Source organism: Fringilla coelebs, assembly GCF_963513975.1.
Source record: "Fringilla coelebs genome assembly, chromosome: Z".
Classification (NCBI taxonomy): Eukaryota; Metazoa; Chordata; class Aves; order Passeriformes; family Fringillidae; genus Fringilla; species Fringilla coelebs.
In genome coordinates, this window is record NC_140031.1 from 15,481,739 (window position 1) to 15,553,827 (window position 72,089).

Genomic DNA, 72,089 nt, shown 5'->3' on the forward strand with positions numbered 1-72,089 from the left:
AAATACAGGAGAAATATTCCCAGGCCCTCTCACGAACCTGAAAAACCGAATATGTGTGGATGATGCCTTTCACGGTGGGAGAAAACACCCTAGCGAGGCAGGGCTGGGCAGAATGATAAACACGCGCGGCAGGCTGTACCCTGGGAAGTGTGCAGAGAGCAGGCACCTGAGCTGATGGTGACCCAGTGTGTGACCCAGTGTGTGACCCAGTGTGTGTGACCGAGTGTGTGTCCCAAGTGTGTGACCCAGTGTGTGTCCCAGTGTGTGACCGAGTGTGTGTGACCCAGTGTGTGACCCAGTGTGTGACCCAGTGTGTGTCCCAGTGTGTGTCCCAGTTTGTGTGACCCAGTGTGTGTCCCAGTGTGTGTCCCAGTTTGTGTGACCCAGTGTGTGACCCAGTGTGTGTCCCAGTGTGTTTCCCAGTGTGTGTGACCCAGTGTGTATCCCGAGTGTGTGTCCCGAGTGTGTGACCCAGTGTGTATCCCGAGTGTGTGACCCAGTGTGTATCCCGAGTGTGTGTCCCGAGTGTATCCCGAGTGTGTATCCCGAGTGTGTGTCCCAGTGTGTGTCCCAGTGTGTGTCCCGAGTGTGTGTCCCAGTGTGTGACCCAGTGTGTGTCCCGAGTGTATCCCGAGTGTGTTTCCCAGTGTGTGTCCCGAGTGTGTGTCCCAGTGTGTGACCCAGTGTGTGTCCCAGTGTGTGTCCCAGTGTGTATCCCGAGTGTGTGTCCCAGTGTGTGTCCCAGTGTGTGTCCCGAGTGTATCCCGAGTGTGTGTCCCAGTGTGTGTCCCAGTGTGTGTCCCAGTGTGTGTCCCGAGTGTATCCCGAGTGTGTGTCCCAGTGTGTGTCCCAGTGTGTGTCCCAGTGTGTTTCCCGAGTGTGTGTCCCAGTGTGTGTCCCGAGTGTATCCCGAGTGTGTGTCCCAGTGTGTGTCCCAGTGTGTCCCGCCCCGAGGCACTTTCGGAGCGCTCCCGCGGGTCCCTGCCCGCCGCCTCCGCGCCGCCGCAGCGCCAGCTCTCCCCGGGAGGGCCGGCAGCCCGGCCGCCCGCCCCGCCCGAGCCGCGGCTGTGCCGGGGTCGGCAGCCCCGAGCGGCGCTGGTGCTCCCGGGCAGCCCCGCCCGGCCGTGTCCGGCTGCCCCCGGAGCCGCGGCCCCGAGAGAGAGAGCGGGGACGGGAGCGCACGGCGGGCAGAGCGGATTAAAAATGCCCAGCTTCCAGTGCAAAGGTCGCCGCAGCCTCTTCGGAACCATCTGCTCGATGATAATTAATTCGTAGAATAAGCAGTTTCTGATTTGAGAGCACCCACAATACCTTTTGCTGATTCACTTCCACAAATCAGAATAAATTGCCATGAAAACCTATTGCTTGATGAGTGTTAGTTTCTTTAGTGGTGAAAAACATGTCACGTAGTGTATGCACATTATTCCCCAGAGAAATGGAGGCTTTTTCATTCAAATCCATACAAATCAATTGTATCAAGCATGCACATATTCTTGCATCTCCCAAGGGATATGTGTAAAATGAAACAAAGATAGATAATAAATGCGCGTTTAATATCTGGATGTAGTTCTTATAACATTGTTTTAATGATTTCAAAACCGAGTATTTTGGTGGAGACTTCGGACACATCTGATTCAGTGCATAAACACCAGCTAAGGATCCCAGACCTGGGAATTTTGTGTTCCTCTTATTACTCTCTTATTACTCTGATCAGGAGCTTCTTCAGCTCTATGCTGCACTTCCAACTCATCTCTGTCTCCTGATTTCTGCCCTCCATCACCTTCTCCCATGCCGTATTCCCCACAATGCAGGGTTTAGATGCACAGCTCCACAGAGTTCTCTCTTCCTTACTCTTTGTCTTGCAGGTGAATGTGGAAGGAAGTCAGAAGGAAGTTAAGTAGGATACCATAATGCTGAGCACCATTAATGAATGCCATCCATCAGCCCTCGTCTCTATGAACCAGGTGTTCTCTGTCCCTCATTGCCCTGATTCTTCAGTGTCCGAAACCCTCTCAGAAGTCTGAGAATCAATCAGATGGCACATTCAGCAGTCATCACACTGTCCTTATATGTAAGTATTTCATTACTCCAGCCCACAAAAGGGACCCTGTGACAGACTCAGGTATGGACTGATCTTTGCTGTCTAACAGTACTTCAATTAGTCACAGCCCTAACTTAAGCTGCAAGCAAAATATTAAAGATGGAGCAACTGTGGGCAAGGAGAGAGAGAGCATGTCTGCTTCTGAGGGGCATCTCTGAATAAGGTCAGAGGAGGTCTGTGTTTCCTCAAATACTGGATCAAAGAATCACAAAATGGTTGAGACCAAATGGGCTGGGCAGTTTACATCTCATGATGATGGTTTGTAAGGAAGACATGTTTTGATAGCTTGTGGATTGATCTTTTTGAAACTGCTCAGAGTATTTATGCTCAGGGCAACTCAGTACCTCAGCAGCTGTGTGCAAGGTCTGGTGACGACATGACTACTGCAGCTGCTTCCTCTGAATTTGCCACTGAATATACCTTCAAAATTGGTTTTCAGGCTTCCCCTTGAACACAAGATTGCAGGTGCTGCACCTGCGTTTCCTTCACGGCTCCAGCCCATGGCACAAAGCTGTTATGCTTCCATGGCAGTCTTCATTCCAGCATACTGTCCAATTTCTGGGCTCTGAAGCTTTGCTACACAGAATGGACAAGAGAAGGCTGGAAGTCATTAAGTCTAGTCTCCCTGCTCAAGCAGGATCCCCTAGAGCATGTAATTCTGGATTGGATCCAGGCAGCTTTTGAATAGCTCCAATGAGGGATACTCTATTACTGCTCTGGGCAACCTGCTCCAGTGTGTGCTCATCCACACAGTAAAGTTCTTTGTTGTGTTCAGGTGGGACTTCCTGTGTTCCAGCTTCTGCCTGTTGCCTCTTGTCCCAGTGCTTGGCGCCACCAAGCAGAGCCTGGATCCATACAAGCTTCTCAGATACATATAGGCATTGGTGAGGTTCCCTCTCAGCTCTCTCTTCTGGAGGCTGAGCAGAAGCAAAATCTCAGCCTTTCCTTACAAGGGAAATGTTCCAGTCTCTTATCAGCCTGTGGGGAATCCACAGGGCCAGCACACCCTCATCCTGCCAGCTACTCACTTTTGAACACTTCAAACAGTAAGACACCAACAGTGAGTAAGAGGCCACTGCAGCCTATGGGCATGTATTTTACTGAGCTAATGACTAAAGGTTAGCACAAAAGCTCAAGCAAAGTTCTTCTTTGGCCATCTCAACCATTTTTTGTTGTCATCTCCTTGCTTGGGGAATTCATGGTGTCATTTGCCTCTGCTTCTCACTTGTTTGATGGATTTGTGATGTCATCTTGTTCTCACTTGCCCTCCCCGAGGCCTTGATTCTTAGTTCCTGCTGGCAATCCTGCAGAGATAGGGTGTATTATGCATATAGCAGAGGGGCTGGGCAACCTCTCTTAACATTAATTCCAAGATCTTGCTAGTTTAGGAATGTTTGCAACTGTACCTTGGCATAACAGAAGTTCATCTCAGACTCTTCCGAGACAGCTTGTTTGGACAGCTTTTGAGGACTTTTAAGGATGAAGATGCCACAACCTTCCTGAGCAACCTTCCATGCTCCTTCATGCCCACAGAGAAAAAAAAAGATTTCCTTCTGTTTAAGAGAAACCTCCTGTGTTTCAGTTTGTGTCCACTACATGTTAGCACACAGCAAGGCAAAGAGTCTGGATCTGTTGTCTTTGCACCGTCCCTTCAGTTTCACGGAATTCTTCTAAAATTTATAGGTTGAGCAGTCTGAGTGCTCTCAGCCTTTTCTATTATGAGAGTTTTTCCATTCCTTTTATCATCTTCGGGGCCCTCCTTCAGACTCCATCTCCAAAATGTACATTTCTCTCTTCCACTGGATTTCCCAAAACTGGACATGGTGCCCTCACCAATACCAAGGAAAGGGGAAACATCATCTCCTTCAGTCTGCTGGCAATAATCCTCCCCATCCATTCCAGGACACTGCTAGCATTGTTTGAAGCAAGAGCACATTGCTGGCTTATGCTCAACTTTGTGTCCACCAGGATCTCAACATCTCCGTCTTCTGAGCCAGGATGAGTCAGCCACAAAAATTCTGTGCAGGGGTATTGTAGGCTGAGAGGGGTCACTGCCTCCAGATCTGGGATAGACTGTGCAGGATGTGAAGAAGGAGTGTTTGAGTTGCACAAGAGTTGCAATGGAGGGATGTTATGAAAATGAGTGATGCTCATCCACAAAAATGATTTGGGAAAGAACTGAAGATGAGAGGAATGGGATGGGGCAGTCTGGATAGGAGAGAAAACAGTGTTGGAAGAGATGAGTAATCATAGATTTATACGAAATTCCAGACTGGAAATGACACCAGGAGGTTGCACCCTCTGCAGCTATCTGCTCAAAGCAGCATCACTGAGGAGGCCACACCATGTGGCTCAGGGGTTTTTCAAGTCTGGCGCTGAAAATCTCCAAGGAGGCAGATGGCACAGACTCTGGGCAGCCTGCACCACTCTGGGCTGTCCCCATGGGAAAAAAATAGTTTTCCTTTATGTCCAATCTGAATCTGTGTTGTTTCAACATTTGCCCACTTGTCTCTTGTGCTGAGAGTTTGGCCTTGCCTTCCCAACATGCAGGTCATAGGTAGGAGATGGCTAATCTGAAGTTCCACCAAAGCCCTTCATCTCCAGGCAGAACGGGCTCCAGTCCTTCGGCTCTCCTTGCAGAGCAGGTGATCTGGTTCCCTCAGCATCCTGGTGGGCCTCTGCCAGGCTCCCTTAATCCTGGCACTGTCCTTCCTGAGCTGGAAACCCCAGACCAGAGGACGCAGTATCTACATCTGCCTTAAGCTGTGTGGAATTGAGGGGGACCATCACGTCCCTCCTGGAAGCTGTGCTCCTGTTCCTCCAGTGTTGGATGCTGCTGGCCCTTCCTGCTGGCAGCTGCACAGTGGCTCCTCTGTCCCTCGCTGTCTCCAGGGTTCTGGCACCATTTGCAGAATTGTTATCCCGACTGACCGTGGTCGGTGCTTTACACAGAATAAGCTTGTACTGTTGAACTGTTGGAGGAGTTATTTCAAGACCTGGCAATCTTCTCAACAGTGTCTTTTAATAAAGCTTTGACCAGAACAATCTTCAGATCTTAGCATTTTTTAATGTATATCTGTGCTCTGAGAGCATGTTCACATTGCAATGATCAGAAGACTGAGGGATCATTCACAGCATTTAATCCAGCCCTGGCTTACAGCAGGATGTACTTCCTCATGTCAGCATCTGTCTTACTGAGGGCCTTGTTCAGATGTGTTTCAGCTATCTCCAATGATGAATTGTCTTTAATCTTTCCTCTTTTTAATTTTTTTTTCTAGTTTTCATCTATCATTGTCTGTTTTGGGCTGCATCAGAAGCAGCATGGCCAAAAGGTTAAGGGAGGTAATTCTGCTCCTCTCCTCTGCTCTCATGAGACATCATCTAGATTAATACATCCAGCTCTTGGCCCTCCAACATAAGAGGGATGTGGAGCTTTAGAGTGGGTCCAGAGGAGGACAGAAATCACCAGAGGGCAGTCACACCTCTGCTCTGAGGAAAGGCTGGGAAAGCTGGGGTTTTCAGCCTGGAAAAGAAAAATAGAGGTTTCCAGGGAAACCTCACTGTGGCCTTTCAGTACTTAAAGGGGGCTGATAAGAAAGATGAGGACACATATTTTTCAGAGCCTGTTTAAATAGGACAAAGAGCAGTGGTTTTAGGTTAAAGGGTCACCTCCTTTCACTTGCTAGCCATGCTCCTTTTGATGTAGCCCAGGCTTTCTGGGCTGCAGGTGCACCTTGCAAGCTCACAATGAGTTTTTCATCAACCATCACTGCCAAATCTTTCTCTGCAGGGTGGCTCTCAATCACCTCTTCTTCCAACATGTAATTGTGTCTGGGATTGCTGCAAACTCTTTATCCTGTTTGAAAAAATTACTATTGGAAACTGAATTTTCTTTTTTGAGTTTTTTTTCTTATTTTTCTTGCTTTGAGAAAATAAGAAGCATAAGTTAAAAAGACAGCCAGTGAAGACTTACTGCCCCCAGGTGTCCATATGGGGATTCATTGGATTACGAGACAGCAGCAATACCCCTTACCAAAATATCTTTCTTTTTCTGGCCAAGAAATCAGATTTTATGCTTTTATCATAAATGTCCAAAGACTTTCACTTTATTTTAGGATGTGAAATATCACCACAAGATCAGGTTTTGGGCACTGACCAAATACATGAGCTGATTTTTCTCCGGAAAATTTTACTTTCTGTTTTAATTTGTAACAGGCAAACTTTTAATAAATAATTTGCATACAGCTAATGATTTTGGACAAACCAAATTAGAATCTTACCTAGCTCGCTTTCAGTAACTAGGACAGTAAACCTGGGGGGTCATTCTCATGAGACAGGGTGAAACATAAAAACAGCAAGGAAGGAAGCATGGTTTCCTTCCCTTGAAGTACCATAACACACACACACACAAAAAAAATAAAACCAAAAGAACAAACAAACTAACTAACTAACTGACTGACTAAGCCCCACAGAAACACAGAAAATAGGGTATTCTCTAGAGGATATTCTCTGATGTGTGTTCTGCTGCAATTCAGTAAGCTGCAGCACCTTTGCTTGGTCTCATGCAAACTTTCAAAAACTGCTTGAATATTTATGGGTTCTGTTCAACTTTGTGCCCACCAGGATTCCCAGGTACCCTCCTGAAAAGTGACTTTCCAGCCATTAGGTCCCTATCGTATGGAAGTGTAGGGAAAGAAAACAAAGAGCTTTTAATTAGAAAGGAAAAGATACTCAGTCAAGGCAGGAAAGATGTAATGATGTTTCTAAAATGTAACAAGTAGCAGCAGCACAGTAGTTTTGCAGAAGAAATTGTTATACAAGCACTTGTCTTAGGGAAAAAAGCTCATGTTGCTGTTAGGGAATCGATCATGTATGTTATTGGTTAGCAGACAGCTGAACATACCAAGCCACTTGTCCTTGGTATCTTTCCATCAGGAAGCTTGGAAAATGCCCAGTATGCCGTGCATGATTGATGTTTTTGCCCTCTGCACAGAGGCAATAAATTTTTATATTTGGCATGTGCCTTTTACATTTTTTATGAGTAAATCAGCACAGATTTTCTGACTGAATTAGAGATTTGCTGGTGATTTTTACATGTCTGTGTTTGTGTGTGCATTCATGTGTGATGTTTTCATAACCTGCGCATGCAAAAGTTAAAAATTATTCTCTGTGCTTTGGCAATTGCTTTGATATGTTAAGGAATATTGATGTCAGAATTACATAATTTATTGGTATTTTTGTGAAATGGTTTAGAGGACAAACTTGTTCCCAGAAAGATAGCCAAATAGATTACCTAAATCTTATTCTAGTGATTCAGAGTTATGTACATAGATTAAAATATATATATTTAATTATATTTTTACGTATTGAATTTATGTTGTTCTTTGTTGTAAACAAATAGCTTATTCAGTTATGAAAAGGGAGTTAGTGATGAAACAGATAAATATAATTATAAAACAATTCCTTCTCTTATGAAATAAATGATCTTAACTTGATCATTTTATTGTTTAACACAATTATGTCTGCGACAAATACTTCTCTTACTGAGTTTGTCTCCAGCACCAATTGCTTGTTACAATATGTAACCCTTTGAGCAGAGTTTTGTAAGATTTTTCTTTTCCTTCATAATGATTTTAAAATAACTGTATCCTTAGAAAATATGATTGTGAGATAAATATGTGTATAATCTAGAGTAAATAAATATGAGTATAATCTAGAAACTATGCGAATTTGTGACCAAACCTCTGTTAATATTTAAGGTGAATATTTCAGAATATTCATGAGACTATGTACAACCTTCTTTTTTTTTTTTTAATAAAGCCATAGCTCCTTATTTCTCTTGAGTGAATTGAACCTGGATTATTCGGAGTTGATCTCTGGCTTTTCTATGTCTCTTTTTTGTTGCCTGACATCTTTCCTCCTCTTTCTTACATATTTTGGTCCCTATGTGTTCATCTTCACACTTAATAGCATTTATGTAACTGCATTTCTAAAGTTCACACAGTTTTTCTGTATTTCAGGAATATTTCTAGTTATGCTGTCTTTCCAGAGAAAGTCTTCAGCCTTCACAGTCTATTTCAGTATTGCTGCTTTTAGCAGAAGCTCCAACCTGTTTATGTTTGACCATTAATCTGTTCCGTGTAAATCATGTTTCAGTCTATTAATGGGATAAATTGAAAATTAATTATATTGTAATTATATTTTCTCCTATCAGACAGACCCTTTCAATATAAATTGCATTTTATGCTGATTTTTTTTTTCTTTAAATAATAAATAATGACAGTGGTCACAGCTAGATTATTTACCTGACCCCTGAGAAACTATGGGAGTCGTTATTTATTGCTGACCCCTGAGAAACTATGGGAGAAGAATTCTTCATTTGATATGACACGATTTATTTGCCATTTAGCCAAAATTCTAAGTGAAGAGAAGTGGCCTTCTCTTTGCGTTTTTTTTCATGGTAAGAGTATACATGTCTTTGCAAGGACATTTAATCATCAGCAATCTTCCTCTCAGATTTCTTACCTCATCATCTTATACTTCCCAATAAAAGAGAACACAATAGGATAGTCTTATTAAAATACTTAGTTCTGCAGAACTGCCAGACGTGTTTGTAGTACACTCTATCTGTTCCTCAAAAACAAGACAAAAAAATGAGACTCAGTTTCTATAAATCATCATCCTTTAAACAGGTCTTTCATTTGAAGTAGTTTGCTTCTGCTTTTGAGCTTGAGTCACAAAGTAATTATAAAAGAAAGACAGAAAAAATGTAAGTGTCTAGACAATTTGCTGTCCTAGTTGCAGAACTGTAAGGAAAGATAAAATTAAGATTTACCCTTTTTTAGGGTTTTTTTTGCAAATAACATCAAAATACTGTCTGCCCCTCAAAGTGTGTAAGCCTAACCTTCATGCTGAAAGGAATTAAAATTGAAAAAATGAAGTTGAAAAGAAGAATTAAGGGTTATGTTTACAATCCTTATTATATAACTTCTCCACTACCTTCAGTCTGCAAGAACTATCTGGTCACCCTATGATTCAGTAGCCATATATTAAAAAAAAGCTCTGACATAAATCTTTCTAGGGAGGAAAGGTCTCCCTCCTATTGAGATAAACTTTATGAGACGCAATGTACGCTATAGATAGACCATAATTTTCAACTTATTTGCTTTATTATTATTTCAACGTTATTGAAGCTTTTGCCTACCATTCTCAAAAACGAGCAAGAAAATTAAGATGCATTAGGCCTTGACCTTTATGGCCCTTGATAAGTTAATCATTGCTTCTTCTCCATGCCTGTCTCGGTTTGGCATACTTTATTTAAGGAAAGCAAGAGAAAATCAGTCAAAATTAATTACTGTTTACTAGACTCATATGAGTTGTTCAAAACTATTTGAAGGCCCAAAGAGCCCATAACTCTGAAACATAGGTTATCAAAAGGTTTTTCTTTCTAGAAAGAAATAACTGTTTGAGAGAATGAGACAAACAACCACAGAACTTACAAGTTTATCTTTCTGTCTCAGCAACTTCTTCATCTTTTGACAAAGCAATAAATCCTGGCAAATACAGAAGGTAGTGGAGAAAGGAATGAAGACTGCGTAGCAATTCCCCAGGGTGCACTGCCAATGTTCATAACTAAAGGTCCGTCTGTTTCAGAAATACCATCTTCATCTATTTTTCTTGGACAAATATTTGTTCACTTCTTACAGATCCTGCATAAGCTTTTAACATCTGCGGTATCCTGAAATTTGAAAGCTCAACTGCAATTGCCTAAAGTGACCCTTGAAGAATCTACTAACAGTTGTTCTGAACAGTTTGCCTTCTTTGTGCCACTCATAATTCAAGTTTCACATATAGGTTACCAGCAAATCCTACTACCAGCCAGTTGTGGGCTGAAGTGTAAATACGTCTCCTGAAAATACTTTCTTACTGGTAGAAATCCAGAATGGGTGTACCCAGAAACAACCAAGTAACCTCAAATTCTCCAGCTAATGGAGATGGGTTTGTGAAATTGGGAGAGAGGGTGAATTGTGTGAAAATGAGTACATATTTTCCAATGTACGTGCTAGAAAGCATTGGATGAAGCTATTGTGCAAAGGCTGAGAACAAACAAAGGTGGAGGTATTTTTCACAATGTTCAATTAAACTCTGGGACTTTGCTGCCATGAGCTGCTATGGAGAGAGAAAATTTGCATGGATTCAATAAGTTTATGACCAAGCGATGGGAAGAAAATCGTCTGCAATTTATTAGTACAGAGGCATTGCATTCAGTCAGTAAGCTGTAGACCTGCATGTTTTTGAAGGTTACAAGGGCATTTGAAAAATCTACAGTATGCTCATTCTGGTCCAATTTTCCTACCAGCCAGGTATTAGAGCGTGCATAATGTGTTAGATGGACACCGATCTATGCAGCCCTTGGGATCTGCACCCCTGTGGCTTCGCTTCGTCTGCTCAGTTTCTCTGTCTTCACTTTCTCTAAGACATTGCAAAAATGAAGAAAACATAAAAGCTGAGATTAGCATCATAGCCTTTTATCAGGGACATCCTGGATGATGATTGCCTTCTAAAGGCTGCAGAATTTTTTGGACTGTTGACCCCTAACGTGGGCACATTCCTCCAGCTGATGCAGGAGCTGCCAGCACAGTTAATTTGAGGTCTCTTAACTGAAAAATCCCTTTAGCAACATGTGCTCCTCTCTCTGCCAGGTCACTTGCTTGTGAAGCATAGATGCTGACAGTAATGTCTTTGAAAAAAACCTGCCCTTTGGAATTACTGCAGCAAACGTTGCTTTTTCTTACAATGAGAATTTTCCACAGTAGAACGTTTCATCTGGCAAATACAGCTTGCCATTAGTATTATTTCTACCATGGTTTTGAAGTAAATGGTAACATTTTAGCCTATCTAGCAAGAACTAGAGTATGTACAAATCCAGATACAAATGCTGTTTCTCAATATACAGAAAAATCCCTTTGCCTTCTACCCATCTGATAGTACTATTTCTTAGGTTTTGCTAGATATTTTTGTAGGCATTTGTCCTTTTTTTTCAGCTTTAGCTTTCTACATAATTATTTGCCTAGCATTGACAATTCCAGCTGAATTTTTCAGGTAGAAAATTGCATTCATAAAATGCTGTGAAGCCATTAAGCAGATTTTTACTTTATTATGTCTTCTGAAGTTTGTTTGGTGATTCCTTCAGTCCAATTATTAAACACAACTCAAGACAATAACTTCTGTAAGCATTGTTTCATTGTCCATTCAAAATTAGATCTCTGATCCTGTAACTATAGGCACTCTATGTGTAGTAGATCCAGGCCAGAGAGGAGAGAATGATAGGTACACATAGGTACATGTGACTTGATGCCTGAAAGCTTAAAACGAAACAAACATCATTATTTTAGAAATAAAGATGCATTTGAAAGCCTTAGGGGTTTGTTGTTGTTGTTGTTGTTGCATTGGGGGTTTTTGTTTGTTTGTTTTTGTTCTGCTGTTTGTCTTTTTTTAAACTCTGCTACCCTCACTAATGAGAAGAGGAAGTGGTGGGTGACTATCACAACTGAGGGCTGATTTCACCAGCCACTGTTAAGAAGGGTGCCAAGGGTTCCCTCCACGTGGGTTAAGAAGGGTGCCCTCCACATGGGTTGCACCCTCATTACTCAAATTTTTCATCAGCTGAATTCTCTAATGCAGCAGTCTTCAAAATTTTGATCACACACTCCATCATTAGAAAGATTTTCAGCACACTGCCTCTATATTTTTTTAATAAGCTGTACATATTTACTGTTGTACTATTATGCACACTATAATGCATGCACAAAAACAGAGGTTAAAAAGGATGAGATTAAGATAAATCTTGAGGTGGTTTTCTAAACTCTCTTTTATTGACAACACAAAAAATCTGAAAACCAGGACTGTATGCACCTCACCTTAGAGACCAGTGCCCTTGTGAATCAATTCAGACACTTTAGAAAACTAACACTGCAAAAAGAAAGAGATTGCTGTATGAATTCTCTGAATAATCTTCCTGAGAGCTCCCAGGACAGCTGGGGGATCAGGAAGTGTCACATTAGAAAGAAAGAGGTGTGGCCAATTGTAGCAGCTGGGTCATCAGAGCCAGAGCATCATCCCTTGCCTAACTGCAGTAGCCCAGAGTCTCAGGCTCCCTTCCATGTTTTTCTCATTTGCAAACTGGTTGAGTTAACCCTTCTCTGGACAAAATTACCTGTATGGCGTCCTATGTCATGATTATTGCAGCCCTAGCCCTTGAACCCTGAAGGAAGCTTGAAATGCAGATTTTCAGCCACTTCAAAAACAAATTTACCCTGAGAATAATAAAGGATGACTTTATGTACTGAGCTCCCTAGGGGAAAAAAAAAAGTGTGCATTACAGACTAGTTTTAAAAGCATATAATAAATATTTTCTATCAAGGTAAAGGTTAAGAACATCATTACTCATTGTAGAACTAGAGTATAGGCAGACTCATTTGACTTGTTTCTATCATCTTTATTTTCATCTTCCTGCACAGAGAAGCAGACAGCTCTATATATCATCATTGAAGCCAGAGCTCCTCTTTCCCTTCTCCCTGTACTTGCATGAGCTTTCTACCAGCCCCAGCAGTCAGGGACAGAGACATCATAAACAAATGACCAGGACATGGTTTGTCCTGACGGTGGCCCATCATGTCTCAGCATCCCTCCACAACAGCACTTCCTGGTGTCACAGCTCCTGCTGCCTTCACAGACCGACGGGCAGCTTAGACCTACAGGAGGGTCTAGCACTCACAGCACTGATGCTGCAACATCTCCTTCTTTGTCATGTGCCTCAAAGAAACTTGCAGAAAAAATCATTGTGGTGTTGTGTTAAGAACCACCTATACTTCCACAGGGCACATTAAGATTTCTGCTAGGAAATACTGAAGACTGATATCTGGAAACTTGCTGCTATCATATTCAAAATGCATAACTGCCAGAACTGTCAATGAGATGAACTCAGACATCCATTTAAACTAAGTTAATCTGTTTAATTTGGGCAGAAGCAAATAAGGAAAAAGGAGCCCCTGCTTTTGGGAACTGACACTATCCACAGTCTAATTCTTCCTCCTGACCTGTAATAAGACATGTCTGTTCTTACTGCTCTATCTACACTGAAATAATACGATGTTTCCCATGAAGACAAAACTCCATTTTTCATGGACTAGAAAATATAATGGTGAAATGGAACTACAAACAACAAAAACACAGACAACTTGATCTGGACATTTAGAAGTATTCTAACTAAACCCTTTTTGATGAAACGTATCTCGCTCAGCTGATCATACTTCTTTGATTCTGCAGTCACAAAATAATGTCCTTGTCCTGATATTTCAACTTCCTGTCACAGCTCATCCTTTTCAGATTCATTTGGATTGAGGAAGTTATCAATCCTGTGGTGTAATCAAGGTACCCTACTCCTTGCAGCTGTCAGTGCTACCTGAAGTGAGTCTCATGCATATTAATGCTGAAATTTTATTAAAGCTTTTGTACAGAGAATATGATACCTGGTGGGACACTAAGGAAGAGAATATGAGACATCAGGACTTACAAGTGAGAGGGGTGCAAATGACAGAATGATGGTGAAACTCCTTTATTCATTGCTCTATTTCTGATTCTTGATGGAAAAACAACAGTACAAAAAAAACCTCCAAAAAACCAAAACCCCAAAACCTCAAGTCTGTGAATAACTTCAGCTTCTCCTCAATACATGATTACCAGTTTGATATTTCCCTCTTTAATTGCTAATGAATCACATAAAATATTAATTGCCCCTCTTGTAGATTAGGCTGGACATCTGTGAGTCAGTTACAAACATACTGGTGCAATATTTGATACTGATGTAAGATTAGGGTCATTTTGAAAAGCGGTCTCTGGGGATGAGGAGGAGTTTTTCTGAGCTGCTGGTAAATTGGAGAAGACAGTAGAAATTAGAGTGATTTCATTGGTTAGGTCAGCAGAGAGAGGTGGCTTGCAGGCTGCACTCTAATGTCTCTGCTGCCTTCAGGTCTGTCAGCTAAAATTAATGACTCACTGCAAACTAGAAAGGACTGTTTTCTGTGAGCTGCTGGGGGATAAAACAGCTTTGCAAGGTCACATTCTGTGCACACTGTTCCTCATTAACCTCCGCCTGGCCTAATCACCAGTGAAAAACAAAATCCTCATGTAGACATATGATAAAAGGCAGTAATATCTGATTATATTTGGGAGACCAACAGGAGGTCGGAGAGCTTATTCTATGAACAACGTATTTAGCAAGATAAGACCTGGCAGAGCAAACCTGGGTTTTAGTGGAATTAATGGGAAAAAAATATTAATATATTTCATATTTAAGAACAGAGTCCTACAATTTTAACTTTATAATACAGTCCTACAACATTAACTTTAGAATATACATTTCTCTATTTAAAAATATATATTTCATATCCATTTCAGTTTGCTTTCTTAATTTTCCACTGTTTATCAATATTAGCTACAAAGAAATATTTTCTGTATCTAAAGTGACAGACATCTAAATTATCCAAATCACTAAAAGTACCACTTTTTTTAGTTTTATTGAGATTGCTACAAGAGAGTGTGTAGGAGGGAGGGAGGAGAGGAAAAGACACTGGCAGAAACTTTTAGTTCTTTGCTAGAAAAGAGTATATTTTGACCTTTATCCAGGATACTCATCCCAAACCAAATCAAAAGCTGTATTCAAAAAAATAGACATATTATGTTTTCATTTCTTCCAGAAATTTAGACATGGTGTTAAAGATATTCAGATAGGAAGGGAATTATGTATCCCTCAAGGGACTGAGAAGAAAGCACATAAAGCAAACTTTAGAAAAAAATCCATAAATATTTTAGAACTAGAGATGTTGAAGCCTAAAAAAAAAAGCCCAAATAAAGCTAAAATAACCAAGAATTATTTGAAATGCTTAGTACATGCTTAGTGCATGCTACTACATGCTTAGTAGAAAATATATTCTGTTCACACAGTACAGATTGACATAATGATATTTCAAATACCACATTCTTAGCCAACAAACTAGAAAATGTATACAGTTCACATGATGTACATTGGTATAATGATGTTGCCCTGTTGTCAGCAAATTAAGCCAGGCACTGAACACACAGTAACAGCCCATTTTCCAGTGAACTCAGACAGCTGCAAAGCAGCCACTTTTTTTTTTTTTTTTTTTTTTTTGGCAGCCCCTTGGAGTTGCTATCTTTCCCAGAAAGGAAGAACTTCCTGAGAGTTCATCAGGAACTTCTGGCTTTCTCAGTTTACAGCCTCCCTAGTGGGATACTCTGGGCTCTAACTACATTTTGAGTGTGCTGATGGGATTTTTTTATTTGACCTATTGTACCTTATGAAATAGATGACCTCATTGACTCCAGAAAAGTAATGAGAATCTGGTATTTAGTATGATGCATGAGAGCAATGCCTTCCTTTTGTTTTTTTACACACTTTTTAAGATTTCCATAAAGCATTATTTAAGATAAATAATTACAAGAGGTGCCTGATATCTTTTTAATATGAGTTAGAGAAAATTGGCCACTCTTTCTATCACAGGGGAAAGGATCAAACATACTAAATGAATTTTATTGTTGTTCCTAAAATGAAATATAGGGAGCCATTTTGTTGTGATGTATCATAAGTGAAAACACACCAAGTAGGGATTTTCTGCATATATTATACACATTATATATTTCTGCTTTTATAGAATTACTGTGTTTGCCTAATGCTTCATTAACTCCATTCTAGAAGGTCATGTCTTTTGTACTGGCACAGCACGTTGTGAACTAACATGGTTGACAACAGTGAGTTATAATGTTGGAATAACACAGCAGTGTTATTCACAGTGATTCTAATAGGATCTGACAGGGAGAGTGTGTGAAGGCTGTGCAGAAGGTGATTATCTAAAAACTGCTACTCCACAGAACATTTGCAAGGATGTTTGCATAGATCTGCTACTCACAGAGTGTTTCTTTTGAATAAAATCTGTGATGCTGGAAAACAGTTGTGGAAACAAGTGGAGCCTTGCCAGGGAAAAAGAGATCTATACCTTTTACAACTGATATAAATCAATGTTTCAAGAATTGCATCCTTGTCTTTCCTTGTTGAAAACAGCCAGTGAAGAAGAGGTGGCCAGATTCACCTTGGTGCTATCTTCCAGCATTTTACTGTGACGCTGAACTAGGGGAAGTCAGGTTTCTTTACAGACAGAGGGCAGTTTTATGGCTGCATTAACGCTGAGTTGCTACTGACACATTTCTCTCTGAGTCTTCATGAAATCCAGATGGACTAGGATAAATAGATGTCTAAGCTGGGAGGCTGGCTGAAGTGCCCAACGTTAGGAAAGAAAACATCAAGTCTGAGAGAATCCACTGCTGTTCTTCCCTCCCCTCCCACTCACTTCTCAGTGACATTGCTGCCTTTGGTCTCATGCTCCCCTGTCATCTGTTAGTTGTCAGAAGCAGTACTGGCTCTTGTAGTTTAAAACCAAACAAAATAGTTCAGAAACTTAAGTAACTTAAGTAACTTAATTCTTTGAACAGAAGGCAGTCCTATCTCCTATGATGCACATGTTGCCAAATGCTGGCAGAAAGAAAACTAATAAGATGTTTGCAGAAATTCAGGGACATTACCTAATTCTGGGATAGAAACCAGTAACATTCCCTACAAGCATCAGGAGTGAGAATGATGGGCATGCTTGCGCTATGAGTGCCACTTTGTCTTTGCTGTCAGGAGGCCCGGCTGAGTGCCTCAGGTTGGTGGCTGCAGCCACAGTGCTCAGCACATCCCTGTGCTCAGGGTATCCCTGTGCTCAGGACATCCCTGTTCTCAGGGTATCCCTGTGCTCAGGACATCCCTGTGCTCAGAGTATCCCTGTGTTCAGAGTATCCCTGTGCTCAGCACATCCCTGTGCTCAGGACATCCCTGTGCTCAGGGTATCCCTATGTTCAGCACATTCCTGTGCTCAGGACATCCTCTGCTCAGAGTATCCCTGTGCTCAGCACATCCCTGTGCTCAGAGTATCCCTGTGTTCAGAGTATCCCTGTGCTCAGCACATCCCTGTGTTCAGAGTGTCCCTGTGCTCAGGGTATCCCTATGTTCAGCACATCCCTGTGCTCAGGACATCCCTGTGCTCAGAGTATCCCTGTGCTCAGCACATCCCTGTGTGCCCGCGGCTCTCGAGTCGCGGCTCTCTGGTCACTGCGGGGCTCTGCGCACCCACAGCAGTTCGTCCCAAACCTGCAAACAACGGTGACAAAGTGACACCTTCCGGCCAAAGGGAAGATTTGCAGAACGCTCCAAACACTTCTGTAGCTGGGTAGTGCAGGCGTGGAGAGAGACCAATTATTGTCTCTCCCGCAGCCTCTGTTTTCTTTTAAAATACTGTTAGCTGATTGCTTTCTACCGAGACCATTCAGCCGCCTAATGCTGCCAATCATAACACTCTACGGCTGGTATTTGGCCAGCGATGTTTTCGAATTGGGCGGAACTAAATAAATCAACGCCAGTCATTTTTTAAAATCCTTTATGAATATTCATTTAAAACCTAATGAATATTCATTACTTAAGGGAACGAAGAATGTTAAGATCTCTAGGGATGTGTGGTAACGTATCATTACCTTGTCCTAACGCTATGTGGCAGGCACAGAAAAGTGTTCCATGTGACACACGCTGCAATGTGTGTGTCTCATTTCAATCTCAAGCAATGTGTGGGGTTCCACAGATTGTGACACAGGTGCCAAACACCCACATGCAATTTCTTTCACAGTCTGAAAACGGAAGGACAGGTAAGGCTGCTGAGTGTCTGAAGCATTCCAGGATGAGCCAGTTAATAAAAACCATATATTATTCTTTCTACGTACTGAATTTGCTAGAAGTCTTCAGAAAGTCTACCCTGGATTGAAATGCTGCCTATCATCATAGCCATTGATGAATAGAATTGGTGGTGAGAGCAAGGGGAATAGATCAAGATGGGGTTTTGGTTGGTTGACTCAACTGTGTCAGTTCTGTACCTTTAGACCAACTGAGAGCTTATGAACTACCACAATATAAAAATACTATTCTTTTAAGCATGACCTGGAACTTAATAACTCAGCCAAATGGCTTCAACTTGACTTGTAATAAGTCAAGGAGTGAAACAAAATAGACTAGAACCTCATTTTCTCCTGATTTGTGTGGTCAGGAAGGTCAATAGTTAAAAATATTCCTCAAAATAAAGCAATCAATGTTAGTAGTATATTGATAACCATGTAAGTGACCATGGCCGTGTTCTGATTGAATATGTTGATGCTTTGCTATTGCCCATAATTTTAACCAGGTATACCTTATAGATCTTTCCCTTTGGGGATCTTCAATTATTCATCAAACCTCTGTATGGAAATCTCACTTCCACTTAGGATTTTTTTCAAATGCTATGTTAATATTGTCTGCTTGCAGAAATCTTTTCTGTTGTATTATTTTCAGCAACAATCTCTGTCTGTGGTCATTCAGTAAAACCACTGCACCATGTCTCACCATAGGCTGCATTTTTGCCTTCTAATCATGTTTCTGTGATCCCTTCCATTCAGTGATGACAATCAGTAACTCTTTATAACTAAGTGATGCTGGATGGTTTCAATAAGAAATTGAATGACATCATGTGCTATCAGCTATTTCTTCATTGTCATTAGAGCTATAGCACTGAGAAGGAAGCAGTAATTTTACTTCAGTTATCAAGTTTTGATAAACAGGACATAGAATTTCTTTCATTGGTACTTTTTGTTTAATTGAACAATAGTTTACATAAATAATTTCCTGACAAATTCACATCAAGTGTCATGAATTTTTTCCTGACTGGCTTCCCACTGATAAAATAACTTTCCAGCCGCCACACTTGGTCCCTTCATTTTGGGGCACAGAGTTTACCATGTACCCTTCTGTACCCTTTCAGTATTTTGCTGCAAGAATTTTCTTTTCAGAGGCTGTGTGTCACCTGTTACTCAGGCTCCTGGTGAGCAGGGGAAAGGAATTTTTGTGACCTTTTTACTATTGCAGAAACAGTTTTTCCATTTCTCCATAAGAACAACATCAAGATATTTTTTTCTGGGTAAAATAATTTAAATATAGGCTACATTGGCCTGTGAAATCATTGGATTGACAAATGAATCAACCGAATTACACCACCAGATTCAAGCCTGAACCAGTTTTTTGACGTCCAGGTTCTAGTCAGCAATGTCCAAACACATTGCACCAATGCCTTTAGGTGCCTTTACTCTGATCTAACTCTAATCAGATTGGGCATAAATATATACCTATTTACAAGGTATGCCTTCAAAGCACTGTGCAATGTGAGATAATTTGCTTTCATGAATAATTTCATTAAAGGAAATTATAATCTTGAATTTCCATCTGTGAAGTACAAAATTATGGGAAGTTTATTTTGCTTTATTTCCTCAGACATATATATAGACAATTATTTAGCTCTTTTTGTGCAGATTTGGCTCTTTTTTGAGCCAAATAGAGAGCTAATTGCGAAATTTTACACTATATGATGGACCAAGGATCAATCCCCCAGCTTGACCTTAAAGTAAAAGATAAGACTTCATCTTCTGCTAAGATCTGTGGAAGTGAGATAAAAAGCAAATAACAATCTAGCATCTGACAGTCTTGAATCTGAATATACTGCTGCTTCATCTTGCATGAAAAATACTTCCAGAAATACCCCAAATCTTGAAAATTACCAGTGGCAAATAAGGATTATTTGAAAAACTATAAAATCTCAAAAAAAGTATATTTACCTTACCTATTGCCAACCATTGAAGGCAATATGTGCTTGAAAGAATAATACATTTTATATTCAATGTTTTCAGAGAAAGGGGAGGAATTGTATTGCTTAAATAGTTGTTCACATTAATCAGGCCTTTGCCTTTTTGACTCCTGCTAGAAATTTACAGTCAATTAACTCAGTGGGCAAGAAGCTTGATAAGTTTATGACCGTTGTATAGGGGAAAAAAAAAAATGGTCCATTTTTTTTCCAGACTAGTGTTGTAAAGGAGACTCAGCCTGTCAATGTTGGCGTACTGGGTCTGGATGGGATGAGTCAATGTCCTTCATGGCAGCCCAAACAGTGCTTGCTTCAAAATTGTGGCCTAGTGGGAGAACAGTGTTGATAACACAGCAGTGTTTTAGGCACAGCTGAACAAAACTTGCAGTGTCAAGGGTTTATCTTTTGTGCTCTGACTTCCCAGAGAGTAAACCCAGCGTGGGCAGGCATTAGAATGCCACCTAATCAGAACAACTCACTAACCAACCAAAGGAATTTTCCACCCCAGAGAGCATCCTTATCTCATAAAAAGACTCAGAGAAAGTATATGAGATATGACAGAGGACATGATATTTCCCCTCTCAAGCAGATGTTACACATGCTGAGGCCCTAGTTCTCAGGAAGAATTTGGACATCTGCTGACCAAAGGCAGGCTTCTCCTATCAGAGTGTCACTGTCCTGATGCTAGAGTGGCTTTCCCTGCCTTCCATTTCCTCCGTGTCTCACAGGGAAGCAGAGTGAGTGAGCAGCTGTGTGGGGTTTTGGCTGTCGGCCAGGGTCAAACCACCCCCACAGCCAGCTACCCAACCACAGGAAAAGCATAGACTTGGGGCATGTGCCCCTAATACAGCTCTTCCAACCTAAAAAATATAATTGAGGAAAAGAAAATCGATAGCCTTTCCCTTTCAATTGTCTCTTCTGAAATATTTATTACTTCTCCTCATATGAAAAAGCCCAAAGTACAAAGCGATACGGGTGAAGAGCCATACTTACACTAATAAAAACATTGGTGCCTTATTAAGGTATATAAATGGTCTCTAGATCAAGCAGGCTTTTTCTATCATTTGTTGATACATCAGTAAAAACTAAAATCAGCAGACATGAGCATAGAAAATAAATAATAAGTATATAAATGGTTTCTAGATGGTATTTTGACTGTGAAAAGTTTAAAAATGGACAAACTGTACCTTAGCTTTTCTTGATCTAAACAGTCTTTTAGTCCTAAGTGGTGACAAACAATCTTGAAAAAAAAATCTGTATTATGACTTTTTTTTATAATTATTGCAGCATTAACCCTGAAGTAAGGGAACAAACAAAAATTCAGCATGTTTCTGCTGCCCTTAGCATATGAAAGGGTATGGGAGTATGGGAGGCATACAGTGATATGCTTCAGGGATATCTGCATGATTTGACCCATCCTTGGATTAGACTGTCCTTGAGACAAAGGCTCTAATCAGTACTAAATATTGGCAGACTTTTCATTCGTGAATTTACATAATTACTTTTTAATCTCGTCTAAGCTTTGATATTCATAATATGCTGCACCAGTTAGTTCTCAGTTTAATGACATCTCATGGGAAAACTACAACCTAACAATCTGTACATAAACTAGCTTTTGTTTTGTTTTTATCAACTTGTTATCTGCCACCTAATCTTGCTTAAACTGTTTTTCTTCTACCACTTTGAGAATTCATTTTCATAACTATCTGTGGTCTATCATCTCACTAAGCACCCTTCTTGCTTTTATTACTCTGTTGAACATCGTGGATCTCAGTGTTGATCCCTGCACTTTATTCACATATATCTGTTGTTAAATCAACTGTTCCTCTATAATAGGTCTGTTGCTTTTTCCCCATGAATTTTTGGACACTGCTATTATGGGACCTTGTAAAAAAATGTCTGGAAGTCGAATATACCATTTCACTCTCCCATGAGTTTATAGTTTCCTTGGAATAACTATACATTTGTGTGGTGACACTACTCCTATACTGACTCTTCCTCAGTGTACATCTATGCTCATGTCTGCTGATTTTAGTTTTTACTGATGTATCAACAAATGATAGAAAAAGCCTGCTTGATCTAGAGACCATTTATATACCTTAATAAGGCACCAATGTTTTTATTAGTGTAAGTATGGCTCTTCACCCGTATCGCTTTGTACTTTGGGCTTTTTCATATGAGGAGAAGTAATAAATATTTCAGAAGAGACAATTGAAAGGGAAAGGCTATCGATTTTCTTTTCCTCAATTATATTTTTTAGGTTGGAAGAGCTGTATTAGGGGCACATGCCCCAAGTCTATGCTTTTCCTGTGGTTGGGTAGCTGGCTGTGGGGGTGGTTTGACCCTGGCCGACAGCCAAAACCCCACACAGCTGCTCACTCACTCTGCTTCCCTGTGAGACACGGAGGAAATGGAAGGCAGGGAAAGCCACTCTAGCATCAGGACAGTGACACTCTGATAGGGGAAGCAAAGGCTGCGCATGCAAGCAAAGCAAAAACATGAGTTTCTTCACTACCTGTTTACAAAGGGTGCTCTTCTCTTCTTTGCACAGTTTTCTTACTAGCAATGCCAGAATGCCAGAAGCAATGTAAAATGCTTCCAAAGGTATGGAACTCTGAAGGGTTACAGAAAACAATATTCAGAATATGCACTAATTCATATGTCTGCACTGTCAAAATCTGAGGCATGGTAGAAGTGAAAAATCACCTGAACAGCTTTTAATATCATATCTTACTTCCTCATTATGATATCGCAGAGCATACAGCCATGTGCAGATCCTTCTCTCTAGCCTGATGGAACAAACTGATCCCACAGCTCATTCTCCCTTAAAGTTAACTGATCTGACAGAAATGCTTTTATTTGCTTCTCCAAATGCAGGCTGTGCTTTTGCATTGCATTGTCTAGGTAGTGTCTATATATACATTGATGCAAAAAGCCCAGTAAGAACTTTTTCATATGCTCAATGCATGGGTTAAAAGGGTTAAAACCAGAAGATTTGGTGAGGAAGAAGGAATAGCTTTGCTCAAAGTAATCTTGCAGCAGGGAATGCTGAAATTGTCAGTGTGAGAAAACTCCCATTTCTTATGCCTACTGTTGCTCATCCTTTGAGAAGCAGCAGCAATCACCAGGGAGAAACAAGGCACAGACACATGGAAAGCCTTCTGTTATACAGGGGAAGGCAGCAGGGAACCCCCACTGCCTGCTAGGATGAGCTGAGCCTGATGGGGCCTGTGTCCCTGTGTGTCTCTGCTGTCTAGTCTTGTTACCAGGGTAATGAAATAAGTCTGCTCTGATTTTTGTCAGCAGTTTTAATGGTTGTCCTTGAGTATTTGTTTGTGCCAATTCACATACTCAGCTTTTCTGAATGTATAGCTTTGTCTTCTGGGATTTCTTTCTTACCACTTCCTTCCTTCATTCCTGAGTGAAAAGAAGTTAGTGGTTGCAGAGATTTGTGTGGACTCTCTGAGCAGAACCACTGCACCCGAACCCCTAAGATCTGACAAAACAATTGCATGCAATGGCTGAACTACATGGCAAATTGAGATCAGCTCACCAAGAGAAATACATCACTATAAAAAATGATCCTAATTCCCAAGTTTCAAAGGGTAACTGCATGACCTTATTTTGTCTGACAGTCTTAGAGGGACTGTAGGTAATGTAGAGGTTAATGTATTTAATAATGGCAGACATCATTACCTGCTCTTTATCCACAGAAACAGAATTAAAGTCAGTAAACAGTTGTTCTCCAATATGGAAATGCTATTGCTATTTTACTTGCACTGGAGAGATCTTTCCAATCCATAGTATGTGTTTCAGCTGTCAAGTTGTTGGGCCTATTTTAAATAATACTGTTCTACATGTTTTCCTTTATGTTTCTTGGAAGTACTCATGCATTTAGAAGACTCATGACCCTTAACAGCAAAGGATACAAATTCCCTTATTCTCCTCTTTTGGAAGAACTCCAAACTTTGTCTCCCTCTGCTATTATTCTCCATTTTATACATGGTGCTTTTTAAATAGTAGATTTTTTTAAAAAGAAAATACAGAAGTATTTTGTACTACAAACACATAGATTCACTTTTACTCTATTGCAATGACTTGTCCACCAAGTGGTCTTGGCTGCACATCTTAACCTCTGCTTAGGATTTGATCATTTATTCATAGGGGTTAGCTTCAGGCTTTTCTATTTTTGTACAGAGTCATCCTTCTGTACAGCAAACTCCAAGTGGCAGAAATACAGGTAATGGCACTCCATCCTTTTCCCAAGGTGTGCCTGCCTGGCAACTGTCCTCTGCTGGGGGGGAACAAGCTCACAAACATTCAACAGCTGCCAAAAGAGGGATCAAATATATACTTCCCACTGTGCAGTTTATTTATCTCATTTGAGCTCTTCTGGCAAAGACAGCAATGAGCAAGGATATGTTGTTACTTAACACAGCACAAACAGTGCATGTACTTAACAAAATGTCATATTATGCCCTGGAGATCATAGAAAGTGGCAACCTATGAAATGCCTGTAGGTCTTCCTTCAACTGACAACTGAAAGGGAAAAAACGGTGTTTAATTCAATTTCCAAGTGCAGAGATTTATCTTCATGGGAAGACAAACACCATGTAAATGTGTTTTGATATCTTGTGCTTCATAAAAACAAAAAATAGGACTGATACAGGGTGATATTCACCCTGCTTAATTCAGATTCTATTTAGGCTGCTATTTTCTGTTGGAAGATACCCTTTAGCACCACCTCCTATTAAGAGTGAAACACTAGACGCAACACTAGATGTAATTTGTATGTCCAAGTTACAAAGGATGAATCTAGGCTGGATAGAGTGTGTGCATTTAAAAAGGAATTACTTGGATTTTATTTTGTCTTTGGGAATTTCCATCTAGAAGGTCAAAGATCTGAGCAAAGACAGTTGGGTAATCAAGCAAACGTGCAGTCTGGGTCTAAAGATCTGAGGGTATGGAGAAATAAATTTTTTTAAAAAAATTTATAAAGAGGGAGTTTGATTTTGTTCCTCTATGACACCAGGCATCAGATCACAATCACTTTATGTTTAAATTTATTGGAATTATTTCTAAGTACACATATCAATTTATACTATTCATAACTACTATCCTCATTATGTGATATATATCAAACAAACAGAGGGTATTTCTATTTGCTTAAGTAATAAAATGGAAGTTATGTGAACACAGAATATAAAAATCAGAATGTAAAACAAGGCAAGCGTGAAAAAAGCATTAGGCTTAGTAGTCTTTTACTAGACAAACAGATTTTGTTGTCAAGTTTCAGGGGAAAACTTCTAACGAATTTATCGTGAAAGAGAAAAACAAAATTAATTATGGTAAACAAACATCTTCCTTCAAGGCACTGTTAACTTTTAATTTCTATCTGAAAATAATTCAGCAAGTTAGTTGATAGAAATACCATAAGTAATAAAAAAACCCAAAATCTCTTTGGTTAAATATAAAGCTGAATGCAAAAACAAAGCAGACAAAGTTCCTGTAAGGAAGTAATTTTGGGTATGACAGAACAAACATTATACAACTACATAGATGAACTCAATTGCCAGCAGTAAATTTTGACAAATCAAGACCTCTTGTTAGAAGTTGTAAAGTCTGGAACTTGGTGGTTTATTTTTTCACAAAGAATTATGTACGCACATTCTAGCATAATGAAGTAACAAAACTACAAAACTGTTAAACTAGCAGAGAAGTATTTTCTAAGCATGTAACTTCTTGTTCTTTTATGAGATACCTCATTTAGGTTTGTGCTTTCATCTGTCCGAGTGTTCAGCAATGGCAGACTGTTTTCAGCTGCTGTACAAAATTTCCTACACAGTCTGAGTGGTACAACTGAAAACATCTTTTCTCCTACAGATTTGCATTCAGTCTCCCCTGTACATGTCTAATTGTAAGTCACCTCAGCTTCTGCCGTCTGTCCCTCAGGACCCCTACAGAACACCAAAATGCAGTTCCTTCCAATGTCCCTAAAATGTTCTCATCTGGTTGCTTCCTCACTATCCACACCTTCCTGTTTCAGGAGAGCTTCCAGCTAGAACTGAATCATCATGCAGCTAACTGTGGTCAGACAACACGTGCTGGGTAGCTCAACACTTAGGGTGCCACGCATTTCAAAAACCTCCCCTGCCCTTAATGTACCAATCAGTTTCTTTTTAATTTTCATTGCTCAGCAGTCAACTGTTCAAAGGTTCTGAGGCACAATTTAAAGGCAGAATATAATCCTAACTTTTTCTGGCTGAAAAAGAGAGGCACACGGATGCTGATTCTAGTAGCAACATCAATACTGACGAGCTGTCCCTCTCTTCCCCAGGATTACGTGAGTCGAAGGAACCACAGCTAATCAATTTTGTTGAACAACTGCAGGGTAATGTTTAGGTCGCCATACTAAAGAAATATTAATGAAGTTCTATTTGAACCCCTGTCTTCAACTAGGAATTTGGTCTCACAGTGACTTGTGTCTACTTTGGACCTAAGGGCAGGAAGAATTTGCAGTATAGCAGCTTGAAGTGTTAGGAAACAGGCCTTCAGGATTCTTTTGCAGATTTCAGCCTTTTCCACTATGAAATTGGTAAGGCTTTTGCTGGTCTAAAATCCAGGAAAATATCCCCTCTTGCAAGAAAAGGTTTTAATCTTGGAAGACAAAATTTACCTAACAGTTGTAGTTAAGATTCGGTCTACCAATGTAAGTCTGTTGTTACTGTTTTGTTATTAAAACTAATTTTGTAGATCCTTATACTTAGCTCCAACTGCTGTTTGAAAGAAGTTTCACAATTGTTTTTGATCTTATTTGGTACCTCCTGGCTTGAATGAAGTAAAAAAAAAAAAAATCACTGCCTAGAGTTTTAAGGTTTTTTAAAGTTACAGTATTTTGTTCTATTCAATGCTAAGATGATAAAGAAACTACAGTGGGAATGTTTTGAACATACACAACACATACGTCTCAAAAGATAAATTTCAAGATTTCCAGAGCTTCTTGTGGTACTTGGAGCAAGAAAAGCAGACGTTATGACTTTGAAGTTGACCATTAATTATGCAAAATACCTAATATTTACCATTTAATATTATTTTTCTTCCCCTCCATAGGGCAGCCCAAAAAGGTTTAAGCCTAGGAAAACATTCATAGAATAAAAACTCTCATAATGATGAAAAACTACTCACCAACCTAAGAATGAACACCAAACCCCTCAGAAAAAGTAAGCAGAACAGGCTAGAGGTAGGTCAAGGCAAAGCTATAGTTTCAGCAGCCAGTCTGACCAAGCTTATATAGTCCTAAAAAGATCTAAGATGTGCTGCTTCTAAAATTCATGCTTAATCCAGGTTTTTCCCTGTTAATGCCAAAAAACTATCTGTCTATATAACTTGCCTATGTTAGCCAAGAGTTTACAGCCCAACTGCAAGATCAGGTAGGAATGCTACATGAAGGCAGGAAGATTTTTGATTAACTGGCAGGTTTTTTTCCAGACAGAATCTAGCCTCATTTCCATTGCGAAATATATTAATACTGCTTTATTCAGAATGTAATTCTTAGCTCTCTAAGTAAGACTATCTTTTTTACTGTTTAACTGCCCACAGGAAACAAATGACTAAAAACTCTGAAATGTGCCAAACAATTTACAAATGTTTGCAGAAGTAAATATTTTAAAACTGCCCACATTTACTCGCTACAATAAAAACATCCATTATATCAATGAGAAATTCATATAAAAAACTGTAGATGCATTCTGGTTTTAATAGTGCATAGAAACTCCAAGGCAAAATACAAAAAACACAGTATCTAAGCAAGGGGAATCTTTATCAGTGTTCACTCCTTACAGTCAAATCACCCAATGCTTTTATACTTCTCATTGTATCTTATTTGGACCTTAACTTGTAGTTCTTCAAACTGGAAAATGAATTATGAAAAACAAAAAAGCATATGTCAGACTGCATTTTAACTCCAATTTCTAACAAAACAGCAAATGCTAGGATTTCTGATATTTTCCAAACCCGTAAGAACAGTAAAATAGAAAAAAAAAATCAAGGAAGAGAATTAAATTTGTTTTATCTATTTTTTTCTACCTTCCTTTATGTTCAAAGAAAAATGACCAGTACAAAGAAGTTCAGCGGGTTTTTTTTCTTCTTTCACTTTTTTATGGAGTCTGCAAATACTGCCTTTTTCCTTACATTTTTATGGAGAAAAGATATTTTTCTGAAGACTTTATTTCTTCCTCTCAAAACTGAAGCTTTAATTATTTCAAGCAAAGACAACTGATGCAACCAACTGTTTTCTTATTAGCTAAACATTTTCAATTGCTGAATGCATAATGTAACTAAACAGTGTTATGGCAACTCACTCATCTAAAGCAATACTGTAAGTCATTAACAGCAGTGTTAATGTTTTTGTAAGAGAGTAGTGGTATTCATGCTGCTTCATCCTCTTATCTTGAAAATTCTATCTGCTCAAGACCCACTCTATGCTTTGCAAGTTTAAGAAATAACTGCTTGCTGAAAGAAGCAGAAGTACCAACTAGACAGTGTATGATCAAAAGCATATATAGGTACATTCCTGAAAATTCAGCACTCCATATAAATTATATTAACCAAACTGGCTTTGCAGTCCCAGAAAGTGCAGTAATTTTTTCAAGCATAAGGAACTATTGCAGTTTTAGTCTGAGAAGGTACTGTATCCCCAATACTTCTTTCATCAACTCTGAAATATCTGAGCTGTATGGTATCTAAATGTTTAGCCTAGTGAGGACTACAATAGAGTAGAAATAAGAATGAAGCTAAGTTAGAATGAAAACATTTTACTATTCAGAGTAAATCACAACTCTCTCAATGTTTCATTTAAGTCCTGATAAAGATTCCCCTTTCACCATTTCTTTGGCAAAACCAGCTGCATCACATTTGCTTCATCAGCTAGTAAAAGGCATTTTCTTTGGTGGAAATACTTTTTTGATTGCAGATAACCAGTTTTATAACACTCAGACAATATGCCCACTCTATATTAACCATTTTTTTAGAGAATACAACACTAGTTCCAATTTGGGAGATAAAAATCAAACAGATCAATCATAAACCAACAGCAAACCTAGACACATAAGAAGTGCCCTGCTAGTAGTAAAATGTTACAGATAAACATCTAAATACAATATATCATATTATCATTGGTATAAAATGAGTAGTTTCAGAGCTATTTTAAAAATGTCTTGTTTCTCAAACATAGAGGATTTTACTTAAAAACATAGTGAATGTATACATCTTCTGCAGCTTTGTGATGATTTCCACTTCTATTGGCTTAAATCTCCTGCAATAAAAAAGAATAAACACATTTCATTATAATACAAATTCTGTTATTCTGCTGCCTACCATTTTCCCATATTGTTTGAAAATAAATTTCATTCTAATCAATACATCAATTTTTTTTTCAATCATCCAATTTGCAAATCAAGTAATAGAATTGCTTAGATTAGAAAGGACCTTTATGACATCAAGTCCAACCATTAACTCAGCACCACTATATTTAGCAGAAAACCATAACCCTAAGTGCCACATCCACACAACTTCTGAGCATGCCCAGGGCTGAGGATTCCATCACTTCCCTAGGCAACCTGTTCCCATGCCTGACCACCCTGTCAGTTAATAAAGCTTTCCTAATATCCAAACTAAACCCTCCCTGATACAACTTGATATTTCCTCCTGTACCACCACTTGTTACTTGAACAAAGAGACTCATCCCTACCTTGCTACAACCTGTTTTCAGGGCCTTATAGAGAGCTACTGGAATTAACCATGGTAAGACATTAAAACCTCTGATGCTGTATATGATGATTCTCAGAGAAGAATCCTTATTTATTGACTCACTGCTATGTGTCAAAAGAACTTTGTAAGAATAGAACCTCCAATTCCAACACAAAAGTAATCCTTGTGTGCTGGTTTTGACTGGAATAGCTTTTTTCACAGCACACGGCATAGGGCTAGGTTTGGATTTGTGCTGGAAAGAGCGTTGATAGCACAGTTATGTTTTAGATATTGCTTTGAAGTGCTTACACTGTCACAAGGCCTTGTCCTCTCCCTCGCCAGCACAGAGGCTCGGGGAATACAAGGAGTTGGAAAGTGACACAGAAAGAGCTCCTGCCCCCAGCTGATCAGAGGAATTCTCCATTCCACAGGGCATTGTGCTCAGCAGGTAAAGCTGGGTGAAGGAGAAATGGGGAAGGGACACACATTCAGAGTCACAGCACTTGCTTTCCTGATTAACCCAAGCAGCTATTTCACAGGTTCAAACATGATGAAGCCCTTCTTTCGTCTTTCCTTTGCTCCCGTGTTCAGCTTTTGTTTTCTTCTGTCAAGCTGTCTGTACCTCAGCCCCTAAACTCACCCATTTTTAATCATCTGTTTCTCTCCCCCATCCCACCAGAGAGTAAAAGCAAGGGGCTCCATGGGGCCGAGTTGCCAGCTGGGATTAAACCTAAGAGGAACAGGGACCATATAATCTTGGAAAGTATTTGTTCTGGATAATTTTCTGAATTGTTACTCTCTTTATATGAACTCAACCCAACATGTTTTCTTTGTAGGGCAACAATCTTTACTCCAAGAGATGGCTTGTGGTGAGGATGAACCAGCAGCCACATGAATGCCAAGTCATTCACACCTCTCATCTACAGATCAGAGGTAAAGGTGCCAGACGTAGAAGAAGAGCAACAAGTGAGTGTAGGACTGGTCCTCAACTGACAGACTGCTCTGACAAGCATTTCTAAATGGCATAAGTAGAAACAGCCTATAATCAGACTGTGAAGAGGGCAGGGAATCAGGAAATTCATTATATAGCTTTCAGGGCAGCAATACAGATTAGAGGCCTGTGAGCCTATCAGGGCTGTGCCCTGGAAGGGTACATCAGAGGCTTCGGGAATTCCCCTCAAGTTAGGGTGAGAAGAAAGGAATTATGGGAGCAACTATTCAGATTAAGTTATTCCATATAAGGTTATGTTATGAACCTTGCTTTCTGATCGGTTAGTCTTGAGTTCTATATAAGGTAGGGTTTCTTTTTCTCTCTATTCATTGGTTCCCTACCCTCTATATTTGTGCTTGCCTCATTTTTTATGGCATTCCAGAGTAGCTCCCTACAGCATACAGCCTATGTTTTTGTTGTGCATGTATTGTTAACTGGCCTTTTATTTTTCCTTTATTAAACTTTGATTTTCAAGCACTCCAGTCACACTTGTCCCTGTTTTATTTACTGCCACACTCACGGCTGATCCCATCCCGGGGTTGCGCCTGCTGCCAGCAATGAGGGTTTTTCCAGTGTGCATAATGCAATGTACTGTTCCTTATTCTAAAACTACAGCTTGTAGTTGTACAACAACTCACAGGTCCCTTATTTAACAATTAGTCCTTTCAATCACTATCTATTAAGCCCAGTCTTCTTTCCCAGAATCTTCTATATCTCTCCAGAACTTTCATATTTGCCACGTGCTATTACAGAGGATCCTTTCTTCATAAACTCCCTTGACACCCAAAAAACAGCCTGAAAGAGTGGGATTTTGAACACAGCAGTACCTCTTACACATTTCAGCACCTACCCTGGCATTCATGATCAGGTCAAGCAGGTTAACCTGCGTCCCATTTTAAAAGACTGCATGGGTTAACAGAACTAGTAAATCACAATCACAACACAATTGAGTTAAAATGATTTGGACTTGATTTCTTATTCAACTGTATCTTACTTTACCTAAGCAATGATTTAATTATTATGCTGCTCCCACATTTAAAAAAGGATTGGGAAGGCAAAGCAGACTTCTTTGTCCTAGTATTAGGCTGCTCCAGAGAAAGTAAACTGTGGTCACTCTTTCATCTCTTACTCACCTTTAAAGGAACCTTCTCGCTCTGAATAGAACTACTTCTCTTTCTCAGTTACTCTGTCTTCTGATTTTCTACAAGAAAAAAAGGATAAATTCCAAAACTGAACAGTAAGACAGCACACTCATTCCCAGTCTCCTTCTGGAATAACTGCAACTAGCTATTATGCTGTGCATCACAAAAGAGACTTGAATTAAAAGTTCTCTTGCTAAAAAAAAGTTTGTGATTCACTAGGCTCCCACTTAAATACATTGCTGGATGTGACATTTAATTATAGCCTCATGAACCAAATACAGCTGTATTAGTCATCCCCTGACATAACAGACCAGACGTGTTCCTTTGGAGCCACTCTCTGATACACAAATCTATCTTCTAAACAGCCATAGTTGAAATAACTTTCAGGTCTTGAGTCAGGAAAGTACATAGTTAAATAAATTTTCCTCATATGTGTTTATCTAAGAATTACACAATAAAGATTAAGCAGCTGTACAGAACCACATCCCACATTGACAAAAACATTATTTTAGTGAACTGTTCTGTGTTACCATCCTAGTATTTTCAGCATGTTTATGAGGAGCAGGCTGTGCAATAAAGACAATTTTTCAATTTTCAACTCAAGACATATCCCCAAACATTCAGCAGCACAATACTATATTCCTAAGACATATTCCCACTTTATCCTGTAATTTAATTAGAGCTTTAAGTCTGTTCAGATAAGTGGAAAAGCACCAAAATTTATTGTCAGCACTGAAAAAAGGAATGAGAAAGTGGATACAATACAGGAAAACAAATATCGTTGCAGGAAAAAAAAAAAAGAAAATAAGAATCGAAGCAGGAAAGAGATGAAAGAAGGGGTCAGAAGAAGAAGGGAGACAAACAAAGGAGGAGAAAAGGGATCAAGATGACAAAAACCTGAGTAGACTGAACACATCTAAAATGGCCTGTTAGGCAACTTTCTTCTTTTAAAAGGTAAACAGGTTAGATAAGGGAACCAAGCTTCAGGGGACAGGCAGAGAGACAAGTAGAGCATACTTATGCAAGCAAGCCTGAAGAAATACGTGATCCTAAGGACAGGGGAGCCAGCATGGGAACACAGACCCTGGAATAGTAGAACGACAACAGAAGTGCCTACACCTGGCTCCTCTGGTTACAGCCGCGCAGCCCAGGAAGCCCAAGCTACCACCACAGTGTGAAATCTCCTGCAAGACTGGAATTAGCCCCCAAAACAGCCAACCATGCCAGCTCCCAAGATCCCAGCAACTACAGGCTTAGATATGAGAGTCAGGGCTTTGACCACACGCAGAGCGGAGAAAGGTATGTTAACATGGACAAATACACTTTGGGAAAAAAAAACTGCCACAAACTGCCAAACAACAAACAAAAAAAAAAAAAATAGAGCCACTTCTAATACACTTTCACCTGGAAATTATTTCCATGAAGTTATAATCATCTAGAATGAGCTTATAACGAGGACACATGGTGCTCTCACAAAAAAAACCCAACAAAAATACAAAAACAACACACACAAAAAAAAAAAATATCCCACCACCAAAAAAAAAAATCAATTTCAAAATCAAGTTCCAGGTAGAAAATAAGTGTTCTACTCACTCTGGAATTAGGAGTTCTTAAGGAAAAGAATAAACTGTTCTTTCACATTGACCACCATCCCCCTTACCAATGGGATCAACAACAAGGTACACTTTTGTACAATACAAATACACATAAGAAGAAATATTGAACTACAGTATAGGAACTTTTTTGCTTACAGTTGCTCAATTTGGTCAAACTCTTTTTCACCTCCTGCAGAACAAAAGAAGTACTATATAGAAGTATCCATTTAATAAACAATAGAAAACGTCTTGTTTAGTACATTTAGTAATTGTTTAATCAGAACAAGATGTTATTTTTTTATTTTGTTAGTTTTCTTGAATATTTATTTCAAATTACCTTGTTTATCTATTCAAGGGAATTACCTCCAAAGTGGTGAAAAAGCTTATTTTGATAAGGTTATATTAGTCTGATTTTAATACAAATCATCTTTTATATATATCTAGGTTTACACATTTCTGTATTTCAAAATATAGTTAACATGCATTTATGTCTGCATTATTAGACACATGCATTTCTCCTTTTTAGTAAATGTCTTTAAAGAAACTTCTCCCATCAAGGCTACCAAGAATTGCTTCCATTCCTAAGCATTCTCCCAAAAATTATAGCCTCAAAATTCTCTTGTATTGTAAGGGGAAAAAAAAACCCAGGTCTATGAAAAGTTATGGATAAGTATTCTTGGTGAAAGCTCTTTTCATTGCAGTGTTATAGAAGAAAGAATTTTCAAAAATACAGATGTGAAAATAACCCAACTTCATATATGCAGCACTATAGATCTTTGCTACCTTTGGCTGTAATTTCAACAGAAAGCTAGAAATTAATTCAAAAATCCCAAACCGATCAACCAAAAACCCCCCACCAAAACTTACCGTTTGCTTTCCTTTTCGAATACACCTCATAGAGGGCAATAGTAGTTACAAGAATAGCAACTTCAGCCACAACTGCTAAAAAGGGTTTGAGAGGTTCCGCGATGGACCGAACTTTAACGTCAAACCTCGCTTTACTGCCCCCTAAATCAAAAGCAGCTTCACACCAATATACACCAGTATCTGCCAAGGTGAGCCTGTATATTTCCAAACGGGTTTTAGTGGAAGTTGAGATCTTAATTTCATACTTGTCCTTAGGCAAAATCTTATCAATGGCAACCTAAAAAAAACACATTGCAAATCTTAATACTGTAATGAGGAGGTATTTAATCAAACAGTACCATCAACAATCAGTTCTCTATAGAGACATACAATGAGTTAGGAACAAAAGGCATTCATGAAGCACAATTACCCCACATTTAAGGGAAAGGTTTATTTTAGCTGGACACCCTAATTCCTTCTGAACTCAGTGGAAGAAAATACAAAGTTTCAGTGGGCAAACTCCCTGACCGGTTTCAGTTTATTTAAGGCAAGAAAAATGGCACCTTTGGCTCTATTGACTCTCCAATGACAAAGGCATCCATGGCTGCCAGATCTAATGCATGGGTTTCACCAGAGCACAAAACATGTACTTTCAGGAAGAGGGAGCTCTCCTTCACCGGGAATATACTGATACTCAAAAAAGTCAGTGCTAGTCTCCAGCCATATAAAGGAGACAGATCTCTTCACCTTCTCTAAGTGCTGGCCTCAGAAGAGGGCTAAAAGAAAGTGTTTTAGGAAGGCGTGCTTTCTAGGTAGGTCACAAAGGCTAAGAAATAGAATTACTTGTACCTGGAGGAAGTAAAGGGTCCTACAACATCTTAAACGTGAAAGCATTTCCCACTGTAAGATTATTTTTGTATTCAGTAGCAAGATTTGAGTAGTATAACTAATATAAATACAGTAAAAATAAGTCTATCAAGACTCGCCTTTTATTTGGGAGTATGGCAGGGCCTTTTTGGAAAAAAAACCATACAAACCAGATTAAAAAACTACACTCCCTGTTACTCGTCACTCCCTGTAACAACAAATACTTGTAAATATTACAGATATTTGTTTCCATTTCCATAAAGATTTCTGCTAAAGTTAATGGAAATGGAATTTGTAGAGCTTGCAGTGAAGGACGAAGTATCTGGTTTTTTTTTTTGTCACACTGTTTTGCTTGCCCAACAGAGGGAGATCTTACCAGCTCACTTCCATTGGTCATATACCAGGTCCAATCCTTGGCATCATACTCAGTTTTACAAACCATTACACCTGTATCTCCTATATAAACGATCATAGGTTTTTCTCTTCCATCAATGGGTGGTACTAAGACCAAGGAGAAAAAAAATCAAGTGAGAGATCCAGGTTTTCATTAGTGTTACAAAGAATATATTTAGGTATTCAGTTATAGTACTCCATTCACTTTTTCTACTTAAAGCCCTCATGATTCTATCATCTGTGACATGAGAAGTTATTTTTGACAGCTATTTCAGATGTGTCATCCATGCAGAAGACAAACGGAATCCTGTTTTCAGTTGCTGTGTGATCTTGAAAGTTGCCAATTAATACCAAATGTCAAGTGAAAAAAAAAAATTAGACTCCGATTTCTACTCTTGCCCATTTCCTCTTTCCCTTCCTTGGCAGCTGCAAGCTACATGCTTCAGTTCTAGAAACAAACATATAATTTTCCTGCAATTTTACTCTATCTGCAGAAACTGCTAGAACTCTATTTCAGCCACAATGTGACTACACAATGGTATCTGACAATTTGTATATACACAGAATTTTTCTGTAACTGAGAAAAAAATGCAGATTGATAAAGATTTGCAGTTAAACATTTTCTGAGCTGAAGCAATGACTTTTGGGTGCATGCCAATAAAAAGGACTTTTGGTCCAACCTTGCTGAGGACAGAATACAGTCAACAAGAAACAAGACATGAGTCTAACTTCAGAGCTACTTGTCCTAGCCATTATCACTGCTTGTGACCCACAAACTTCCAAAAGCACGTGCCCAGAAAGGCTATTGAATATACTAAGACTATCCTACAGATACCATTAGAGCTTAGCAAATGCATTATGCTGAAGTATGTATTTCTGCTTCCTTTCCCTCTTTATTAGGATGTTTACTAATGCCTTCCACAGATCAACTCACTTGAAATTTTACTTCAAGTTTCATTTGCTCTACTTTTAAAGTACAGATCCAGTACATACTTCAGATTTTATTTATGCCACTGGAATAAACAGGCCAAATATTTGCTTTCAGCAGTTATGACGAACAATTTGATACAAGCTTTTTCTTGTCCTCACCCCTTCTTGACTGGTGAGCATGAATTATCTTTTCCCCAAAGAAGTCTGCTTCTCATGTGTATTCAAACTTATGTTTCTTATACAGAACTATCTATGAAACCAATCTGTTAACAAGATCACCGTTTTCAGTCTCAGAATTTGCTGAACCACACATTAAGGCTCTTTACTAGTGAAGTTCTCTCAATGTGTACATTTTACTCATTAAACACTATAATTTGAAAGAGTACTGGCAGTATATCTTCTCTGCTGCCATTAAAAGGGATGACCTCACTAATTACTGCTGCAATCTCCCTTGCAACTTAAGAGTAGAAGACACACAAGCAGGTTAAAATAAAAAAAACCTTTATACCCATGATAAGCTTATGTGGCAGTCAAAGAGATTTAGCCACACTGGTGAGTGACAAAGGTCAGCCATACGCATGCCAGCAACATATGTGACCCTGTTAGCCATGAGTAAGGATATGAATATCCATTTCAAGTTCTGGAATCTGGCTCCATAACAGCTAATCCCTGAATGCATGCAAGGCTCGTGACAGGTATTTTTTCAAGTGGATCACACCAAATCTGGTGACAAAATAGTTCTGCTGCACACACAAAGCCAACTTTTGAATAAACAAACAAACACACAGGTGTCAGCACCAGCATGTACACCAGTCAAGATTCCACACAGTGTTAAAAACCAGAGCTATTTCATGGTGCCCATCCCTCAACTGTTGCTTAAGGATCCCCAACGAAGGAAGGGCAAAGAAATTAACCTATTCTACCCTTTTAGAAGATAGCACTACTTCACTGTATTTTCTAACATCCCTTAATGTCCTCTGTGTTTATTAACTTGAACTTCCTGTAAATATCTCATTGTTTTCTGCAACCCTGAGTAAAAACATAACTCCTCAAAATCTGAGGGGTTATGCCAGGCCAGGAATTAGGGGGGAAGGAGAGGAGAGATAACACATGCAATAATCCCGAGCTGCCTTGTGGAAAAGATATTGCAGTTAGTTAAAGCAGCGATGACTTAAGCCACTGAGTCTATACAAACACATTACTCATCTTTCAGTGTGAAAATTGTTCTCCCTGCATTATTGACTGGAAGATTCAAGGACTTCTCTTTCCCATTTCCTCCCCTCTTGCCTTAATCTAAAAACGCATCAAGCCAGTACTTTTTATGGCATCAGAAGTAGCAGCATTCAACCATCAGGCAGCAATTCTTTGATCTTATAATAAATCAACCAGTCCTATGCACTGTTCTGGAAAAGATGACTTTCCTATTGACTCATTGCTGCCCTTACTGTAATAGTTATCATGTACTTAAAAAAAAATCTGTAAAAAATTCTCCTTGGACTTTTTTCCATCTACACTGACTTGGTTAGGTATTTGACTAAACCTTACCCACATGCTGACAAGAAAAATACATAATTATTTTTTAGAGATAAAAAGGCCTGAATAAACTACAACTTTGTCTTTATTCAGCACTGCAATCTAGTCTCTCCTGGCTGAAGGTCTGAAAGCAGGTTATCAGTGTCTGATATTTGAACCCATGTGAGTTTCCTCAAGTCCTATTACTGGATATCCCACTGAACAAAGGCAGCTTGCACCTTAAGAATTAGCGAGCCCCACTGCTTAATTTAGCTAAGGTTAGGTTGGGTTTTCTCAGAGCCTGTGTTTAGGGAAAATGTCTCTGTATCCACCTATCCTGCCTTGCTCTTTGCAAAGTGTGGATGGTAGGAATAGAGAAAGGATTAACTCCCATCAGAGATGTTCATCACCTCAGCAGCTTTTATTATCATTTCCACATATCTTCCATGCATTTGAATTTCACCTGCTACTTCCAGGGTAACATTATTGGAGAAGAAAACAAAACAGAAGAAAGGGCACTCATACTGCCCAAATGAAGTACACTAATTGTTCATCCAAGTACTGTTCTTATAGTATTACAGAATAAAAGAAACACTAAAGCAATGATGTAGTGTTTCAGAAATACAAATAAAATTTTAAAAAACCTGCCCCCATTTTAGCTACCACTACTTCACTTTTAACACCTAACCTCAGATTCAAATTTCAAATTATTGGCTCTGCTTTTTGAAGAAATTTATCTGAGACACCATCCTGTAATCTCATGCCCTAGAAAGTGAAGTGTATTCACATCTGGAGAGGGAAAGGGAAACCAGTTAGTCAAGAAGGGTAAAAAACAGAGTTGTATGCTCTTTTGGTTATTACAATTTTTTTTAAAGGCTTTTAGTTTCTGGCTCAAAATTCTTCAATCCACGCTACAGAAATTACTTCAATAGTTATTCTCACTTAGCCTGACTATATTAGCCATTACTTATCAAATTACGTTGCAATTTTCATACTCTCCAGAAGGAATATTAATGCAGCTTTGCAGTAGTCAGCTGAAACAAAAATTTTTAAAAAATACTAATCAATTAAATTACCGGTCAAATGAAATGTACCACTCAGTATTCTATCAGCCTTCAGATAACAAGTGTAACTTCCCAGATCGCTGGTCCCTGAGACGGTCACTCTTGAAAATAAAAAAAACAAAACAAAACCATAAAAAACCCATAAATTTGGGGTTTTTTTTGTATTTTCTTTTTGTTCCATTACAAGTGACTGCTAATTAGCATTCTAGAGAAAACAGTAAGAATTATTAATGAGTAGAGAAGATGCCACCACTGAGACACTAGGATTCAGGTTTAGTGCAATGCCTAATGCACTAGAAACGGCCTAATATTTTTAAGAAAACAGAAGAGCACAAGCACACTTTGTATCATGAACAACATTTTCACCCTTCATGCTAACAGAAGGACATCTTTAAGCAGCATTATCTACAGATTACTGAGTTAGACATGGGTTCACCATATGAACTAAGAAGCATATCATCTGTAGGGCTTCAAGAAGAAAAAAACATTTAACTGATCTTTTCAACACTAAATAAATAAAAAAATAAATAAAATAATTTTAAAGAGCTTTCATCTAATGAAGTCCAACATCTTCTCCACTGGTAAAATAGACATTTTACTATCACTTTAAAAAATATTTACGTGTCTGTGTATATGGATTATCAAGAAAGTGACAGCTATATTCTCATCATATTTTCTGCAGAAAAAGAATAGAAACAGACAGATAATAACAGATATAGATAGATAATAGATAACAATAGATAACTAATAGATAATAATAGATAAATAGAAATTTTATCTAAGTAATACTGCTCTTAAAACTATACAGAAATCAAATGGAGACCAATCAGTTAAAATATGTAATTGGCCTAATTCTAAAGAACAATAAATTGTATTGATTATAGAAAGGCTTCTACAACATATTTTTGAGTTTCTGTTGAGATCTGAATGACTTAAGAAAACCTTCAAAATATCTTTAGTGGAAATCTCATTTCTACCTTTTGCTACCTATGAAGGAAAGAAAATGACCATTGATGCCTTCCAGACTCTTGCAAAGCAGCAATGAGGTGGAAAAGAGCATGTGGAAAGTGAGGGAGTGGAAAGAAAAATTGCTAAAAAATTTTAATCTTAGACTGATTATTATTTCACTTACTGAAAAGACCTACTAGACTTTAAGGAACTGCTTCATTATTCTATGCTCTTTAAAAAAAAAAACCAAACAGTTTTTTATGTGCATTAGAAGAAACACAGGAGCTCATTTCCCAGGCTTGAGGTACCTGCAATCTTTCTCCTTTCTGACAGCTTCAGTATGTTGATTATTCTCTGCATTTTTCCCTTTTCTCATATACACATTACTAGTATTGGGCACTGTTTATAAGATAACTCATTAGAACCCGCAAATCAAAATGTAAAGAACTACTTACTGGATGGCCCAGCTGTTGTGAGTTTTACTGGTGTGACTGATTGTTTCACTTCCTTTTTTCCAAGTCACTTCAGGATTTTTCAAATTGGAATTCGGATCTAATTTGCATATAAGTTCAACTTTACCTGGACTGGCCAAAGACACTGTTTTTTCAGACACACCTGTAAGAAGTTTAAAAACATTTAATGGAAAAATGTATTTCCTCATTCTCAGTGAAGGAACTTCAGAGACTCCATTTACATATACAGGATTACAGGTGGACACAGGTGCTCTTTATACTCTCACAGCAAAAAAGCCCCTGCAAATCAGAGTTTCACAGCAATTTTCATTTGAGTAATAACTGAGTTAAAATACATATCCCTTTACAAAATAACACACTCCCAATCTGTAGGTAAACTTCCTAGAGGGCTCTAATATAGAAGCATAAATACTCATTTCACTGAGAGCAAGACGGACTTAGGAGACAGACTTAAGTTTTTAGATTATTTAATCCAAACCAAAAAAAATTAAGTACTTAATATGTATATAGAAAATTATATTAATGTCAGGAAGGGTAAGATCTAAGTACCTGTAACTATTTGGATCTTAGCCAGTTGCAGATTTTATGATACTGTGAGATCACAGGTATATCATATCCTATTGCTAGGGAAGCTACTGATAAAATCGGCAACCTTAACATAGTTGGATCAGGCATTTCATGCCTACAGTTACTCAAGATGACACCAAATCCTCTTCAAACACATTTAGGGCCACCTTTGCCTTCCTGGAAAGTTAGCAGAGTCACAGTAGGAAAATAATGCAGTAGAGTAGAAAAACCTGTCCGTTCTTTGCTTTTTATGAGTATAGATTCATAAGCATAAAATAAACACATCTAAAAAGTAGGTATCAACAGCAAATATCTTCTCTGATCCATAGAAACAGCCTTCTATAAGAAAACACTTTGGATGTTTTACCCATTTGTACTGACATTTTATTCCATAACTGGCCTTTTCATTCAAGCCTTCTGGATAGAAGTGTGGTTCATCATCTAAATACTCCAAGAAAATTTATGCATGCCTCACTTCAATTCTAGATGTACCCTGTAGTACTTGGTGGTCAAAAAACTATAGGTGCATTGCATAGCTCACATTCCTTCTAAGAGAAAATGAAGTTTTAAGGTACAGCTCACTGACCTAGGAATGTAAGTCATACCTATGCAGCAGCGAAGTCTCACTTGAGTGATGGCACCAGATCCAGAGTAAGTGAACTTCACTGGATCTGGCATGTATAACCTGAAGAACAGCATATTCAGAACTGCAAGTTCCAGCCAAAATAATTCAAATCTGGCAAACTGGAGATAAACTTAGAAGTGCAACACCTCAGTCTTCCATTGCAGAGCAACATCAGTCACTGAAACTCATTAATTAAGGCAATTAAGCCGATTAAATATGAGCCAAGCATAACTCAGCTTGTTGAAGTTGTTTATGATCAAAATTTTACAACTGGAATTGGTTCCACAGCAGCAGAAGTTTCACAGTCAGACTAATTGTACAAGCTGAAAACAGTATCTGTCCCTTATGAAATGATTCTAAAATGTGAATGAATGAAACATAAAAACAGATGATGTTGAAAATTAATCAATAGCAAGATTGATTTCTGGGCCTCCCTGTACTGAGAGTGCAGATACCAGAACAGGAAACAGACAGTACTTTAAGTTTCCTGCTAGAAGAAAATGCAGCATAAATGCAAAATTACAGCCTTAAAATATTACACCAGTACTTTGCAAATCTTCCAGAGATATTTCAGTTAGGTCAGTTTCTTCAGCTATCCAAGAAATTAATTCTAGACTTTTGTTTGGCAACTGGGAACTTCATACGTACTTTAGGAACAGGTTTATTTTTGCTGTTCTTCACACTTCAACTCCTGCAATGTTGCTAAGCTAACACCTGCTGTTCAGCAAATACTCCAGTTCATGTGGTCTCTCCAAGGGGATTCACTAGTGCAAGAAAACTCTTGTTTCAACTGATTTGGAGGAGGAGTTATGAATTAGTTTTACTTTTAGTTTTAATAAAAGTAGGAATCTAATTCTCCACTGCATAATAGTTATTACCAGAACAGAGAATTTAATAACAACATAAATGTACTTCCCTTTCACTGGGCTCATCACATGCTCACGGTGAACACCTCTTTATCAAGAACTTGCCCTTCTAGATGCTTTTACAACTAGTATGAAAGTTTGTGTGCACTCACATTCAATACAAAATAATTGGAAGACAAAAAGTAACACACTCACCACCAGGTAAGGTTATCTCATACTCTGTACCACCGCTCTGCTTGCTTCCTGGCATGAGCTCTTGTGTAGCAGCATCTGGACATAACGAGGTTTGGGTGGAAACAAAGTTAAGTTATCCTATATAAATAATATATAAATAATGACACAATCACACAGTATGGCTTGGCAATTATTAGTTATAGCAGTCTCGAAAGAAGAAAACAGACCTTGCCAAGTGCTGACTACTGCAGTGATCCTTTTATAAACCTGTCTTAGCAGCCATACTTAAAGCAGCAGGGTTGTGGGGTTGCTGTTATAGAATCACGCTGTTAGATAAAGGTTTCCATCTTTATAGTAATGTTGCAGTTATGAATGTCAGTATCTAAAATGTCATCGCTGTTTTACAGATTGACTCAAAGAGTCACCTATAGCTTACATACAGGACCACATCAATGTTTAAGTAATTCTTGAAAAAGTAATAAGCTTTAGAAAAATTTTAAAAACTCAAGCCAACCAACCAACAAAACTCACCCAAAAAAAAAAAAGCCCAGAACAACAGAATGCTGCCATTGCCAAAGCTACTACAATCTAACAACACAGACAGGAAGTCAGAGGTAGGCAATCTAATCTAAGCGCTGCTTTAATGAATTCGGAGGCAAGAACACTTTGTGGTCAACAATAAAATGGTCAAAGACTGTCGCTGCTTCTCAAAACTTCTGATACAGAGCAGACAATGCCCTTCTACAAAGAAAGGATACCAATATTAACCATCATATGGCTGACCTAAAAATATTATTCTCCTTTTGCTGGGAAAACCTACATTTACAAGGTGTATGGTCACCAAACTTCCTTTTTGGTGAGGCTGTGGATCACACAACCTTCAGAGAGTATGAGATCTTTTATAAAGCTCTACAAAGTTTGAATAAAGCAACTCCAAGCACAGTCTGTTCCCATCACTTGTTCTCATGCATTTCAAGAACAGAGAAGGAAAGCAAATTGATAAACTGCAGCTCTAACAGATGAATCCCAGCTACAATAATCTTCTTTAAAATAAGGTGATGAAAAGAAAGAAATAGATTTCAACATCACCCCAAAAGACACACTAAATGTTTTAAGCCACACATGCTTTTACATGGTTGGACGTAATTTTATTGTCAAATATTTCATAATGCATTGCAGAAATATATGAACAGTAATTAGAGACTATTCCTGCCCAGTCACACAGCATTGTAAGAGAAAATTATTCTGGTTTTTGTAGAAGGAAAGGGGCTTGATTACATCTGCTATTCATGGATTGTGAAGAATCCAAATGACAATTAAAAAGATAGAGGAACTAGGCTACACTTTTAGTCTTCCCACTGAGAGATGCATTGGGTGGCCAAAGCGACCACTGTTAAGTAGAAATAGCATCTCTGAAAGCCTACATCTCATCACAATTACTCCATTTCTTCCCTTGCATAAAATACTCAACTCTCAGGTAAAGACAATAAATGTATGTCTTTGAGCTACAGCTGAGAGGATCTGGCTGTGCTGAAGGACGTCCCTGCTGGTGGGTTTGCATCTAACAGTATAAGTAGATGTACACCTGCCTTTTCAAGTCGTTGGCCAGTTTCAGAAAACATCCTCTCAAGCTCACAGCACAAGAAATTCTGTGCCACTGGCACCCTCCTCCTGGCTCATTCCATCTGCATTTTCACACTTTCCCTCAAGTTTCAATCAGTTTAAATAAAAACAAATGAGTATATTAAGGTGTTTGCTATGGAAGAACAGAACTTCAGTCTATTTCATTTGGGGCTGTTGACAGTAGGTTGTTGTCAATCTTTACTAATAGTACAAAATGGCCTTTTAAGAAGAGAAATCAAAGCAGTAGACAATAGTCCTGTTGGCTCTACACAAGAACCCAACAAGCCTTGATCTCTGTCCCATGGAGATGTAAACTAGTCCAAGTGTTTACCCAGGAAATAATATCAAGGCTGAAAAGTTCTGGCAGATCTTAGCTTGTCTGTGTGCACAAGCACTCAGACAGCATGCCAGGGCTGTCACAGATCAGCTGAGTTTATGTCAGTCCAGTACACGCATCCCCTGCTTTTTCACCAAAATCATCACAATGATACATTCAGAAGGTACCAGGGCTAGTTCATATGGTAGATCCAGCCAGAAAAAAAACTAGACAGCCTTTAAAGCATCTTGCAACAAACAGGACTTTCATACTGACTTTCTTCCTCAATTCATGTATCAAATGAAATTATTCAGATGAGGTCATACTATATGAAACATTTTCTATATTTCACGTATGTAGAGAGTTATTGAATCTATTAGCTATGGCACTCCTAGTTCTCACATTGTACTAAAAGCTCTGAAGATGAACACCAGATATATACCATTATCTCATAAAAGAACCCAATTTTTAGGTGAACTAACTTGCCAGAAATTGGGTGAGTTCACATAGAAATATAACTTAGCTCATGTTTGACTTGCACTAATCGACATAAGCGCTGGGACAATGCTGAAATTCTGATTCTCTGATCTTTATGGAGAAAGAAGTAGAACCAATAATCATTGGTTTCCTGTCCTGCCTGGAACTTATTCTCAGCTCCTTGTTAAAAATAAAATTAAGGTATAAGGGACAACAGACAGTTTTGACACAGCCATAATTAAGAAAGATGAAGCTAGCAGGCACAGTGATGCAAGGGCATTTTTTATAGCTTTCACTAATACACAAGCATAAAGAGCTCCCATATTAAAAACTTAAGGCTAGAACACAACCTCCCTGCAGTGGCACTAGCTGGGCACCGCCCAACCTCCAGGGTCATTGGCTGCTTTTAAGGCATACATGCCTAAGGGCAACAGGTCATGAAACTGGTAGCTGCATAGCTTTTTACAGTTCTGGAGATACTTAGGACACTCAGGCTCTTGCAGTGGCTTTGAAAGACCTAGGTGCTGTATCTACTTCTGTTTCTTCCAAAAAGTCACAATCTTATTTCAAGAGACTTAAGTGTGAAAATGTTGATTCTGTACAATAAATAAATATCAATAGGAAAAAAGTCTATAGTTTGAAGTGTACTGAAATAAAACAATTACCAGATAATTCATGTCCAGTTTGCATCTTAGTCACAGAAATCACCTGAGTCTGATTGGAATCTTGTGTTGTCATAGCTGGATCTAAAAGAAACAAAACAAAACACCAGAAAAAGTTTAAAGAAACTTCTGAGTTAGAAAAAACAACTTCAGGAAAATAATCCTATCAGCATGTCCTCACCTCAGCCTTTCTCCCCCATTTTTTTCCCCAAGTTCTGAGCATACACATTAAAAAATGTATAAGAAAAGAAATTGTTTTTTGCTGTTTATGTCACTTTAGGCAAGAGAAGATTAAAGAATGGAGGCAACATTTATTTTATCTCTAATTTCTGTAGAGTGTTATTTTCTTGCAGTTAGCTTACAGGCAGGCAAAGTCACTCCTCAGAATGTTCCAGCAACTTTTTAAGCTGTACTCACATCCTTTTCGTTCATAGGCTTAAAACACCACTTATGCCACTGACATTGGTCAATTACCTTTAATACAGATCAGTAGATTTTCCAATAGAGTACGGACTTCATTACAACTTTACAAATCTAGTGTGATGAACAAGCAATGAACATACCTCCTTTACTTCCACTAGCACCACAGTAATGAAAAGACATCTATATCAAACAGTAACTTCAGCATCTCATACTAACAATTATTTCCAATATTCCTCAGTACCACTGCAAATCTGATCCTCCTCCTATAACACAGTTTTTACAAGAACCATTTAAAACTCTAGTCTGCTTTGTGTTCTTGACTGGAAAACGAACAGCAACAGAAGAGGCAAAGGACTTGCTTAGTAGTTGTGTCATTCTTTTTAAGAAAATCAAGATCTCTAGATGTTTTAGAAGAATGGAAGTGCATCCTCATTCCTATAGTTCCACCTTTGGATGACAGCTAGTGTTTATTTCGTACTATCTTTACTGAAAAAAGTATTCCAGGACATATTCCAGTGCCATAGCAGTAGAATATCAGGGAAAAGTGATTCAGCCACACAAGGAAAAGACATATATTGTGCATTTGTAATTAAAGTCTTGCCAGAGGGGTGGAATTGGCATAATGAACTCTTCTGGACACCCAAGACAGCAACACGCACGGAACAAAAAAAAAATCACAGAATATTCTGAATTGGAAGGGACCCACAAGGATCCAGTCGAACTCTTAAGTGAACAGTGAAAAGCTGCATCACAGTTTAAGTGCATTCAGACTTGAGAACCACATGCCTTCTCCAGAAGATGAAGTCAGCACTGTGCCGTTTCCTACAAATGAACGTTACTAACACTCCTACCTCATTTCAGCACCAATAGGCAGAGACAACCTATAGAGTCTCCACTGGTACCTCGAGCACACAGTTACTCCATCACAGCCATGGCTGGCTCACATCACCTGCTGTCTCAGTCTGCCAATACTTCATACTTCAACCACTTTGGATCAAGAGTAAAACACAGTAGTCAAAAGATATTAGAAGAATTAAGCATTAGTGTTTCTTAAATGCAGCCCACTTTTTTATCAGTCCACTGGCCCCACAGCCAGCTGTTCCCTCCCAGCCCTTTGTTAAGAAAAGAACTGCTCTGAAGATGTGCTAGCTTATGAGCCAGACAATATAAAGACTGAGCCCTGTTGTTTGCCTGATAGAGGTACTGAGCAGGGAGAGCTATTATTTTTCTGATATTCATAGCACAACTGAAGAAAGATCTCCATGAATTTTTATATCTGCAGCATCTTGAGTTGTTCTAAGTATGTCATGGATCACCTCCACATTAATTAATATCCCCAAAGATGATAAATTTAAGAGGTGTCAGTGCCAAGCTATACAGCAGCTCTGTTATCTCTCTGCAATGAAAGCATTAACCTGCAATGTGGTTTGCATACTAACAGGGTTCCCAACTTGGCTCTCCTCCTTATTCATGTAGCAAGTGAAAGAAGTCAAGTAGCGTTATTTTTGTCACCCCTGCTTATGTATCTTTCACTTTACCTGTCCACACGTCAATCTACACAGAACAAAGATATTATTCCACCACTCTCTTCCTCTCATATATACTCACTGACTAGCACTGGAGATCAGGATGGGCCAACAGTGCACCATTAGTGTCATCCAGCCAGGCAATGATGTAAGCAAGCCCTGTGGAGTAACTTCTCAAACTGTTGAGTCACGGCTGCACACCTTAGCCTATAGTAGTTTTGCACTAGATTTAACCAATAGTGTGGTAGCTAGAGGTCTCATTTCCTTGATTTTCATGCAGGAAGGGAGGAAAGGAATAGGAAAGAGTATGATATAATGAATTTCGTTTTCTACACTTTACTTCTGCCTCATATGGCAGTCGGTATTTTGGGCCAAAAGAGTATGGATGTACCATGCTCACTATTACCAGAGTAATTTCAGGCTTAATCTACTTGCTGTCTTTCAGCCAGAAAAGCAGCTGAGTAAGAAATGGCTGAAATACAATTTGGTTTAATTTAACATCTTTATTTTACAGTTTAATTTAATATCAATCATATACTTTTAAAGATCACATGCATTCAGCAGCATCCAAAACCTGCCATCAGAACCTCCTCATGCCCCAGAGACATCAGAGAATCAACATTAAGGCCCCCCAAATACCCTGATAAAAGCTGGTCCCTCAGGTCAAACCAGAAAAACCCAACTTGGAAGCAAAGTCTGTAAGGAATGAGGCGTGTTCTATACTCACAGCTCCTTGAATTCTTCAGGAGCAAAAAGTGAGAGATGAGATGTGGTGGGACTATTTGTCCTAAATCAATCTGGCAGCACTTGCTACAACTAAATCAAGACAACCACAAAGGTTAACCCAAACAAAGCAGCAAGCTCTGAACAACAGTGTTCTGACACTCGGTTAGAAATTACCCTTAACTCAATGCAAAATAAAAGCAATAGTTTAGATTTTTCCAAAACAAGTAACTAAAACAGTTACATGACTAAGATAAGAATAACAAAATAAAGATTTTCCTCAAGATATTATCTCAAAATAAAAATCTAAAATCTGGGCTTTTGGGGCATCTGCCTGACCAGCCTGCAGACCATGCAATTTACCTTTCTGCAACTCAGTCCCTGTGTCCAAGTGCTCCTTCTGCTTACTTTTACTGCAAGCATTTCTTTTGGATGAAGCACCCTCACATCTCCAAAACAAACACAGTTTCTGGACTTCACTGGAAAAGTTTTAAGTTTTTCTCCCTTCAGGTGTCATGAACTTCCCTTTGCTGCAGGTGTGTACAGAGTTCCCGTGCTAACTAGCTTCATACACATTTAGTTAATAACCAATGAAAGAGTAAACTACCATTTTTTCACGTAAATCATAACAGAAGTCACAGTATGATGCCCCCCTATCTAGTTCATACAGCTGTAAAAACATTTAACAGAAGTTTGGAAAACAACATCTTCACTCTATACAGATGAAAAATACTAAAGCTAGTAGCTTATTTCTGAAGCCTGCTCTAAACCACGATGCCCTCCACTTTAGGAAGATGGTAGATTTGAGCAGTTTTTGGAAATACAAAGAAGGTTTTGCTGTTTGATTCACTTGTTTGTTTCTTCCCATGAGAGGCTATCATTTCATTTCACCAACAGCTTCACATAAACTTAAAACTGCTTCAAACACCATCAAGTATGGGTTTTGGCATTAACAGTTATCAAAAATGACTATCGTAGAACAATTAGCCACATGCTGACTCACACATTCCTAAAAATATCCAGACCATTTGCACGCAAAAAAATCCTCAATTAAGTAAACTGCTAGAAAGGATTTCATGTTCTATGTGTACATAAATACATATGTATTTTAAAGAAGACTTAAGAACTACAAAGTAGATTTTTGTCTGTGTACATACTTAAATACTCATTTCAAACATGACAAGTACAAAGTATGTTTCCTTTCACATTATGTGAAATTTTAGAGAGGGTACCATCATCACCTACGGAGCACTACTGGTATTCTCGGTACTAGGAAGTGCACTGGAAGCAGAAGAAAACATAACTGCTTGTATTTCACAAACTGGAAGGTGGAGCTAAACCACAGTGAATTCAAGTCATAGCATTGATGTTCACATACAAGAAGTATATGCTCACATACACAGGACAGAAATCTTGGCCATGCCAAGACCTACTCCAATAATCTCACCCCGCACAGCAAACACCAGCAATCTGGTAATGCCTGCTGTAATACTTTTCTACTTATATGCAATACCTCAGAAACAACACAAAAAATTAGCAGAAATCCACTAGTTCTAGAAATAAGATCATATTTCCTGAGAAAGAACTGGCCTGCTCCTGAACTGCTGAAAGCCTCTAGAGGAGGCATAAGGCCCAGAAAGCTCAACTTCCTCTTTCTTCATGGATTTTAAATGCTATATTTAAAAACGCAAAAACAAATCCCAAGGAGCATCCCTCATAATCCATTATGCACACAGATACCTTAGTAATGTAACCTATCGATTCGTATGGGGGTGAATTGGCCGTTTTGCGGGGTTTTTTTTCCGTTTTATTTTTTTGGGGTTTTTTTTTTCATTTAAACGCTTTACTCAGGACAGGACAGAAACAAGACACACCACCACACCCTCCCAATCCTGCACCTGTGAGCCAATAAACCCTTTGGTAAGTGAGGGAGAGGGTGCTGAGGGTACGGGACGGCTGACTGCCGTTACGGCTCTGCCCACCTGCGGCCGTTCACCGCTTCGGTGCTGGGGGACAGCGAGAGCCCCGATCTCCTGAGGGAGACGGGGGGCACCAGGAAGGGTCGGGGCCGCTAAGAAAGAGAAACGTCTCAGCCGCTTCCACAGGCAAGGCCAAAAGGCAGTTGCCGTGCTGGGACAGCGCTACGTCCCCCGAGAGCCGGGGGGGATGCTGCGGAGCCAAGGAGGACCTTTGCTCCCAGGCAGTGGACGGTTCAGCTCGCTCCGGCCCTCCCGGCACGGAGGACGGACGGGACCCGGCCCGGGGAGAGTTTACATTTACCTGCAGGGTTCCCACCCGAGAGGCTGGTGCAGAGCAGCAGCAGCAGCGGCAGGCACAGCAGGCAGCGGCCGGAGAAGGTGGCAGGCATGGTGCCCCCGCCGCGCTCCCCTGGCTCGGCTCAGATCCACGCCCCGCGGGCTGCGCCACCTGAGGACGCCTCAAGCGGGCCGGAGCGGCTCTGCGGGAGAGCCGGCTACTCCAGCAACGACGGGGGTCAAATGCAAAGCAAAGCTGCTCCAAATTCACTGTGGCGAAAAATACAGGCAAAAAAAAAAAGCCCCCAACAATAACAAAAAAATCACACACTCACACAAAAAAAAAAAAAAAAAAAGAAAAAAAAGAGAAAAACTACCGCCGCTAAGGCGCCGCTACCACAACGGCTGCCCTCCGCGTGAGGATGTGCTCTGCGGAGGGCCCGCAGCGCTTTAAGTGGCTGAGGAGGGCGGGTGCTCCCACGGGTGGCTAATTGGACCGAGATCCTGGCGCTTGAGCCGCCCAGGAGACCCCCGAGGCTGGTGGGAAGCTGGCGGGGCAGGTAGGGACACTGGGTCGGGACTTATTTTCGGTGGAGAGGGGCGGTGGCTGCAGGAGCACCTGGGCAGGAGCAACGCTCGGCGGCTAACGGCTCCAACACGGCTTGCGCGGGCCAGATCGCCTCGGGCAGAGCCGGTGTGTCCCTGCCCTTTGGCTGGTCATCTTCTGGAGAGCCCAGCTTCGAGGGTCACTGGCTCCAGGACAGCTAGGTTATACTGTATTGGGAGCTGTGACTCTTTTGCATCCCTTTTTGTAAATCTCCCAGCTTGTACAGCAGTGACCAGGGAGCACAATTTCTGGCAAAAGCTCCTCAGGGTTTTGATTATGGCTAGGTGAAATTGTTTTATACTTTTTTCTGCATTTGTGTGTGCTTACTTAGTAAGCCCACTCATATCTGTGTATATATATTTATAGATGTGCATTATATTGTGTTTCTGTTTATTGCTTGGTAAATAACTGAATTCTGATAGTGCAAAATGAGGTCCAGCAAGGGTGGCATTCTCTGAAAGAATAACTTTATGATGGGCTACGTCCTTCTTGTCAGCTTCAGCTAATGCAGAAGTTGAGTTGTGTAAGAGGTTTGCATGGATACAAAAAGGTCCGCTGCAAAAAAGCCTTTCCGTCATCTTGGCTCACCATGCTGACAGAGCTGTAGGAGTTTATGCAGAGTAAATGCCCTGTGTGTTGATTTTCCAGCACTCGACATGTTCATGCTTCCATCCATATTTTCCAATACCAGAGTGACCTTCAGGATAAAATTTTCTTTCATAAAGACTCCCAGTAAATACAACTAATGGCAAAAGACTGGGAACAGGACTGTTTTATTAGGCCCTTTGCTGTGTATTCACTCACAATGTGCTGTGAGGAGAGATTGAACCCCCCATGCTTGTTAATCTGCCAGCCTGCTAAAATGCGCAGAGTGATGGCATTCAGAGAGAGAGTCCAATTCAGATAAAGCTGTTTAGGAATGGTAGATGATCTTCAGTTTTTAATAGGAAAAAAAAAACTGGCTGGCACTTGAAAGCTGTTTTATCTGAACCAGTTAGGACTGAAGAGACTTATCTCTTGGTAGTGGGGGAGGGTGAGGGAAAGGAGGGGAGAGAGAAGGGGAGGAAAGAGAGAGAGAGGGGCAGAGGAGAGAGGAGTGTCAACTGCCTGAAGATATGAAAGAACTGGTTTATAGTTCCAGTTAGCTCTCCCTGGAATGGGTGAAAAGAAAACTTTATATTCACTTTGTTTAGTGGTTGGGCATGCAGCACATTTTGGTAAAACAGATTTTATCCACCTAGAATCAACATGGATTGGTTGGTAGAAGTATATGACTAAACACTGGGGGCTGGCACAAATGGATCTGCTAGGGCAGTCCCATCTAGAACCCAGCTGTAGCTTTGTCAGCTCTTGCTAAATGGAAACTGTGGAGGTTCAGATGGAGACAATTTGTTTTTGAGTAATTTGGTGTTTAGTCCTGTATAGGACTGGACTATTTTTTCCACCAAGTAAACTTTGGTGAGCATCAGAAGACATGATGAACATCTTTGCAGGGTTTCATCTTAGCTCTTGTCATCTGCTAATGGTACATCCCACACTTACTTAATGCTGACTTGAAGAAAATTATTAAAGCTGCTGCTGAGGGAGCTGGTTTGTCCTATACTCATGGTATGAGGTACAGAAGCCACAAATGAAACAGTATGAGAATGGAACAGTAAAGAGAAAAGCAAAGGCAAGAGGAAGGATGGCAGAAGGATGCAAAAAAGAAGCAGAATTTAGAGGAACTGGTCAAGCAAACCAAACAGCCCTCTAAGTGTTTCCATGCTCCAGTGTTTGCCTTAGCATTATAATATGATTCGTTTAGATTAGATTACCAGATTAGATTACTTAGTAAGAACTCCAGCTGTATTTGGTTAGATCATTGAAAGAGTGAGCGGTTTCAGAAATTATAACATTAGTGATAACAATGGTAAAGTAGAATATTTGGGCTATTAAAAAAAAAATCAGCTTTTAGGTTGCATTTGGAAACATTGTCGGCCAGTAATTAGAAATTTCAGGAGAAGTATTTAAATTTTACATACCAAGTGTAGTCCACTCCATTTATTAATCTGCAGTGTATTTTCCTCTTCTCTCACTTCCACAGAGAAACTTCTACTTATTCTCACATGGTAGTTACTTGGCAAATGTGACAGTTGTTTTGGAGTGAGAATTCATATGTTGCACCACGCTCTGGCTTATAGAAAAAACTTATATTTAATAAAACCTCTGATACAGGGAAATTGCTCATTTATTCAGCTGATTCAGAAAGATCTTTGCCGAAAATTTTCATGGCAAAAGGAAAGTAATGAAACTCTGAATACCACTATATGTTGATTATTGGCTGAATAAAATTGTGGATTGTAATTTGTACTTTTATAGCTCGTTTTCAGTAACAACCAAATCCTGTGTTCTCAAAGCCCAGTCTTTGGCACTCATTTATTTCTGTTAAAAACTGAAAGAGTAAAATAACCAAAGGACATATGTGATCCAGCAGTTTTTTTTGGTTGGAGGTTTGCTTTTTATAAAATCCACTTTGTGCAAAGGTAACTGATGTGTATGTCAGAAGAACTGTGAAAAAGAAGGAAATAAGCAAAATAGACTTAAAACCACTTAAGGTGGAAATTGACTTCAGGGATGGAGCTTAGCAGCTTTCAATGTCTGAAGCTAAATCATCAAGACCTTATTAGACTTTAGCTAGGTTTTATTTTTTTTTAATGGGCATGACATTTTTAATTGTAAAAGCATGAAAATAAACAGTAGTAAATACGAGACACAATTTAGAATTACTTTAGAAATATGTCTTGCAAGATGTCCAGGAAATAATTTTGCATAGCCAAGAGATAATGTATTACTAAACTGTGGATTAGTATCAAAAGGATGTGCTGAAATAGATGTTATGCAGCACAAGCACTGGGGAATTAGTTCTCCATTCTGTGGTAACAGTCAGATTATAACAAAATTTTTAGAAAACAGTGCAAAATGTGCATGCTTCTAAGAGCCAATGTAATATACTGAGTGCTAGTACAAGACTACAAAGCAGAATTTTATTGTCTCCTTCAAACATTTATCTTTTGCTTGCTCTCTTTTAAGGATTTAACTAAACAGAAGTCTTGTCTGGATTTAAAATTACAGGCCAGTTTATGCAATCTGCATACTCTGCAGCTGCCTTCTCTGCACTGTCTGCATCTTGCTGAGTGGCTGTAAATCTAAATATCTCTTGCTACCTCCTTGAAGACAATTTGCAGGATTAAGCATATAATCTCTATTGAGAATTTTGCCATTTATCAAATGTTGAATGTTGTGTTCTACAATCAGAGCTGTTTATGAAACAAATATTGGTGCTATAGTGCTTTAGGATCGTATTTTTTGAAAATCCTAGGCTGCTGCCAGTACCAATTACTGAGATTGTTGATACTGATTATCAATACTGTCAGTACTCAGTTGTTGCTGTGCAGGGTTGCAGATTAGGCTGTAAAGGCTTTGTCCACATGGCAAACACACCATCATAAGGAACCGGCATCTAAAAATTCAAGCCAGATTTTTGGCAAAGAATTCTTTCTGCCTCTAAGTCCCCTGCTTTTCTGATATCTGAAAAAAAATTAATTTTTAAAATGGAAAATATAATGAAAAAAAAGAGTACTTTGTTGAAAACATAATTTAAATTGCAGCCATTATGTACAGACAAGAAATGTCTACAATCTGTTAGTTTAATGCAGAATTAAAGTTCACCATGATACAAATGGATGCCACCTCATCACAGGGTTTGCTTTGCAATCTGTGCTTCAAAATTTGCAGAAGATATGTTTTAAGTGACTCAAACAGGATCAAACTTTAAGGAGGAACAGAGGCAGTATCCTTCACTGCAGTAATATACCTGTAAAAAGTAAGGCAGCCTCTAATCTGAATACAATTTGAGAACAATTACTCTAATTGTAATTATGATGAAGGCACACAGGTGAGTCTCACCTACTGCTTTAATATCAGATCTCTTTTGATGTCTCCTTTACAAACTCACCATTTTCTAACCTTTCTAGACTTTTAAAAACAACATCTCTTCTGTGGCAACAATAAAAAATCATTTTTATATTTATATGTGAATTTTCATATGTAATATAAATTATAAATGAAGGTATCTTCCCTTCTGTTGCAGTGCTTGCTCAATTATCACCAATAAGCAGGAGCACTAAACTGAAGAACCAGGCCTTACTTAAGTGATTGAATTTGGGCTTCCTGGGGCTCGTGCTCTGGGGTAATCAACCTGTGAATGCTTTCTGTTTCTTGTGGATATAGTGACAGAGTGGAGACTTTTTCTCATCCAGATGATGTATTCTATGGTGTTCCTGGGCTGGGGGGCTTTTGTAATTTGTTTGAGGTGGTTTTTTTTTGTTTGTTTGTTTGGTTTTGGTTTTTTGACAGAAACTGTTTCATCTTTTTTTTTTTTTTTTTTTTTAAATTTGGAAATATTTTTGTAATTCTGAAGATAAAACCTGAAGATAAGGGAACATAAAATAAGTAACATGTTAAGTGGCATAAGCCTTCCTTGGTAGAGGGAAGTAATCAAGTTAAATGCCACCCCATTTATTTATGAACAGGCTTCAGTAAACTTTAGAAAGTCTGACAGCATCCTTTTACTTAGAACATTTTTTTCCTTTAGTTTTTATGTATTACTTTAGAAGGGGAGAAGAGGGCTTCAGTGAAAAAAAGTGAAGAAAGCTATGTAGTTAGAAGTGTTATTTGTAATTCCAAAACAATTAGACTTTTAACAGCTTTTATTAGCCTTTTGCCATTTAATTATTTTGTCTCTTAAATGAAAGCTAAGCATTTTGTTTTTTGCTCTAATGACAGGACTTCTCCTCCCAGTAAGGGAGCAGAAATAAGAAAGATGAAAAAAGTTTGAAAACCATAAGACAATCTTCAGCACTTTTCTGACTACAGAGCCATCATTACCAAAACCAAAGAACTGAAGTTAAAACGTTGCAGAAGCCAGGTAAGAAATGCCCCTGTCCTCATCAGCGCAGAGGCAGAGACCTCAGTCTGTGTGCATTGGACATACCTACTAGTAGAGAATCTGAATGACTGTGCATATTCACTCTCCTAAATTTCAAGAATACATATCCATGATGGTAGCACAAAACCATCCAAGAACAGCACAAGCAAATGTACCCTGGAATTTCCACTTTATAGGAATATATCCATGCTTGTAGTACCATACTCTTTCTGTTAAAGACAAAATTCAGTTTTGAGGCTTACTAGAGTGATAATTCAGCTAGTTTTTAGTTCACCCAAATACAACATTTATGTAACAGATACAGAAATATTGAAATAGTCACTGAAATGATGCATACTTAGAACTGAATAGCAGTATTCTGTACAGTTCAGAACTGTAGCAGTACTGTACAGTGCAGAACTTAGTACTTTAGTTAAAAAGAAGTATGTTGATTTAGGGAGAGGTGGTCTTGGATAATTATCTTCATGTGAGAAGGAAAGCACTATTTTAACACAGAACTGTCTGCAAACATTTCTAGTTCTTTGCATATGGAAGGGCTGTTTTCCAGTCTGCAAATATTTTGTTTGGATACGTGGAAAAATATCATGCAGCAGAGTTCAGACAAAGGAAGGAAAGCCATCTGAGCCTTAATATTAAGGAAATTACCTGCCTGCTGCTGTAAGAGTGATTATCAGGACTCAGGTTTTGCGTGCCAAGAATCTCTGGAATACTTATTTTTCCCTTGTTTGCTTTTTCAGGCTGAATATTCATCACAATCCTGTTTTTCTGCTGCCTAAAGTGGTATGCGCTCTGTACTTCTGCAGGGGAATAATTTTCCTCCAGAGGTGTAAACCAATTCATTAGAAGCATCCAGTGGGATCAATGAGAGGAGCTCCTCCACTATGAGTCACCTCATGTATCTTTTTAGTCCTCTAATTACATCAGTTTTATTTTACACTGGTAATAATAGAGTTAAAATGGCTTTTTCAGCTGAGATTATGTCACACCAGAGGAGTTCAAAGATGAACTTCTGAGTGTGACTCTTTAACAGCAGATTTGTTCTGCAAGGCATTTCCACAAAAGATTCATCAGGGTTATATTACAACTTGGGTAATATTTCCAGAGGCAAAACACATACATATATACATTTAGAAGTGAAAGTAGCCTAAAGTATATTGGTGTATAGAATGTGAATTTCAAAGTGAAAAAGAATAATCATAAGTAGTTTTTAATTTTAGTTATGATTCAGCAATTGTTAATATATTTCCAAATACTTCTGATCTTGGTAAGCTGTGAGAGGATTATACAAAGAAAACTTATTCTAATTGAATCTTACCTTTCAATATAAAAAATAATTTTAAAATTATTAATGAAGAGAAGAATGTGCACAGCATATCAGTAGTGAAAAATCTATAGAGCTAATATAAAATTTTTCCAACCATAACTGATACCAACTTTTCCTGGCTGATCTATGAACTTTATTTTCAGTTTTGTAAACCTCAGAAATGCCAGGGGGAAAAAATGGCATATTTTCATTTTTCACTGTTCCAGCTTCCTCTGTAGTGTGTTTTGCCTTCTTTTGGCTGTGAGAGTTACTGGAACCAATGCTTAACTGTACTGTATCATTTCAATTTCTAGTGTAATAATTAATTTACTTTAATTATTGAATTTTGATTGATCTAGCCACAAATTAGAGTTAGCACCACTAAGACAGTCTTTTATGAGAAAAAAAAATTGATATTTAAATAAGTCGTATAAGAGGAACAATTAATTGTATCTGACAGTGGTAGGCTTTAGAAAACATACTGCTAAGGGTTGCATAGTTACTTAGTGGAAAATTATGTTTCAGATAAAAATGTTAAACATTCTACTTTGAGGATATTGGGTCATTCTGGCTATTAAGTTTATTTATATTCCTCGCAGGGCTTGAAACAAGTCTGTCAGAGGGAAATGTGATCTCTCCATGTGGAGCCTATTCCCATGCTTGACAACATTTAATGTGTTTGTCCTTACATCAGCCTCATGGGTAGTGTTAAGTCCAGTGAAACACAAAGTGGCTCACCCGGGATAACCCAAGAAAAGGGTTACATTTAACTACTCTTTCATTTTTTCTGCCCCGTGCCAGGTTACTTTTGATTCCAAGGATAAAGCTGAGTAGATAGAAAAGGCTACTAAGGGTGCACTAAAAAAGTCAGAGACATTCCCTGCTGACCTTTATTACTCTTCTTTCTTTTAGGAGAGAGCAAACCATGCTCTTTGTACAGACAGCATGTTTGGACTTGGTTTGAGAAGGATGAGAGTTGCAGTCTGTGGCACACAGCACAGATTGCAGGTGAGCATCTGTGGCAGCAGACAGCTCTGTGAACACAGTCATTTTGATGAAAACAAATGTTGAGCACTTTTATACATTGGCATTGTTAGAAATTAGATTCCAAGTATGAGTGACCTGAAAACTGCTGTTCAATTTTTTTTTATCCTCTAGGACTTCTGCAAAGAATTTTATTGTTTGTAGATCTCTAGGGGCTTTGTGGTTACAGATTTCTTGATTTGTAAGTAGTGTATCAACTACAAAAACTGCTTTCCTTTTAAGGCAAAACTTCTAGCAGAGGTGTCTTTTCTAGGTTTATGAAAAATGCTGTCTAGCTTTACTGTAAAAGTGGTGTGCTCACTTCTACATTTTAACTGTCTTGGGATTTTCTAACCAGAAATAAAATTTCAGTTATACTTTCGTATTGATACACACTTCTTTTAAACATGCTTGTGTTTCAAAAAATTATTTCAAGCTTTTAATAAAGTTATAAAGACAAAGCTTATTAATTCTAAATTACATTGAGTCTTTCTTTTCTCTCAGTTATACACTCTTGAGGATGGTGGAGCTTCACAAGTATGATGCATCAAGCCAGGGGCAGTGCAGGTGTTAATTACATTTTAAAAAGTAATAATTAAATAGTTTTTACTTCACACAGAGACCATGAACTCCATGCAATAAATTAATTGAATTTAGGAATAGGAAAATAAGAGAATAAATCTGGATTGCAGAAGCACTGTCAAAAATGAGTGGTTGGAAAATAAATTATACTCTTTTCATACCCCTTTCTTAGTTACTGTTTCATTTAATCTTGATAAGGGATGTTGGACAAGATGTCCTTTTAAAGTTCTCTTCCAAACCAACTGTGATGATTCTGTATAGGCCTGGAAAAGGCACCTGCATCATCCAGTGACATATCAGTTTTATCACTGCTGTATAATTCATCACTATTTCTACAGCTCCTCTGCAGCCTTATCCTTGAACAGTGAAAGAGAAAACAGTTCTCAGGCAGCTCTCATGACAGTGCACTAATTTTTCCAGCTGTTGTGTACTGCAGAAGTTGCTCTGTCCACTGAAATTCTGTGAATCATGTATTTCCCTCCTAGTAGGAAAAAAAAATGGTCCATCCATTGTCCATGAAAACCTTTGCACTATTTAACAGACCCTCAATTTTTTCACAGTAGCTGGTATGGGACTGTGCTTCAGGTTTGTTGAAGACAGTACTGATAATACACAGATGTTTTAGTTATTGCTGAGCAGTTCTTATACGGTATCAAGGCCTTTTCTGCACCTTACCCCATCCCACGAGCCATCCTAGGGATGGCTGAATGGCTGCCTGCCAATGGAAAGTGGTGAATAAATCCTTGTTTTGCTGTGCTTGTGTGTGTGGCTCTTGCTTTCCCTATTAAACTGCTTTTATCTTGTGCCATGAGTTTTGTCACTTGTATTTGTCTGATTCACTCCCCCATTCTGCTGCTGGGGGAGAAATGAGCAAGCAGCTCTGGAGCTGAGTTGCCAGCTGGGGTTAGACCATGATATGATCTTTCAGCTACCTTATTTCACTTCTTTTTTTTTTTTTTTTTTTTTTTTAATTAAAAAAGTACTTTTTTCATGTACTCTTTTTTGCAACATGCTGAATTGATACGAGAATAAAGGGAGAGGGTATTACTATCTACATTTTCCTAAAATACATACTGTGTAACATTGTGAACACTCAAAAAATCCACGCTTGGAGATTTGCAGAAGAGAAACTTTACAAGAGAGACAGGCTCTTGTAATGGCAACCTGAAGCCAGAAGCATCACACTTTCCAATTCTTTGTCTGCCAAGTATGCCGCTTATCTGATTCACAGTATGACTGTCCACATTTAGTCCTAAACAGAAATCCTCTGTAGTTCAAAAAAATTAAGACTCTGGGCTTTTAAAAAAGGAAGCAAAGTACGAAAGGGAGATCTCTCATAAAAGGGCTGAATTTCTCTGGGAACTGAGCAAGCATTTCTCCAGAAGATTTCTACTGAGAACAGCAGGGCTATCAAGTAGCACTTTTATGTCTCTTATTCAGATAAGGCTTTTGTTCAGTGTTTGCTACATTTTCCCTCTTAAAACAGAAGCTAGAGAAGATTTCTAAACTATACATTTGTTTATTTCTCTCTTGCTGCTACCTATCTGCACTAGCTTTTGCCATTTTTTATGTGTGTGCATGTGAATATCATCTGAATGGTCAAATACAATTATCAGTTGTAGTTCTTATTGGAAAAGATGAGATAGGGAATGTGAGTATCATCCCTAATGCTAAGTTTATACTGTGGGGTTTTTTTTTAATCACTCTTCTTCCTTTACAGACCTAGAGGGAAAATGCTATCAAGTAGAATACATTTAGAACGTGAACTACAGGCACAAAAAACTGCCTTGTTGGAAACATGCATAGTTTTTCACAGTGTGAGGTAGCAGTTTTACTGTCAGTAGGCACTGATTAGAGACCAGGCAGGAATGTGCTTGGGGTCATACTGAACAGTGGTGAGTGATTTGCTGTCCTATTAGCAATGGTTGAGTCTTGCCCAAAGTCCATGTACTTTTGGCATGGATGAACTTCGACTTGTGTGCAGGTTTGGGTCTCTATCTGGAAAACAGTGTAGACATATCTAAACTAGTCACGTTTATATAAACCCCAGCTAGCAACAAATATGCAAATCAGGCTTAAATTGAAACAAAAATCCTTTATCCAATGCAAGATTAACTTTTTGAATGATAATGACAAATCATTAGTTTTCTTTCACAGATACCACTAACTGCCCTGGGGCATAACTCTGCAGGAAAGAAAAACTCCTTTTTTCAGGTTCTGCCTCATTATCCCTAGATAACTTCACTGCTGATAGGGATATACTGACATGCAAGCATACAGGATTTAATGACAAGAGAGAGTAGATGGGTGGTGGCAGCCATTTAATTTTGGAAAGCAGGTGATCTCAACTCATCTGGAAGATAAATTGATTTTTATCACAGTCTTCCAGTAAACATATTTTTAAATCATTCTCTGTTTTTCAATTCTGTAAGCCCTATCAAGCTAACAAGAAGTTTATATATCTGCAATGAATCAGTGGTAGGTTAAATTTGTGTATAACAGATAAATCACTGATACATACTAAGAAAAAACTTTCAAAGACAACCAAGAATAACATATATCTTAAAATAATACTGAATCTGCCCTTCTCTGAGTCCTCACCAAATCTTGTTACAAATATTTTTTATTATAAATGTCTCAATTCGTTTTGATGTCCAAAACTGACACACCATCTTGCTTCCTCTATATCCATCCACAAATCCATATTGGAAAGGAGTCAACCCACCTGGGAGTCAGTCCCCTGATACTTGTTATAAATTGTGTCTCTCCTGAATTCCAGCTCCAAGCAACAGCACAGTGCCTGATGGCAAACATCCCTACACAGCTAGGCTGTGTTTGGACACCACATACCAGCAGGTTACGATCCAAGGCACTCATAGCTGGTTGGATCATGCTTAGCAGGCACTGGGAACAGACTTTTAAACTGTAGTTCTCTTGTTTGTGTTTGTTTTTGAAACTGGGACTACAATGTGGGGCACTATTTTAAACAGATGAGAATCTGATGGTGTTACAATAAATAATGTACTTTTTGTGTGTAGTTTTCAACCACGTTTAGAATCCTATTGTTATTACATTGGACACTCACATATTTACTCACTGCATCCTTTCATTCTAGAACCTATCTTCCTCCAGTAATAGATTTTAAAATCATCCTTCTTCAAAAACAGATCAGCAGCCCATGATAGCTTTAGTTTTTCTGAGCTGCTTCTTCTTTTATATGGGACCTGACTAAAAGTAAGTTATTCCGGTTGTTTTTAAAAGTGCTAAAATTATCCCTATAGACTGCAATCTGCTTGCACTCTATTTACTGCAATAAAGTTTTGGCAAAACAGCTCAGAATGCAACAAGAATTTGTAGTGCATTATATAAAGTATTGAATGCTTTTATGAAGGTAACAGCATTCACTTATGCTTAGACAACCTGATTTTGACTGCTGACCTGTGAAAAGATGAAAGGAGAGGTCCTCATTCTCTGGTGACACCTAAAGAACTGTATAGTTTCAAATGTAAAAAAGTGTTCTTGATCCTTGCTGGAAGATACTATATGTTTGGGTTTTTTTGAAGATTTGGTTTTTTTGAGTGGAAGATTTACCACTGGTTGAGGTAAATCATGCATTTAGTAAAATGCCATAGTCATAACATCAATGTTCCTGAATTTTACTGACTATATTGAATCATAGAATGGTTTGAGTTGGAAGGGACCTTATGGATCACCTAGTTCCAAACCTGCCATGGGCGGGGACTCCTTGCTCTAGACCAAAGCCCCATCCAACCTGGACTTGAACACTTCCAGAGGTAGGGAGTCCACAACTTCTGTGCCCAATCTGTTCCAGTGCGTTCTCACCCTCACGGTAAAAAATTTCTTTCTAATATCCAGTTTGAACCTACTCTGTTTCAGTGTGAAGCCATTCACCCTTGTTCTGTCGCTGCACACCCATGTCAGTTCTCTTGGATACCTTCACCAGGAACTGGAAGATCACAGTAATGTTTCCTCAAAACTTTCCCTTCTCCAGGCTGAATAACCCCATCTCCTATGTCTTCACAGGAGAGGGGCCCCAGCACACTGGTAAGGAGAGCCTTGCTGGCTCTCCTCTGCTCACTCCAGCAGGTCTACATCCTTTGTGTGCTCTGGACCCCAGAGTGGATGCAGTGCTCCAGGGGGGCACTTGCAAGGTGAGGGGCAGAATTACCTCTCAGCCTACTGGCCATGCTGCTTTTGATGCAGTCCAGGCTGGTTCTCTGGGCTATGAATGGACATTGCCTCTTGACAGCAGGAATCAAGATGACGAACGACAGTTGTATGACTAAATCAAGAAGTGTGAATGTTTTAACATGATCTGTGTGATTTTTTGCTGTTATTTCTGATTATGATTACATCAACTCAACTTTTGAAAGCATTATTCCTCTCTCATGCGTATTATAATGGTAGGTTAGATGGTAACAGTGTTAGGTGAATTTAAAACACTTAGAAATCTGAGAAAATGCTGAATACTGAATGTGGCAAAGGGTTCTTTTTGTTGCAGTCAATACAAAATGAAATGGCCTTAAAAACAATGCCTTGATTCTTCCTTGTAAAGATTGAAGAGCATTATTTCAAACACTTGAATGCTACAGTTAATCCTAGCATATATACTTAAATGCTACTGAGGATGTTCCTGTAATCTAGTAATTAGTAAAGCAAACTCTTAGTTATCTAATTGTCATTGAAAATTCTAGAGTTCTAGTGATAGTGATAAATACATTGTGAAAATTGCAGTACAGGAGCTCTTGAGAGCTTTCATTTGTTTTGAGGAGTTAAAAAATGCAAAAGTCTGGGTCAGATGTTTAAAGTTTGCTTGGCATAGCATCTTGAAATTCAGGATGCTTCATGTTGTATATGGCATCTAACAAAAACAATATAGTGGGAAAGGTACGGAAGCCATTTTTGAGGAAAAAAGTAGTTGTGTATCTCAGTATTTCTTGGTGTGCCTAATTATTTCTCTTTTTTTTTTTTTCTTTCTCTTGCCGTGTCTGCTCAAACCACCCTGAATTAAATGTTTTCCACATTTCTCTTCATGGTGAGAAAAGCTGAGACTTGAGAAAATTGTTCCATAAGATGAGAGTCATGTCCTTTTTCTGCTGTTTTTCTTTGACTGTCTTCTCTCTCGGTTTACAATCCAATTGTTGTTCTAGATTTTGCCTCAGTTGTTTATTTTGTAGAAGCAAGGAATTTATGCACTCCCCCACACAAACATCTTCTCATCCATCATTATACTGAATTTAGTACTACAGTCAGGAGTTTGCATATGCTTTTATGCTTGTAGTCTGTCATAATTTTTATCTTCTCAGGTGTCACATTCCCTCTCTCAGTTTGGGATTGTCTTTATTCTTCCCTGTTCCTCAGGTTTGTCATGAGACTCTTCAGAGTTTTGTGCTTTTACTAGAGTTCTGTCTGTCCTAGGTGCAGAATCCTTTTATTTTTGTACCTGTCTGGTTTGGTGAATTTTTTTCATTGTTCTGGTAGCTATGCTTGTACAGACACTTCAGAATTTTTTTCTTAAGGAAAAAGCTAAAACAAACCTCCCTTTGTCTCTCTAATATGCTACTTAAAATGCATAACCAGATGATGCATGCTCAAGGTAAGAGTTATTGATACCAACATCCCAACTAAATTGCACTTTCCACGTTTATAATTAGAGCAGATACATAGATGTGTCCTAGGGATTGACCCTGATCTAAGTTGGTTAATAAGTGAGAAACTGGGAAATGACATCTTCTCAATGTCAAAAGTGGGATAAAATCCCAAAGTTGGATGGCACTGAAATAGTATTGGTTCTTGCACTACATCAGGCTCCAACCCCATCTCTCTCTCTCCACCCCCTCTAAAGTAGCTTTCACATTTGTTACAGCATAATTAAAGATTAATTGGGTGAAAGAGGCAGGCTGAAAAAGGGCATGAATCTGTGGCCATGTGGTCACTGGAGAATAACTGGAAATACTCTAAATCCCATTTATGTACTTTGTTCAGTAACAGTTCTTGAAACAGCACCAGGTATCAAATTTTTTATTTCATATTTCAAGTTTTATTTTTAGAGTGAAACTGTTATCAGTGGCTGTCAACTCATGTGTTTCCTGTGGTGAAACATGTTTCAGCCCTTTGATGGGAAGCAAAAGAAGCCCCATTAGCAAGGGAAGATGCTGAGCCCATGCCCTGAGGTGTTCAAGGCACTCTGGGTAACTCCAGCCCTCTAAGTGCTCCAGTCATTACATAAGCATTTCATCTAGTGACACTTTAATTAATTACAGACCTTGAAACACAGACTAGAAGAAGGGCCTTGTGACAATAAATCCCTTTGATGTTCCTGCCAGCTCCTGAATCTCAGCTGTTGAACAGGGACTTGGCAGCAATGGGGAGCCCTCACCTGCGAGGTGAGACACAGCCTCAGGACCTTCACTGGGGGGGGAGAGCCTGGAGCAGTGTGTGTGCATCAGGAGCATCCCACCTGATGATCCTTACCTCTGGCTCCTGGGACTCACTGCAGGGCTGTTCCCCAGCTGTCCTGCATGGAGCTGGTGTTGGCAGACTGGCTGCCTTCGGGAAGGGAGCTGGCTTTTAGCAGTGCTAAAAGCCCACCCTGGAACACAGAGGCACCTGCAGGAGGATTTATGGTGCAGTCTGACTGGGGACACTGAGCGCCTCAGCGCCATCAGAATGAACATCAGAATGAATGTGTGATGCACAGAGCTCTTTTGAGTGATGCCTATCAAATGCACAGCCCGTGGCACTTCCTGGCATTTGGCTGACTGCAAGGTAAGGTGCCTGCTAAATGCTGTTTTCAGGCTGAGTAGATAATTCCTCTCTGAACACCCACACAAGGACCTCTCTCTTCCCTGGATCCAGCCCAGGTTTGTAATAGCTGCTGTTTGATGGCTACATACCCTCCTAAGGGTTACATTTTCTCTAAAGAAGTCACACACTAATTTATTCAGAAAAAGTAATCTTCCATTGCCTCAATACAGGCACACTCTTTTATTATTGTCCCTGTGAATCTCCTCAAAACTGAACCGCTTTTAAGTAGTTCAGTCTTTAAATATCCTCTTTTATTCTCATTCAAGAAATTCTGGTTTTGATAACAGTCAAGGATTTTAGTTTTTCATTTCAGCTAAAAAAAAAAGGTCAAAGGAGAAGTATGGTGGCTTTTATTCCTTTAATTATGGGGGTATTTTCTGACATTGAGCAGTGAAATCTGGTTAACAACATATAGTCAAAGAAAAATAATTTTATCTTTGATTTTACTGTTTTGGTGATTCTTGAAGTAAAAATACACCTCTGTGTATGATTTTGCTCACCCACTGCTTTTAAACCTCAGCAGGAACTGCTCATGTACAATCATCAGCATTTTGCCTATATTTTTATTCATGCAATTTGTCATCAGTTTATGCCTCTTTAAGGCTTGGCAGTGATTTCTTTAAAAGTCTCTTCTAATTGCAGTGTTCAAAAATTACTTTTTCTTCCTGAGGCTCCTTGGTAAAAGACAGAAGAAAGCATAGTGGCAGAAGTATTATAAACTGAACCAGATGGGTTTTTGGTTTTGTAGAATATAATGAAGGTTGAACATAAAGTTAATTGTCCCATAACCAAGTACATTTCTTGAACTATGATGAAAATCAACCAGATATTTCCAGGAGGAAGGATTTTCACATAATTTAAGAAAGTGTCAGTAAATAACATGCAAATAAATAGAATCATTCCAAGCTAGGAAGGCTTGGGGAGGTCAACAAATAAGCTAATGCAAGGAATTTGGCTGGCTGATGCTTTTGAAGATGTCTAGTCCTTTCTGATGACCATGTTTAAAGTACTCATGTAAGTCAGAAACTTAAGTAAGTAATGAAACAAGTACTGAAGCATCAAGATTAAAAGAAGCATTGAATGGACTCATCCCCAGTCACTTCTTTTGGGAGTTGTCAGCAGCAGGATTAAATCAGATTTGACAAATATATCATGGTCATTAGAGAAGAGATTTCTCCATTGAAGGTGAAATAAGCTTCATCAGTGCAAAAATGTAAATGCCTTTTCAGATCAAAAGGTAGTTTGAGCAGGGTTTTTTTAATGATATCTAGTGTAGTGTCAAGACTGTTCTATTTGAACAGAGAAAACTGTTTATAGTTCACTGTAGACAAGAAATAAAATATGTGCTACTGTGACGGACTAAACAGTGGTGGTAAACTTACTACTTACCATAACTGGCTGTAATTTTAGGGATTAAAAAGATGAGAAAAAATTTTAGAGATTAAAAAGATGAGATCTGAGAATATCTGAACAGGCATCAGAGAATATTAATATAAACTAAAAAGGCAAAATTAGTGTCTTTGGTGTAAACCAATAAGCATGTAAGATCTCTCTTGCTTTTTTTTTTTTCATGTTCTTACTAGTCTCTGGACTGTCTTACCTCTTGAAGTCTTCCCCTTTTTTTTTTTTTCTGTTAGCATGTTCTTGGATTATAACTCTTTGCCATTATATATATTTAAAACCTAGTCCTTTTTTTTCATTAAGTGTGCACTGCTAAATTGAATGCAACATGTACCATGAACCTTATATAAAATGTAGAAGGAGTTGCCAGCCCTAAGTCTTGAATATGCAAGGAGACAAAGTGTTCATATCTAACTATGCTGCCCTTCATCAATATGAGGGGAACTCATAAACCCCAGTAGTCTACACTCTCTATATACAGCTGGCTCTTTATGAACCACAAAACAGTAGTTTAGAACAAATCCACCTACTTGGTTTTGCTTAAACTACAAGTGGTCATGTTTATGCTTTTTTCAAATGCTCAGAAGTGTTTTTTCTTTTCCTCAATACAGAAGATAACACAGTATTAATGATCTAATTCTGTGGAAAGAATTTTTTGAAAGAGGAAACCTCTTGTGCATATGGGATAGTAAAGTAACATCTGGAAGATATGTACATGCATGATCTGGAACCTGTATGGGGGGAAGAGGGAAGTTCCCATGGGTGCTTCCTTTAATTGAGATATATAATCATACTGGTTTTGAATGGTAATATCCTTTTACCAAGGAAATGCTATTGAACTAGAGGAGCTTCAAATTCCATATGGTCCTCCATTGTCTATAGGAGGCTTTGCTTCCTTAATCTCAAAGCACAGATTTCGGCTGTAGCCATACAGAGTACTGGTAGGTTCTTTCTGCAACAATTCATCCAATGGATTTTCTACCAGCCTGGACATTGTGTAACTGAATTTTCTAGGCCCTTGTTTTATGTATACTCCAGCTGTACGAACTTCATGCCTTTCAAAGGAAATCTGTCATTGCTTTTGTTCCCCCTTCCCCATCCCTACTCCCACTGTTGAAGGAAATCTCTGCACAATGGAGTCCAAGTCTTCTGCATGACTGCTGCAGAGCTCACAGCCTGGCAGGCAGCAGCAACGGAGAATGCACGGAACTGAAGGTGTGGCAGGCAGAACCAAACAGGTCGTCTGGGGACGCCTCCAGCCCACAGCAGTGAATGAAGCTCGGGGTACCTCATGACATCTTCAACTAGTCAGAAAGGGGGGTTTGGGTTTCAGAACATAGGCATGCACTTTAGTAGGACAGGCAGCTTGCCTCCAGCTATAGAGAGAGTAGCTATGGGAGTCTACAGGAGCCTTATCTCTACAGTTACTTACCCCCAACTCTGAGTGCTGCAACAATTTTTATCATGTGGTATTACCTATAGGAGTGATCACCAAACTGTTGAAGAGGCTTGGGGAGTGCTTCTTGTCAGAAATTATCTAGAACTCAAGATTCTGCTATAAAAGTACAGTTGCTTAGGGGAAAAAAAAAGGGAGGTGACTTTCAAATTAAAACTAAATCACCACCTTCTGCTGTCGCCTTGGCTTATGTACCTACCATATTTCCGTTCTTGTTCACCTGTTGTGTTGAACCCCAAACACATACTTCCCAAAGCCCTCAAGTCCCCCCGTGTTTTAGAAGACTCCAAGAAAAACAAAATTGTACCAATCAACCTGATGCGCAGTACTAGAACTGAAAGATGTACAGCCCAAAAGCAATTTTTAGCTTTCAAAAATTATGAATATAAAAGGCCTCAGATATCTAACTGAATAGTTCTGATTACATACAATTAAAGGGCTTACTCAGATGTCTATTATTTGCTATGATCTCAGAGACAGATAGCAAGGTGAGATTCAGCAAATATTTTAGTAATGGGATGAAGTTATGAAGCACAAACTTTTCTACCAGTTATGTCTAGATGTAAATGAGAAAGTAAACACAGGGAATAATTAGAGAAACCTGCTAACAGCCACATAAAGAGCTTTATTCTTTGTACTCACAGTGTGAAGCTTGATGCCAATATACTGTCTTTACTGTTAAAAAATATTTCAGGATCTTGTAGATAAATTGACTAAATTCTATAGCCGAATACTGCAGCAGCCAAAGAATTAATACAAGTGCACAGGTCTCCACACTCATTTATTCCTGAAGAATTAGGAATGCTATATTACTTTTTTAAAATGCAATAAGGCCATAGGACAATACATAATTTTAAAATGTGAAGAATTTAATGGGGCATATGCTACTAAAGAAATTTAGTTTCTGAACTTGTGATCAAATGCTTTTATGGCAAGTAACTCTGTCTCTTTTCTCTTCAATATTTATTCTGAAATATGTTCTTCACAAATGGTGTTTAGAACAATTTATTGGATGGTGTTGCCACTCCTCTGTAGGTAGGAAGACATGGTAGGAGGGATGGTCTTAACAATGTTTGCTCCTATGGATCATCCAGTGGGAAGCTCACATAATCAAAACTGCTGGTGCCCATTTAGGTGAGACAGTGATATTTGTTATTCCAGGCTGAAAGGAGGGTTGACTCGAGGATCTGCACCCTCATAAACTGGAACACACAGATCTGTTCCCAGACTATCTGAAAAATAGAGACTGATGTTTATACTATGAGGACCATTCCTTCCTGGGTAGTTTGTGTCCTTTCCCACTTGGCAGCCTATCCATCTCCAGAGTCCAGATGTCCTGATCACCTGTGTGTTAAGAGGTAACTGTGACAATTGAATCATGCTACCTGGCCACCCATTTTCTAAAACCTGTCCGCCCATTTTCTAAAATTTTGTGATGAGTTACTTTGTCATCACATCAAATGTTTCAGCAGTACAGTTCAGCTGGTGTTTTTTAGGACTGATGTGAAGTGACATATTCTGTACTTCAGTAGAAGGTTTATATTTTAGATCATAATGTTTATGTTCTTGTGCAAGGGGTAAATAGACTGTTTGGCTGTTATCAGTGTATGCACGATGACGTTTGGACCTGGGAAATGTTGTAGTTTGACACTGGCCTGACACCAGGCACCCACAAGAGCTGCTCACTCACCTTCTCCTGCTACAGCTGGGCAAAGGAGGGAGAAGGGAAAAAAATTATCAAAGGCTCCATGAGTGAGACAAGGACCGGGAGAAATATTTCAAGGGCAAAACAGGCTCAACTTTAGTTGCAAAGTGAAATTTATTACTGACAGAATCAGGGGAGGATAATGAGAAGTAAAATAAGGCCTTAAAACACCTTTTCCCCCAGCCCCTTCCTCCTTCCCACTGCCAGGGATACAGGGCATGGGAGTTTTGGTCAGTTCATCACCAAGACTTTGATCCGCTGCTCTGGGACAGGAATCCTTTCCCTGTGAGGCCATGGAGTCCCTCCCATGGGAACAGTTCTCTGTGAACCTCTCCGGTGTGGGTTCACTCTCATGACCAGCAGCCAGACCTCTCCTGCTGCAATGAGAGTCCTTCCCACGGGCAGACACTCCTCCCAAAACTGCTGTGGCTGTGGTCGCTCTTCCACAGGGTGCAGTCCTCCAAGGACAGGCTGCTCCAGCCTGGAAGCTGGGCCCTTTCTCCCCACTGGGTCTCCCACGGGATCACAGCCTCCTCCAGGCACCCACCTGCTCCTGCATGGGCACCTCCCCTACGGGCTGCAGGTGGATCTCTGCATCCTTATGGATCCCCATGGCCTCGGGTGGATCTCTGCATCCTTATGGATCCCCATGGGCTGCAGGTGGATCTCTGCATCCTTATGGATCCCCATGGGCTGCAGGTGGATCTCTGCATCCTTATGGATCCCCATGGTCTGTGGGTGGATCTCTGCATCCTTATGGATCCCCATGGCCTCGGGTGGATCTCTGCATCCTTATGGATCCCCATGGTCTGTGGGAGGATCTCTGCATCCTTATGGATCCCCATGGTCTGTGGGTGGATCTCTGCATCCTTATGGATCCCCATGGCCTCGGGTGGATCTCTGCATCCTTATGGATCCCCATGGGCTGTGGGTGGATCTCTGCATCCTTATGGATCCCCATGGGCTGTGGGTGGATCTCTGCATCCTTAAGGATCCCCATGGTCTGTGGGTGGATCTCTGCATCCTTATGGATCCCCATGGTCTGTGGGTGGATCTCTGCATCCTTAAGGATCCCCTGTTCTGTGGGTGGGTCTCTTCATCCCACATGGTTCCTTATGGGCTGGGATGGTTCCCAGCCTCTGCATCCCTTGTGGATCTCCAGGCTGCAGAGGCACAGCTGCTTCACCATGGTGTTACCATGGCCTGCAGAGGAATCTTGGCACCTCCTCCCCCTCCTTCTCCACTGACCTTGGTGTTTTCCAAGGTATTTCCCTCACATGTTCTCACCTCATTCTCTTCTCTGACTAGAAGCCGAAACCTTATGACTTTGTTTTGATTTTCTTCTTAAATATATCATCATAGAGGTGTTACCAGCCCCTCTCATTGGCCCAGTTTTGGCCAGCAGCATGTCCAGCTTCAGAGCCATCAGGGTATGGCTCTGCTGGACACTGTGGAAGCTTCTGCTGGACACTGTGGAAGCTTCCAGCAGCTTCTCACAGGAACCACTTTTGTGGTCCCCCTGC

General features: G+C 39.3%; 1 protein-coding gene across 1 annotated transcript; it reads right to left on the reverse strand.

Moving 5' to 3' along the window:
- Window positions 1-33,556: 33,556 nt before the first annotated feature.
- On the reverse strand, window positions 33,557-50,787 carry EMB (embigin; the record flags this gene model as incomplete). Its single annotated transcript, XM_084224696.1, has 8 exons — window positions 33,557-33,594; window positions 34,272-34,548; window positions 35,494-35,618; window positions 39,029-39,117; window positions 40,420-40,579; window positions 42,691-42,765; window positions 45,751-45,831; window positions 50,700-50,787. The coding sequence occupies 8 exons, from the start codon at window positions 50,785-50,787 to the stop codon at window positions 33,557-33,559; spliced, it is 933 nt and encodes a 310-aa protein (XP_084080822.1).
- Between the last annotated feature and the right edge of the window lie 21,302 nt (window positions 50,788-72,089).